General features: G+C 29.2%; 4 protein-coding genes, 1 long non-coding RNA gene and 3 pseudogenes across 5 annotated transcripts; 4 read left to right on the top strand and 4 right to left on the bottom strand.

Moving 5' to 3' along the window:
- The first annotated feature begins 12,459 nt into the window (after positions 1–12,459).
- LOC126551887 (uncharacterized) lies at positions 12,460–14,521 on the top strand (annotated as a pseudogene).
- Positions 14,522–16,810: 2,289 nt separating this feature from the next.
- Positions 16,811–22,058, bottom strand: LOC126552898 (putative nuclease HARBI1). The gene is made up of 7 exons (XM_050208018.1): positions 21,191–22,058; positions 20,579–20,706; positions 17,986–18,182; positions 17,752–17,899; positions 17,462–17,606; positions 17,221–17,368; positions 16,811–17,069 (listed from the first exon to the last, which is right to left on the bottom strand). The coding sequence occupies exons 1-7, from the start codon at positions 21,303–21,305 to the stop codon at positions 16,817–16,819; spliced, it is 1,134 nt and encodes a 377-aa protein (XP_050063975.1). The 5' UTR covers positions 21,306–22,058; the 3' UTR covers positions 16,811–16,816.
- A 2,692-nt stretch (positions 22,059–24,750) lies between these two features.
- Positions 24,751–26,121, top strand: LOC126552599 (zinc finger protein 862-like; annotated as a pseudogene).
- A 6,495-nt stretch (positions 26,122–32,616) lies between these two features.
- LOC126552598 (uncharacterized) lies at positions 32,617–34,168 on the bottom strand. The gene is made up of 2 exons (XM_050207309.1): positions 34,102–34,168; positions 32,617–33,300 (listed from the first exon to the last, which is right to left on the bottom strand). The coding sequence occupies exons 1-2, from the start codon at positions 34,166–34,168 to the stop codon at positions 32,651–32,653; spliced, it is 717 nt and encodes a 238-aa protein (XP_050063266.1). The 3' UTR covers positions 32,617–32,650.
- Positions 34,169–40,536: 6,368 nt separating this feature from the next.
- LOC126552703 (uncharacterized) lies at positions 40,537–41,815 on the top strand. Its single transcript, XR_007606120.1, has 5 exons — positions 40,537–40,587; positions 40,744–40,881; positions 41,041–41,115; positions 41,171–41,256; positions 41,484–41,815. It is a non-coding gene; the product is annotated as an uncharacterized LOC126552703 (long non-coding RNA).
- Positions 41,816–53,323: 11,508 nt separating this feature from the next.
- Positions 53,324–54,603, bottom strand: LOC114119199 (piggyBac transposable element-derived protein 3-like; annotated as a pseudogene).
- Positions 54,604–59,431: 4,828 nt separating this feature from the next.
- On the bottom strand, positions 59,432–61,292 carry LOC126552597 (zinc finger MYM-type protein 1-like). The gene is made up of 5 exons (XM_050207308.1): positions 60,719–61,292; positions 60,360–60,603; positions 60,052–60,293; positions 59,541–59,722; positions 59,432–59,467 (listed from the first exon to the last, which is right to left on the bottom strand). The coding sequence occupies exons 1-5, from the start codon at positions 61,290–61,292 to the stop codon at positions 59,432–59,434; spliced, it is 1,278 nt and encodes a 425-aa protein (XP_050063265.1).
- Positions 61,293–68,654: 7,362 nt separating this feature from the next.
- Positions 68,655–69,923, top strand: LOC126552596 (uncharacterized). Its single transcript, XM_050207307.1, has one exon. The coding sequence runs from the start codon at positions 68,655–68,657 to the stop codon at positions 69,921–69,923; it is 1,269 nt and encodes a 422-aa protein (XP_050063264.1).
- The last annotated feature ends 2,166 nt before the right edge of the window (positions 69,924–72,089 follow it).

The raw sequence follows: 72,089 nt of genomic DNA, 5'->3' as shown, positions 1-72,089 counted from the left end.
TTTATTTGCACTAAATTTTTCATAGTAGGTAGCAAAACTTGAGCCATTTGTTTGTTCGACATAATGAATTGGTCCTGAATGCATATCCTGGTTTGGAGATACTGCAGGGGAAGGAGAAAATGGCAATTGAACAGATTGTGTGTCTATGTTTTGGTATGTTTGTTGTCCCGTGGGTGTTAATGAATAGGTGTAGAAGTATATGGATGATTTTGTGTATGGGTATCTACAGATAAGTTATTATACTCTAAAAGTGATTGTTGTTGGGAATACTGCATGTGTTGTGTGATGGTGAATTGATTGTAGTATAAGATGTTTGCCTATGTTGTTCCAAAATCATGTTCATTTCAAGCTCTTGGACAATGGAAAAAATTGTAGTCTTTGCTAAATTTAAATTATATGGTGAAAACAATTTCAGAGATGGAGAAATACTAGTTAAAAAAAACATCAACAGGATGTAGTTGTAAAACGGTTGGTAATGTGTCTTTTTTGCTCTCATTTTCTTCAATTAAATACTTCATCAAAGTAAATTAAGCTGTTTCTGGAGTATTTAATTTTCGTTGTTAAAGTGGCTTATTTGTTGACGGGGGAGATGGTGGTTCTTCTTCTTCATATTCTATACTTTTATTAACTTCCTTACTTTGTTTAGCGATTTTCTCAGATACATCGTGTCCAACTTCATGATCAGAATCATCGTTTTCTAAATTGCTCATCGTGTCCCTTTCTTGGAGATGTGGTTTTAAAACTCAAGCTGGTCTTGATATTTGTATTTTTTAATTTTATGTGCTGCCTGACCACTTTTTGTTACATTTTTTCTCATTAACTTGCGAAAATTGTCTCTTATATTGTTCCATCTAGCTTTACAAACTTGATCTAGATATATAAAAATAACATAATGCAATAATTAGATACCTATATTCATAAATCGACGAGTATGCTTATGCAATTACTCAAACAAAATATTATACTTATATGTATAGTGCAGTGTTGTAAAGTATTTGAGCAAATGTATTTAGAATACTTTTTAGTTAAAGTATTTGGAAAGTTTTTAAATACTGTCTTGAAAATCAAATACTTCAACACAAAAATACTTTTGAGCTAGTATTTAGTGTATGGCGGAACTATATTATCGAAAATAAGGGTCATGAACACTTTGAAAAAAACATGTAACTGAAATGCAATGGAACAAAACGATTCTGACCGGGGACTAGTTTTCAGTTATGGATATTTTTTACAATTTTAATTATATTATTTTTAAAATAAATGTAGATTCCTATAAAATAAATTCCAAATTAATCAAATTAGATTCATTATGTTACGTGGAACCTTGTTTCAAATTTTCAATCCTTAGCTATAAAAGTTAAACATTTTATAAATTTGTAAATTTTCAATTTAATAAATTTTGTACAAATTTGAATTTTAAATGGTTATAAAAAAAAATTCGTGCCTCTGTATTTTAAATATTTTCAAACTGCTAGTACATTAACTTATTAGAAACCTTGTATTACATTTTCAAGCTTTTTTTACCCAACGAATAAAATATTATTGTCATTTTTAAAAAAAAAATTGAAAATTGAAAATGTCTATAAATAATTTGAAAAGATTTGAATTTTTTTGAAAATTTTACCATGTATAAAATGCCTGTTTTTAAAACACACATTATGGAAAATTAATATATTTACCTCTATCTTATTAGAATATAAAAAAAAATATGTAACAACAATTTATAAATAATTTATTTGCTCTAAATTATAGCTGTACCTAATAATAACTAGACAGTAAGTTAAAACAGAGCATGTATTATATGAATTAATATTTTATTTTAGATTCCTTTTTGGCAACTGGAGATTCATTCAAAACTATTTCTTTTAGTTATCGATTAGGCCATTCTACTGTTTATCAGATAGTTATTGAGACGTGTAGAGCTATAGTACATCGATTAATGCCTGAAGTCATGCCACCTCCAACTGAAGATCGGTGGGAACAAATAGCTCAAGATTTTTGGTTGTTGTGGAATTTCCAAAATTGTTTAGGGTGATTGATGGGAAGCATGTCACTATTCAAGGTCAGTGGTTCCAATTACTTTAATTGTAAAAAAACATTTTCGATTGTTTTACTTGCTTTGGTTGACGCACATAATAATTTCATAGCTGTTAATGTACCTAGGCTCATATGGGAAATATAGTGATGGAGACATATTAGCTCACTCAAATTTAGGAAAAGCCTTGGAAAACAACTCACTGAAAATTCCAGAATTTAAAACACTCTCAGGAACTAACACCAAAGCGCCGTTTGTTATAGTTGGAGATGAAGCGTTCCCTCTCGAAACCCTATTTATTAAGACTGTATCCTGGAAAACAATTGGATTGCTTTGATAAAAAAAATTACAATTTATTATCGTTTATGTAGACCTCGTAGAGTTGTGGAAAACACTTTTGAAATTTTGTCGCAAAAAATTCGTCTTTACAATCGAAGAATCCAATCCAAAGCCAGAAAATGCAGATTTAATTATTTTAGCAACATGCGTTCTTCATAATTTTATTAGACGTGACTGTCGTGCTACAAGTTTCTTCCAACACAATGATCCTCCTACTATAAGCAGTGAACTACAAAATATATCTATGCAAGGTGGCAGTGCTCTTCAAATAGCTTTTGAAGTAAGGAAATTATATAAAGATTTTTTTAATTCACCAGCTGGTTCTGTACCGTGGCAAAATGATAAGGTGTCAAAATGAAATTTCTTAGTAAAAAAGTAAAACATTTTTTACATTTTAGGTTTTAGATAATTTTAGTTTTAAGTTATTACATAATTATAGTTATTATATTAGTTTTTATATAATATTTAATAAACTAGTTAAAAAATTGTTCATAATAATATATACAATATACCTCTAAGTCTAAGAAATGTTAAGAAAAAAAAAATAATTTGTTGCTGTTATTGATTCTATACTTACATCATTTTTATTATAACTAACCATACCTATTATATGTCACACAGGGCCGTAGTCAGACCGGTTTTCTCGGGTCATTTGTCCGGGACCCGAACCTAAACATATTTTTGAGGGGCCCGAGTCTACAAAAAAAAAAAAATAATAAATCATGACTAGGGCTGGTCTACAAAAAAATTTTAATTTTAACGTTCCCCCGCTGGAGCTTAAGTGAAGACCAATGGGCACTGTCATTTTGTTGAACATTTAATCATATATTATTTCTGTGTAATACTGTAATACTGTAAAAACATCCAAAACATTCGAAATAACTCATTTATTTAAATACCATTTAATATCGACCGAATACCAATATTCTACTTTAATCTTATCTTATCGCCGTGCATAGGCGCAAATAGGAGGGGGCTTGGGTAGGCTTAGCCCACCCAGTTTTGTCTGTAGCCCACCCAGATTTGGAAAGTTATGTGCACATTACCGAATCCCATAATTGATGTGTTTATTATCTTTAGTATTGAATTATAGTTTTAAATTATCAACAATATAAATATTATCATTATATTATTATCAAATATTTTATTATCTATGGTTAATTATCAATAACCAGGTTCATTTTGTCGTATTATCAGTATTATCGTTAATCGCGGACGAAGAATCTATAGTAGTGTAGTAGACATACCATAAACATGCGTATTTACGTTCTTAGAATAAAAGAAGGGAAAAACCGTGGTCCTTGATATCTATAATTCAGTAGGCTGCGTCGCTCAATGCTTGTTATCGTTGGAAGTAGAATATACATAGTTAATTTTAATATATAAATGTTGATGTGTTTTATATCTCGTTTATAACGTGCGCTATATTATATCTCAGTAAAGTGTAAGTTATTCAATAAGATAATTATTAATAAAATGTTTAGCATTTTTAATAATAAAAAACCAAGCTTGAGTGTTCCTAATGTTTCTACTGCAGTTGATGATTTGTCCCAGTCCAAGGGATTGGAAAAATATATCAATGATCTTGGGCATGATGTTTCTAGTGATGTAAATGATTTAGATCTTGGTGATTTAGACTCAGGTCCTAGAAGACCTATTCTAAAAGTATGTATATTATTAACATTTTACCCAGTACCGGTATTATATTGTGAATTATATTTTAATACCACATGCAAGTTATTTTCTTCGCTTAATTTAGATGATTAGTTTTTCTATTATTGTTGCTTTTTATATTGCTTAATATTTAGAATTTTCCTAAAAAGAAAATTGGTTCACAAAATCGCTCATTCTCAGCTGGATTTTATAAGGATTTTGAATGGCTAGAATACAGTGTTAATAAGGATTCCGCTTTTTGCTATGTTTGCCGCATGTTTTCCAGTGAATCTGGAAATGCTGAAGATACATTTACAAAAATTGGGTTCAATAATTGGAAAAATGCAAGTTACATTATTAAGTTAATTGTTTCAATAATTATAATTATTATAGTTTTAGTTTATGGTTTTTCAATTTATGACCAATTAATAGTAACATTACTTAACACCATACTGAAATTGCTTTTCGAATAAGAATTGATACCTACTTCTCAGTATTAAACATCAATTTTTGCTAAATTTGATTTACAGCTCTCTTATAGATTGAAATCACATGCTTCTGCTACTAATCATTTAGTTTGTCTGTCAAGATTAAACGAATATAAATGTAGTGAAAAAATGGTTCAGTGTTACATGATTATTTAGGTGTTTTAGAGAAGAACAACTATCAATCTGTGTGAGATATGTAGTTGGCTTAGAAGTACATGAACGGTTTATGGGGTTTGTAAATGTTTCTGGTGGCCAGGATGCTAGTAGTATAGTAACTGCTATAAACAGTTTTTTTACACTCCAACAAATTGACACCAAATCGTTGAATATCATTGCACAATTGTATGATGAAGCGAGTATCATGTCAGGAAAACTCAATAGTGTGCAAGCGAAAAAAGAAATACATCCGTGTACAATGTATACGCATTGTGTGGCACATCAACTCAACTTAGTTGTGGTAGATTTTTGTAAAAATATTAACATTACTAATGTACTAATTACAAATGTATATTATTTGTTATTAATCTTTATTTAATTATATTTAGAGTGCACGCAATGTATTCAATGTCTTAGAGGCTGTATATGTTCACTTTTCCCATCCATCTAACAACTTAAAACTATCAGAAATTCAGGCAAACCTCGGTTTGAAAAAAGGAAATATTTTAAAAGTATGTGATACTCGGTGGGTTTGCCGCTATAAGAATTGTGAGGCCATGTTGAAAAACTATTCTGCTATTGTGACATTTTTAAATTCTGAAAATAGATGATCAAGCAGATAAAGATGTTACTTGAGCAATAGGTAAAAAATAAATAATAAATAGGTATCCAAAATATTTTTATTGTTTATTTTAATCATGTTTTTGCAGGAATTTTAAGTTCAATTCAAAAGTGTGATTTTATAATAGTTATTACTATTCTTAAAGAAGTGTTGTGCATAATAAATGTATTAAGCAATTCAGTACAAAATAAATCATCAACTCTAGGTTACTCTAAAAATGTTTTTTTTTGGAGTGATTAAAACATTTGAAAGTCTAAGGTCTAAAGATGAGTTTAAAAAAATATGGGAAAAAATAAAAATATTGGCTGAAAAAAATGGCATATGTATACAAACTCCATTAACTGGTAAATAAGTTTAGTGTAAATTGTTAACATATTAATATTATATAAATTTGTTTCAAGTTTTTTAACCTAAACGGTACATGATGATTACAGGATCAAAGCGTCGTAGAAGAGAGTCAAATAACCTTCATGACTATGTGTTAACCACTATTACGAGCGCAGAAAATGCTTCATATTCATCATTAGAAAATTAAGTAGAAAATTATTGGAAAACTTCAGCATATTTTGTTATTATGGATAGTGTTGTTTCCAATCTTAAGTATAGATTTTCTGATGAAAGTTTGGCTATGGCTAATTCGGTTGACTCATTCTGTAAATTAGATACAACCGATTCAATGAAATTTATTGATCATTATAAGGTAATTTGGTAATATGTTTATTTTGTATAAATAAATTATATAACAAAATAATAAAAAATAATTAATTAATTATTATAATTATAGGATTTACTACACATATCAAAGAGTAGCTTACAAGCAGAAATGAAAGTGGCACTTAATCTTTTGAAGAATAAAAAAAAAGATTTTAATTTGAATGATGTTAAAGAAGTGATCGAAAAAACATATCCAAACCTTTATAAATTGTTACAAACAGCAATTGTTTCTTGCTGAAAGAGGGTTAGCATTCCGAGATGATAGTGACAAAATTGGTGATTACAATAATGGAAACTTTCTTGGCGTCCTTGAACTATTAGCGATATATGATCCTCTTTTGAATAAACATTTGCGAAGTGTGAGTCATTCCCAAGAGACTAGAAAGAAACTTCAAGTCACTTATTTATCACCGCAAATTCAAAATTAGTTAATTGACATTTGTGGTTCTATTGTTCGGGATCACATTTTAAAAGAACTTGGTGAGACAAAGTATTTTTCACTAATAGTCGACGCTACTCCAGACTCTGCTCACATTAAACAAACCGCATTTTTGATTCGTTATGTTCACCGAACCAACAGAGATAATGACGCTGATGAATCAAAACAAGAAATCGAAACCAAACTGATTGGCTCGTATAAAATTAATGAACGTTTGTTAGCTTTTGTTGACTGTTCTAAAAAAACTGGAAGAGCCATTTATGATCTTATCAGGACTACACTTCAACAATATAATATACTTTAGTCTGACTGTAGGGGTCAGGAATACGACAATGACAGCAAAATGCGAGGAGCGTATAAGGGTGTGCAGGCGAGAATTCTAGAGAATAACAACTTTGCCGTGTACAGTGCGTGTGCGTGCCATTCACTAAATCTTTGCGGAGAACAGGCTGCATCAAGTTGCCGTGAAGCAGATACATTTTTTGGAGTTGTGCAAAAATTTCTTTAGTTTTAGTCCTCAAAGATGGGAGATTCTCCAAAAAAAAGTTGGACGCTCCCTACATTCAACTTCACAAACCCGCTGGTCTGCAAGAGTGGAAAGTGTAAAGTCAGTAGCGGCTCATCTCCAAGGATTGGTTGAAGCTTTGGATGCTATTTTACTCCTCAACTTATCAGCGGAATGTCGAAGGGATGTGAAAGGACTTAAAACATATTTACAATTCTTAGACTGTTTGATTTTGGCGTCCATTTGGTTTAAAACCCTAAAAACAATTGATCTCGTGAACAGAATAATTCAAGAACGTGGAGAAACTATTGACATAGTCAGTAAAAACTTACAAAATCTGGTGAAGGAACTTCAAAGTATGCGAAATGAAAGCTGGGAAAAAATCTGGAGTAAAACTACAATCGTTGCTGAAAACATTGGTTGGCCAGACAAATTGATTGATCAATCAAAGACAATGAAAAAATGAAAGAGAATGGTCGATGAGGAAGGCATTGAAGAATATTCATCAGAAACAATTGATCCACAGTTAGTTTTCAAAAGGAATGTATTTTATGTTATTTTGGATGAAGTAATTGCAGATATAAACAAACGATTTGAATCACTGAAAACACTTATTGATATATTCTCAGTTCTTTGGGAGTTTAAAAACATGACAGAAAGTGAAATAAAATTAAAATCTAGAAATCTGGTTTTAAAGTATAATGATGATTTACAAGAAGATTTAGTAGATAAGCTACAAAGTCTTAATATACTTTATTCTACTAACTTTGGACATAAACAACTTAACCCCTTAGAACTACTGAATCATTTGCACAAAACTAATCTTGCAAACATGTTCCCTAATTTATGTATTGCATTATGAATCTTTTTGACGATTCCCGCAACTGTTGCTAGTGTGGAACGATCTTTCTCGACATTGAAGAAAGTGAAGAATGTATTACGATCAACAATGACACAGCAGAGACTCTCAAGCTTAGGTGTTTTAGCAGTGGAGGCTCAACTAGCAAAGACGATTGACATGGGTGGGGCCATTGATGACTTCGCAGTAAGAAAGGCAAGAAGAAAAACCCTAGGACTATTTTAAATTTAAGGTTTTAATTGTATAAGTTATAGTTTTTAATGTTATTATGTCGTATTGTATATTATCATTCATGTATTTGACTATTTAAATTTTCTTTGAAAAAAATTCAATATTATTTTAGATAAAAATAAAATGTTTTAAAACAGCATGGTTGCAATAATATTTGATGTCAAAACAATTTAATTATTAGTTTTATACATAATGAGACATATTTTTAACCTAACCAGGAAAACCCCTTTATAAAAATATGGGGCCCAGAAGGTTTAGTTTGTCCGGGGCCCCGGGTAGGTATAGGCGCAACTAGTGGGGTGCTTGGGGGTGCTTCAGCATCTTTAATTTATCGATCAGTAGGCAAACAACGCTTGACAGGAGAAGAATTAACTACATTGCTTACACAAATTGAAGCCACGTTAAATTCACGCCCTCTCTGTCCATTAAGTAACGACCCAACTGATTTGGAGGCACTCACGCCTAGTAATTTCCTGACCCTTGAGCCGTCAACGTCGTTACCTGACCCAACCTTAGACACAATCCCATTATCAAAGTTACAGAGATGGCGGTTGGTCACTGATCTACATCGGAACTTTTCGACACGTTGGAAGAACGAGTATCTCTCCAGCCTCCAAGCACGTTCAAAATGGTTTCGTAGTGGTGAACAGTTGCATGTTGGTGAGCTGGTCCTCATCAAAGAAGCCACGCACCCACTTCATTGGCGACTTAGACGGATTCACGCAGTGCATCCAGGTACTGATGGACACATACGCGTTGCTGAAATAACCACACCTTTTGGCAGCTTGACCCGTCCAGCCGTCAAATTATGTCCATTACCTACGTCTTGAAGGAGTTCCTTCAAAGTGGGTGGTGATGTTAGCGCCACGACCATTAAGTACCTGTCTACTACCTAATCGCCGCGCGACGACACCGCTTGCAATCTCATCTTCCTTCTTCCCCGCACTCCACTCCGTTCTTTATGCTTAATTGTTTAATTATTATAATATTATTGCTATCTGTATATTTATTCTCTTTGTCTCTTATTATATTATTTAATTATTGGTCGGCCTTTTACCGCAGATGTTTTATTATCATATTTCTTTCATATTTTGTTATCTTGTCTCATATTACTGATGTCACTTCTTCTTATTATTATTGTTATTATTCTACGGCCAACGCATTTTTTACTATGTCTTCTTGTTATAATTATTACGTGCTTTTTACGTACGTTTTTTTTGTTCTTTCTTCCGCTATTACAGCGTAGTACTTAATTGATCTCGGAATTGTTTGTTGTTTTTTTTTATTACTTTTGTAAGTCACATTGAGCGCAAGAACTTGTGTATTACTATTATTATTATTCTTTCGTGATCTATCAATCACCTATGTTAATTGTGAGGACACAAAATAAAGATCTCATACCACGACACATTTCGTAAGTTTATTTGCCACATTATCGCTTCATTCATTTGATACATCATAGCCATCGTCTTCCGACTACGGTGTGTCGGTGGTCCATCATCGTGTCATCATCGGTATTGTTGTAAGTCCGCCAGCAACTACTCTGTTGTGTGAGAGGCCGCCCAGGTCGTCGAGTGCGTTCAGCCCGGGTCTTCAGCGGGCCATCACATACCGACGTCAAGTAGTTTTTAAGTTTAGTGTTAAGTTGTGTCCCGAAATTGTACTCTCTGTGATCATTGCACCAGACCGGGGGGGCTATTCAGAAACTCATACGAAAAAGATCCGCATACGAACGATTCACACGATTCATTTTCGTATCTTCTTCTTCTTCTTCAGCTTTTACTGTCCTTGAAGGACTTTCGCTGCCTCTACTACTTTTCTCCAACTATCTCTGTCAACACTATCCTCTAAAGTCAATCCCTGGGCGCACTTGTCAATATCCTCCTTGATCCTGTCTATCCAGCGCTGTCTGGGGCGACCCCTAGGTCTTTTTCCAGTGATTTTTTTTTCCAGAGCTTTCTTTAGGATACCATTTGACCTCCATACATGGCCTGCCCACTCAATTCGTTTGCTCATAAGGTACGCGTTGATACCAGGTTTTTGATAAATTTGTTGTACTTCCTTATTGGTTCTTCTTCTGTACACTTCATTTTCTAGTATAGGTCCATAAATCCTTCTAAGAACTCTTCTTTCGAAGCAAGCCATTTTTTCCTCATCTCCTTTAGTAGTCGACCATGTTTCACATGCAAATGTTAGAACTGGCCGTAGGAAACTTAAGTACAGGCATTCCTTTGATCGTCTAGAGAGGAACTTTGACTTGAACAATTTTTCCAAAGCGTAATAACCCTTATTAGCGGCTGATATTCTAATTTTAATTTCATTATGCATGTTATTGTATTGATTTATGTTTACTCCAAGATATTTGAAGTTTTCTACTTGTTGGAAGGTATAGTTTTCTACTACTAGATCCGAGATATCCCTTGTTCCCCTAGTCATGACTAAATATTTGGTTTTATCCTGATTCACTTCTAAACCCATTGGCTTCGCTGCTTTTAACAAATCATTAGTTCTTATCGCTACATCTTGTCGCGTACTGCCTATTATAACTATATCATCTGCATAGGCAAGGAGTGTACTATTTGATAACACCTCCATGTCTTGACGCATTGGCATCGATCTGATCACTTTCTCAAGCGCTAGGTTAAAGAGAACTGGTGACAAGGCATCACCCTGTTTGAGTCCTGTGCTAACCTCAAATCTGTCAGATGTACCGTTGCCAAACTTCACTTTGCACATTGTATTCGTGTTGCATGCTATTATGAGATCGATAAGTTTTTTGGGTATTCCAAATTCTTCTAGGGCCGCCCATAGTTTATTCCGAACTATGCTATCGTAAGCCTGCTTGAAGTCAACAAAGCACATGTGGACATCCTTTCCGAATTCATAAAATTTTTCCATCATTTGTCTGATTGTGAAAATATGGTTAGAGGTGGACTTTCCTCTCACAAAACCACTTTGATAGTCTCCTATTAAATCTTTTGAATATACCTCCAATCTTCGTAATAATGCCAGGGATAGGATTTTGTAACATGAGTCTAAAAGCGCAATTCCCCGGTAATTGCTTGTATCCATAGGATCGCCTTTTTTGTATATGGGGCAAATAATGGCTGTTTTCCAATCCTCAGGTATTCGGTTAGTATTCCATATTTGTTTTAGTAGCCCGTGAATTTTGGTCACGAGTTGTCGAGTACCAATCTTTAATAGTTCAGAATTGATATTATCTTCACCGGGGGCTTTGTTGTTTTTCAGTGTCGCGATTATATCCTTTACCTCCTCGTGGTTAGGTTCCTCTACAAGAGGTTGTGCCGTATGATAGACCGTATCTACAATTTCTTCCCTAACTCCTTGATCGACATTTAAGATGTTTTTAAAATGCGCTTGAAACTGCTGGATGATGCCTTCTTCATTCGTTATCAATTTTCCATCGTTGTCCTTGACCATATGAGTTTGAGCTTTAAATCCTTCCTTTATCGATCTGCATTTTTTGAAGAACAACCTTGGGTTGAGCCTATGTTCTTCTATTTTTTGAATAAGTCTTTTTTCCGCTTGTCTTTTTTCCTGTCTCAATATTTTGCTTGCAGCTTTTTTGTTTTTAACAAATTCCTCTATATTGTCAGGAGATGGGTCTTGTATCATTTTTAATCTTGCTTCTGCGCGTCTTTCTATGGCTTCCTTACACCGTTCATTAAACCATGAATTCTTACCGTTGAATGTGTTTTCTTTTTTAAATACTTCAGCTGATTTGTTTATTGAATCTTTAACTATGTTCCAAGTTTCTTCAGGGTTTTGCTCTGTATTTTGAGATGTTTTCATTAGTTCATTATTTAGTATTCCTCGGTATGATTTCACTTTCTCTCGATCCTTAGTGTTTTCCATTTCCAGGCGGGTTCTACTTTTTAGTCTTTTCTGCTTCCAACTATTAGCCAGTTTAGTTCTAAATGATGATATGACCAGGTAGTGATCTGTGTCTCCATCAGCTCCTCTATAACTTCTAACTTGTCTTACACTAGATCTGTATCTCTTATCTATAAGTATATGATCGATCTGACTTTTAGTTCTTCCATCTGGAGATACCCAAGTTTGTTTGTAAATTTCTTTACGTTGAAACTGGGTACTACTTATAACTAATCCTTTGGTTGAGGCAAAGCTGATTAATCTTAGTCCGTTATTATTGCTTTCACTATGCATACTTTCTTTCATTTTCGTATACGAATGGAAAATAGTATTCACAAAACATTTATATTCTTATACGAATCTGTGATCCGTATGGGAATAATTTTCCCATGATGAACAGCGGCAACGTCGCAATTTTTTATTTTTATCATGGAAGAAAAAACTATTTGTATTGTTGTACTTAACATTTCCCGCGTTTCATTAAGTTTTTTCTGTTTTGACCGTTAATTGGATTTTTTTTCAAAATGTCGGTAGAAAAAAGATTTAAGTCTAAGTCGGTGACAAACGACCAAAATCAGCCATGGTCGATTTTATGAAAAACCACGAGGAATTGGCTAAAGGGAAACATTCCTCTACCTTCACACAAGCCATAGCCAGGCAACAGTGGGAAGATTATCGGGAGTATTAAACTCAATTCCGGGCCCTATAAAAGACTGGAAGGCCTGGCGCCGGGTAAATTAAAAATGTTTAAGTAACTTCCACAAATTAATTTTACATAAAGGCATAAAGCTGCACACTTGTCTTATTGAATAAACATATATAATATTATATAATTATAGGTATCTATTTAATAAATATACATATTTGACTTATACATTTAGTCTAACTTTTATTCATGTTAAAAGTATCTATTTAACTATTTTTTGTTGCATCATTTTGTTAGGAACCTCTGATATAAAGGAGTATAGAGTATAGATTATTTAAAAGTTTTTTGTTATGTATAAGAATTCCATGAACTGGTTGCCCAGCGAGCAGACCGGGCAGCAAGGAATTTGTTGAGACAAGCATTTTGGATGAATATCGAGCCCGGCCTGCCGATGGACGCCTTTTCAGTAGTGTTAAGACAGTGCTAGTGTAGAGTATAGAGTTAATGTGCGGAACCTCATTTAAATTGTATGCAGATCATCTTTTATTATCAATAAATACTTTTATTCATTTTTTTCGGTAAATGGTGTTATTTCTTCGCGTGGCGTACCGTTCAAAACAAATACACAATTGAGTACCGGAACACAGTACGCACTCAAAAATTTACCTAAAATGGCATTTAATGTATTTTAAATTTATATTACACTTTAAATTAGATTAGTACAGTACACATAATACAATAATAACATACTTATACTAATATTACTAATATATATAATAATATAATATACTATTACTAAATTATTACCAGATGTTAAGACAAAATATAGGATTTATTGTTAAGGTCAGTATGGATTAACTATAACATTACTGTTTACTAATAAAACTCTTACATAAATACTTATTTACATAGTGCATTTTTCATAATATAAAAAAATATACAAAATAAATATGATTGAAAAAAAAAAGTACAATGATATAATAATACACAATTATAATTCGTTATATATAATTATAGACATGGCAAGATCTAAAGGCTGATGCTAAAAAAAAACAGGCACAAATAAATAAAAATTTAAAAGGTACTGGAGGCGGGCCATCAACAGCTGGATCACTTGATAGTTTAAGTGAAACGGTGGTTGGTATGATAGGTGTAGTGCCTATTTCTGGGGACCCTTTAATTACGGATTATCCAATTTGTTTTGACTTTGATTCCCCAAACAGGTAATTTATTTTAATAATATTAATATAAAGAGTTATTCGAATTAATTTACAGTTAACTAATTAGATACTATGTTATAGACAACAAAACCAACCATTAGTTATCAATGTACCAAATAATGAAAAATTAGATGAATTGGATTCAACAAACATGTAATATAACAACATTTTAACTTAATAATAATAGTGATATGTACTGTCCCTGAATTTTTTCATTACATTTGTTTTAAAAATATTGTAGAACAACAGTTACATGACATGAATAATGCATGTAATTATTCACAAAAAAAAAAAAAATAAAAATTTCACTTTCATTCTACAATTATTATAAAAGACAGAGTTAAAGTATAATTTAAGAAAGATCAGGGGTTACTTATGAGTCAGTATTGGACATGAGTAAAATAACAATTTATTTAAATTTAAATTGTGGTGTTGAGATTTAATTTCAAATATAAGATATTAAACATGTTAATAGTAGGATACAGTACATGTTAATTTTGCATGATCCAAACACTTTTAACATTTACTAATTTTTCATTTTTAGTTTAGTCACTGATTCATTAATCGCTAAAAAAGCATTAGAGATACAAAAATCTCCCAGTTTTATGGATGTATCAAAGTATAATTTACATTTAATGTGTAATTAGATCTAAAAATGTATTAAAATGTTTTATTTTTGTTTTTTAAAGTGATGCTCTTATAAATACCGAAAAGGCGGAATCTAGTCGAGGTGTAAGCGTTCTTTGGAAAATAAAAACCAAGAACCAGACCAAAGGCAAGTGTTCCGTACTGATATTATTAGTATTTTCAATATATTATAAAATACATAATAAACCAAAAAAATTTTAAATTAATTAAACGCTCATAAAAGTACATTATACATTTTAATAATTCAATTTAATTAATTTTATAGTACATTTTGATGTATTCTAATTGCAAAAAAAAATATTAATTATTTTAGTGGAAAGAAATGAAACAAAAAAAAAACAGATTAGATAGAACGGTAACTGCTGTAGGGGTGTTGGGCGAGGCGAGCAATGAGCGAAATGAAATGCTGAAAAATTATTATGAAGCCAAACTAAAAACCATTTAAAAACAATGGAAAAACTTAAAGAGAGATCAGTCATTGCAAAAGAAAAAATTGCCAATGCACTTCAAAAATTAATAACTGGGACTGATGAAAATGAATAAGATCTTTAATTATTACCTAAACCTTTTCTTTTTTTATTTTTCTTATAATGATAATATGTCTTTTTCTATTTCTTAATACCTAATATATCTATATCTACACTAACTGAATAAACTTACCTAACTAAATCTACCATAGAAAAATGATTAGTTACTTATATTTAAAATACTAAAAATTCCTAGCTAAAATATTTAAATTATAAATTTTTCATTACAATAGATATCAATTTCTCATATTTTTTTCAAAGTATGGCTTACAAGGAGTTGTAGTTTGTAGATTGCACACATATTGTTACAATTCCTCCAAAGAAAAATAGTGAATTATATCCAGAACATATCTATGTCAATTGTAAAGGATTTCATTCAATCAATTATCAACTTGTTTGAACATTTTAATTGAGGTATCCAAATACATCCATTGTTCTCACATTTGGAATGAAAGTAACATGAAAACAGTCATGACAAGCTTGCATAATCAAATTTTTACTTCACAATTTTGTTAGGTTGTAAATACTGCAATACCTAAAAAATGGTTATATGTATTAATTAGATAATGACAATTTTCTCATAACTGAAGGAGACTGTGTATGCTTTACAGTCATGATTGTTAACACCATTTTTAAATTTTTAAATTAATACACCAAAATACCAGTTCAACGAGGGTTTACCATGCAACATTCACCATTAAACGCTGTAATGGAGTTTCCAAATTGCATTTTCAGTAATTACACTATTGATTTTATAACATTATAAAATCAATGGCTATACACATATACACACATTAATCTTAACAGAACTTGCATTTATAATTATTGTAACCAAATATCGAGCCAAATATTGTTTAATCATTTAGGTATTGACACTGTCCTCTCCTCAAAGATATAATATTGCATTATTTGCCTTATCAAGGCTTTAAAATAGTATTAATATAAATTGTGTTACAAATTTGAGTATTGAAGAAAACGTACCATTCATTGATGAAGATTTAAGTAGCACAGTAATCCGTGGACAAACCGCGAGGATTTAACTATCCAAACGGCAAACATTGGTATATCACGAGGCGGCTCTCCAATTCAAGAATTCCACAATTTCCATATAATGTAATAAATGACACGATGTGTTTCTGTGTTATAGAGCAGACGCCAGACATTGATGTAACAATAGAGCAACTGATTTACTGATCACACATTTATGAGAGTATGAAGTACCAACTAAAAACAGCCAGAATGCCAGTTCGAACCGATGACACATGACCGGGAAATTACGTCTTAATAGTAGTTAATACACAAACACACACTGCACAACAAAGACACGTATTATATCGCAGTATCGCAACACGTGGTCATGGACAATTCATCAGCCAAACGGTGGAACGGACGAACGTTGTACGCCTACATAGTAACGAAATTACGGAAATATGGAAGACCGAACAATATTGATTGTATATAGTGATTGTACTATACCACAGGGCACAGAATCAATTATACTGCTGACTAGCGGCTACACTGCTGCAGCAGAGCTATGTAGACGGATCATTAATATTGTGCCTTGTGGCGATGTGGTGCAGGGGAAAAACTGTATAGTGTATCGGCCGGTTACTGCTTACACGTCAGGGTGGCCAACGTTGGTACAATGGTGACCAGAATGAATCTAAATAATATGGGATAATATGTACAGTTTAATCAGCTGTGACCTGTGTTATTAATTAGTTATTAAAATTAAGATGAGTGGAGGTAAATTTGTAAAAATATATAATATATCAAAACAATAGTTAGTACTTAGTACTCACATAAAAATAGAATAGAGATTACTCAAGCACAAGTTATTTTAGTTTGTAAAAAGTCTGTTAACAATGTTTTGACGGAAACGAAGGCCGGCCACAAGTTCCGGGTTTTGCCTACTTTGTGACATTTCTTCATTGTCAACAGCTTGGTAAATTCCAAAATCATCATCCTCAACCTCTTCATTAATTAAAGGTACATTTTCTTCAATACACAAATTGTGTAACACAACACATGCCAACACTATTTTTGAAGCCTTGTTGGGTGAATAATGCAGTGTTCGATCTTTGAGAAGACAGCTTTAATAAGTAAACAAAAATATTTGGTTACAATAATATTAATAGTGCCTGATAAGGTTAATGAGTGTATATAATGTGTAGCCATTGGTTTTATTATAATATATAATATTATAAAATCAATGGTACCCTCGATGGTACCTATATAGCTTACCGAAAACGCATTTTTAAAACTCCATTACAGCGTTCGATAGTAGATCTCGCACGACAAAAAACTTCATTGAACCGGTATTCCGGTGTATTAGCTTCGACGTTTAAAAACGGCGTTAACAACCATGGCCGCAAAGCATACCCAGAGTCTCCTTCAGTTAACATAAGAAAATTAGTAAAGTAAAAATAGTTACAAACAATACCTATTGACATTAAAACAACTTTTTAGGTTGTGCAATTTTTACCTAACAAAAAGTATGAAGTAAAACCTCGATCATGCAAGCTTGTCATAAATGTCTTAACGTGACTTTCATTCCATATGTGGGAATCATGGGTAGACCCTGGCCATCGGGCTGACACATTTAAAATACGTAAATTGACATCACATATCTTCAAAAATCAATAGTTCAAACAAATTAATAATTAGTACCTACGTATTTATAACGTATAAAAATGCATAGTTGAATGTAATCGTAAATAAATCAATTATTAATACGTATGCCAATTATCTTATTATGATTTTAATAATACTAACGAGTTGAGTATTAATTGAATGATATCCTTTACGATTGACGTAGATGTGTTCGGGATATAACTCATCATTTTTCTTTGGTGGAGTTATAGCAATATGTGTACAATCAATAACACCAACAACTCCTTGTAAGCCATACTTTGAAAAAAATCTGAGAAATCGATAATCGATATCAAATGTAATAAAAAATCAATGATTTAATTAAATATTAAGCTAAGAATTTTGAGTTGTAGGTACCTAGTACGCACATCATCCAGCTCACTGAAATTTCTAGGAAAATGAACAAATTTATTAAATATGGCCGGATTGGAAAACGCATTTGTCACTTCTTCAATAATCCTACTGACTGAAGGTTGAGACACAGATGCATGTCGATTTTCACCAACATCCATCTGGTAACTTCCAGCAGCAAAAAATCGTAAAGCAATAATAACCTTAAAAAAATTCGTAAAATGCATACAATACCTATTGGCTATTATAAACTTTTTGTTGAACTGTATTATTGTTTATAATAGGTATGTATATTAGTTTATCATTGATAAATTATCAATAATAGTCATCACGACTTATTATGTGCCTATTATAGTCACTTAATAATTATACAGATACCTTGTTATATATACTCATAGCCCCATAGGCTATAATATGCAGTGGCGGCGTTATACGCGGGGGCCAAAGTGGGAAAATGCGCCCTCCCCAAAATTTGATTTTGCCCCTCCATTGCCCCCCTATAACTTAATGTTAAAAATATACAAGTAAATAAATAAATAATAAATTATAATTAATTAATAAAATGGAGGATATTTGAAGTTTAACTGTACCTAGTACATTTGTGATAATAATAAACTAGATATACCTTTTTTTTTATTTTTTTTATTTAGAAATATAACATATCATTATAACCGAAAAATTTTCAGCAATAGATACTTTCTTGAAAATATGGTAACCTAGAAAAAAATTGACAGGTAAAAAACGACTATACAAAAAATGGCAAAAGTCGTAATTTAAATGTTGGTTAATCGCTGCAGCCATCGGGTATCATTGTACTAACAAATCTAACTTAAATATCATTACTTATTTAATAAAGTTATTAACATTACTAAATCAAAACCGTAAGTGCAAAAATTAATATAAATGTAAATAGTTTATTTCCACAAACGTGCTTTTGAATTTATATTTATATTTAGAGACTGCAGCAATTAGTTTAATACATTTTAACCAAAATTAACGTTTTTCACCTTATCGTTTTTTGCCTGTCGTTGTTTTGGGCGAATGTTAGTTCCTACACGATAAAATAAGGTACATATGTAAGTTCCTACACAGTAAAAAACAGGTACACGTGTAAGTTCCTACACTAAGTATATTATAAGTTATCAATCTAATATCAGTTATATCATATTATAATACTTTCATACATTTTAACCCTTTATTCTATATAATATTTTAATAATTACTAATAATAATTCATCATTTATTGTAAAAAATATAAAGCAGTGCATTCTATACAATATTTAATAATAATCTAATAAATATTAGGTATCAATTTAATAATTTTAATATAATAAAACAATAAAAAAAAATATATATTTTATGAGGTTTATTTCTGAAGCTTATAGCTTTAACGTAGTCATATTGATTAATTGTGTTAGTTGAATATTCTTTTATTTTTTGATTTATAAAATTTTTTTTTCGGCATGTTTTTGACTTATTTTAATTACTACTAAATTACTCTCAGTTGTTCTTATTTTTATGTATGTATTAACTTGAAATAATTTGAGAATTTCGATAATTTTAAATATGCGGATGTTGATGATAAAAATTTGAATTAAAATCCGAATGAAAATTTTCGCATGCGTTTGTCGTGGTATTCTATCATCAGAAGATTGTTAAGCCCATATTTTCGGTGGAAAAATACTATTATTTGTAATATAACTAAATTATATAAATTAAATTAGATAGATAGCTTATAAATTATATATTATACAAAATAAAGGGTTAAAATGTATGACAGTATTTTATAGACGTGGATTGATAACTTATAATATATTTAGTGTAGGAACTTACACGTGTACTTTTTTTTACCCTGTAGGAACTTACACATGTACCTGTCTTCCATCGTGTAGGAACTTACACATCACTATGTAGGAATTAACGTATGTAATTGTCTACCTGTTACTCTCGTGTAGGAACTTACGATTCCCCGTTTTTTTCCGTGTAATTTTTTACCGATTTCTGAGTAGCCATACATAAATGCCCCCCAGAAAATATTTTTGCCTGGTATCCCCTCTCAATAAAAAATGTCTGGCCCCTCCACTGCCAAAATAGAGCAGTATAATATAATATAGCCTATATGCTAATTAGGCTATAGTACCCACTACCCTTAACAGAAATCTTGACTCCCTCACCCTCCAAACAATAATATGCAATGCTCTCATTAATTATTAAATATAATTCAATAATATGTTATTATTTCAAGAATATAAAAAAAAAAATAATCGTAATTTTCTTCTACCTATAACTATAGGTACAGTATTTACGATCATTAGTTGCTTATAGTTACCTACCTACACTAAAAAAACTAAATCGATTTTGTCAAAAATGTTTTTAAGTAAATTTCCCGTTTTCCCGATACTTTTAAAATAACTTTGAATTTTAAAATTTGATTCTCAAATGTCGAGCGTATTGAATTTTCTCTCTCATCAGAAAATATGCTGAAGTTTAAAAACAAAGCATTAGGTAAAAAAAAATGTTTACTGACAGAAAAAAAAACCTAATGTAAAATAGGTGAAATATTATATAATTATAATTATATAGTTTCAGAGATCCTTACTTTGCGTTCAATACTGAGTCCTCTAGATGTAGACGGTACATTCATAAAAGGCGTAAGCAAAGTTATAACCCTTTTAGCCAAATTTTTGGACAGCCGATACCTTTTAATGAAATTACGGTCTGACAAGTCTAAGAAAAAAAAAATTAAATATAATAGATACATGTTTATAATAGTGACATAATATTTACCAATAGGCAATAACATAATATAATATAGGTAGTGAATATGAAAGAATGTAATTCACTTTTTTTTTTTTGTGGGGGGAGATGATAGGTGATTATTGATATTTACGATATGTAATATATAATTAGTATTAGATCTTATGCTTATAAAACACGAGGTACCTAGCTTTTAGTCCAACTTAAATACACGTAATAATAGGAGTTTTTTTTCCAAATTGTGCATTTTTACACGCATATCAGATGCCAAATCCCTAGGAAGCATGTTTGTTTAAGTAGGTAATTCTTGAAAATCTGTACCTACACATTCAACGTTTCGCTAATCGCTACGAATTGTATGATATTTTAGAAAAATAAACAAATCTAACTTATGGAAGTACCTATGACTCAACCACCTCGAGTTGAATAAGTTTCAAAAAAGTTTTCAACTTACCTATAAAAGGATCTACTGCTGAATGCTCATGTCTAGGAGCAGCATTGGCATTTTCTTCAACTTGTTCGAGGACTTCCATGCCGGCAAACAATTCATATAAATCCAAATCGTCCATCGTTGGATTTTAAATTTAAAATAATAAAAATCTCAACACAATGAAAAAAACACGTTAAACGGTTAAACTGTAAAAACAAGTCACGGGTGTGCAGGTATACAGTATACACGGTGCGATTGTTAGCATTGTACTGCAATAATGTTTAGGAATGTAATTTTATAACTCGCCAAAATTTAACTTTTTGATATAAAACTATAACTGAGATTTATATATTATAAGTATATCAGAGACGACTTAAACAAGACGATAAGTAAACTATCTGTAGATAAAAACGGTCAACACAATCAACGTTTGATTATGATTTATTTGTGTAGAGCGCAGATTTTTATATGCATTAAAACCAACCAAATATGCGCTAAAAAATCTTAAATACTTATGCATAAATCTAAGCACTAAAATGTTAAAATATGCATGAAAAATAAAAAATATGCATAAAATGATTAACAAAAAAAAAAAAATTAATTTTTGAACATAAGTAAAATAAAGTCAATGTTTAATCATTATCGTAACACTCGTAACCGTTGTTTTCTTATCTTAGTTTACATATTTTATTTACCCGACTATTGATCTAAGTCTTAAGGCAATATTTGGAAAAACCTTTTATTCCTACAAGTATACTTATTAATTTACTTTGATATTAATCGAAACTATAAAAATATAATATTTTTTTCTTATTTTATAACAGACAAAATAGGTAGTTTATATTTAAAAAATGTATAAAAAAAAAAACAAAAAAAAAACATTCAAATATGAAATTAAAATTTTAAAAATAGAAAATTGCAAAATATACAAAAATATGCACTAAAAAAGTTCCTTTTTTTGAGTCATTATGTCATGAAATAATATTGTAATGTTCACTTAGCATAAAAGCATACGAACAACCAAAATAAATGCGCTAACGCATACAAATCCGCGCTTTACTTAGGTTATAGAGCTTATAAAATTATCTATAATTTTTTTCTACGTACATCATGTTACTAATTATTTTTTAATTCAGAATTCTTGATGCAATGAATATTATACTTAAATATTTAAATTATTTACATGATACCATATTTTAATAAACATAAATCATAAATTATGACTTTAAGTCTCGTCATTCAATGTTTAAACCGGAGTTTAAACCATAATCTAAATCTTAAAACCGGTTAAATAACATGAATCCGCATACGGAAACCAATTTTCACATACGGAAACCCATCCGAATCAACCGTGTGAATATTTTTCACATGACATAATTGTATCCGTATACGAAAAAGTGTTTAGAATACGGTTTTTTGGGATCATGTGAAAACTCATGTGAAAACCACGATTTTCGTATACGGATCTTTTTCGTATGAGTTTCTGAATAGCCCCCCTGATCGATCACAGAGCCCCCCCCCTTATAACTAGACTGCATCATCATATTCCCATAGTTGGTAATTACTCCATTCCGTGTCCTTGTGTCTTCGCGCACATAGAGTTGCCTATCCGTGCGATTCGGGCGTAGGTCAAGGTTAGTGTTATATTATTGCGGTCATTATTATTATTATTGTGCGCGAACACTACCTATAATAGTTGTCATATCTAAACCCACGTGTATGGTTTTAATAAAATATTTCGTTTAAACATTTTTATATATTATTAATGTGAACTTTAAAGTGTGTTTATTATTATAAGTTTCAAAATGTTTAATATTTTTAATATGAAAAAAAAAAAACAAAAAAATAATCACTCTACAGAAGATAAAATATTCCTGGATCTTCTAGTCAAAGTTCATCTTGTGAATTGACTTCAAAATTATAGCAGGCACTTACAGGAATGTATATAGTAAATTAATTGAGATGCTCTGCTCAGCGCAATAGTGGTCTATCTTACTAAGGATATTTTCTTTAAGGATTAAATTTTTATTTTTATTGAAAACAATTTATACCAAAATAAGCCATTTTTTTCATTTATGATTTATTTTTACTGCATATTTCAAACAAACATGTATTGTTAATTATTTTTTTAGATTTTATGAAATAGGCCATTATACTTTACTTTATTTGGTAGAATTTTATAATAAATAAGTTTTTTCCATCTATTTTTGTTTTAAAGAACTTGATGAATTGCCACAGTAAAATTTAAACATTGCATCAAATTCTGATTTAACCGACTTAGGTATATTGGATACTGGATCATGTCGCCCTATTCTCTCTGTAAGTTTCTTTTTATAGTATTTTAAGTTACTTATTTATTTTAACTTTATCGGCATAAAAATATATACCTTCTTATGGACCTGATAACTTTATTTTGATCTTAGACTTACATAAAAACAAAATTTGGAAAACGGTATAGGTCATTCCAAAGTGAATGGTTTAAAAATATTATGAATGGTTAGAGTGCAGCATTAAATGTAATGCTGCATTTTGTTTCGTTTGTTGCATGTTTAATACTAGCAATTTTGAAGACATATGGATAAAAACTGGATGTAACAATTGGCAAAAAGTAAGTTATTATTTCTTTTAATCAATGTGTGGACTCCTACCTATAATTATTATTTTATTTTTTAACTAAGCAATTCAATCAATATAAAAATAAAAAAATACATGATAAAATATATATTATTTAGTCTGTTAACAAATAAACTTCATTATTATTACCTAATTAAATTTTAAATTAACTGTCTTTTTCAGTTTATTGTAAAAATAGGAAAACATTAAAACTCTGATGTTTATAAAACTAATTTAACAAAGATGGTTGCATATAAAACAAGTAAGCAATCAGGTTCCATTATAGCCAAATTATCAGATGCTCATCACAATTAAATTGTAGAAAATAGAGCTTATATGGCCCAAATAATTGAAATTGTTTTATATCTTGGTAAACAAGGTGTAGCATTTTGGGGACACTCTGAGAAATGTGATTCTTTAAATCAAGGTAATATAATATTAATATAAAAAATAATAAAACTTGATTTCATTAAGTAATAAATTATAGGTAATTTCAAAGAACTATGCAATGTGTTTTCAAAATGCGTTCCAAATTTTAAAAGTCATTATGATGTAAAAATCAATCACACTAGTTGGAAAGTCCAAGAAGAAATAATACAAATAAGTGCTGATTATGCTAGGGAAAAAATAATTAATGAAATTAAAAATACTGTTTTTTTTTGCTATTATGGTTGATGAAGCCAGGTAAACTAAATAATTTTTAACATTTGCCTGTAATCTGTTTTTTTTTTTTTATAAAATATTTAAATCAAATTAACATTAATATAGATCTCATAAACAAGAACAGTTGAGCATCTGTATTAAGTATGTTGTTAGTTTTGATATTGTAGAAAGATTGTTGGAGTTTGTGGATGTCTCCAGTGGACAGGACGCTAACCATATTGTTGCAGCCATTTTCAAATGCTTTGAAAAATTAAACATTAATATGAACACTTTATACATCGTTGCTGTCATATGATGGAGCGAGCGTTATGACGGGTTGTCTTGGAAGAGTACAAGCTAAAATCAAAGAATATTACCCTTGTGCAATTTATACACACTGTATGGCACATCGATTGAATTTAGTTGTTGTGGACATGTGTAAAGGAATCAAAGTATGTACTCCATATTGCAATCCATAATTTTATTTATATACATTTATAGAATTACTTTTTAAATATTTTTGTAGATTGCTCGAAGTGTTTTTAATACTCTTGAGTCTGTTTATGTACACTTTTCTCGTCCATCCAATAATACCGAGTTGGTTAAAATACAATTACAATTAGGGTTAAAGAAAGGAAACATTCTCAGAGTGTGTGATACACGTTGTGTTTGTAGATACAAGAATTGTGAATCGATGTTAACAAATTATTCTGCAATTCTAAATTTTTTAATCAATGAAGTGGACACTCAAGCAGATAAAGATGTTGTTGAAGCTATAGGTAATGCAAATTGAGTGATATTTTAATATCTATAATAATTGAAAATTATAACTTTATTATTTGTTATAGGTATTCTAAATCAGATTCTAAAGTGTCAATTCCTTATTGTTATTATTATACTAAAAGAAGTTTTGGGAATTATAAATATTTTAAGTACTTCTTTACAATCTAAAACAGCAACTTTAGGTAAAACAAGAAATATTGTCAATGGGGTCATCCAATCATTTATATGATTAAGGTCTGATGATGAATTTTCAAAATTATGGTTAACTATTGTAGAGCTAGCTGAGAAACATAATATATCATTAGAAGTTCCTCAAATTGATTTGTTTAAAATAAAATCATATTTATTCACAATTGTTTATGGAAAAAAAATTAAATTATTGTTAATGGTTATAAAGGATTAAAACGTGGACAAACTCAACCGATTCATTTAATGGACTTCCATTTGGAAACAACAACAGGTGCTGAACTAGATGATCAAATTAGTGCTTCAGATTCAGTAGAATTGTATTGGAGACGCCCAGTTTACTTTCCTATAATTGACACTATTATAAATAACTTAAATTTCAGATTTTTCGAAGAAAGTCTTGAAATGGATAGTTTGATTGATTATTTTGTGAAAATGGACTATGAAAAAAGTCAATACTTCATAAATTATTACAAAGTGTGTTATATCACAATTCAAGTGATTTATGTATGTAATTATAATGATATATTATTAAATTTTTATTTAAGGATGTTATGTGTATCAACTTGGATTTATTAAAAGCGGAAATGCTTATTTTAAAGAACTGTCTACCTTCTAGTTATAATCATAATATAGATACTATTAAAGATATTTGTAAGAAGGCCACATTTCCAAATGTATTTAAATTGTTACAAGGCTCTTACAATTCCAGTGAGTTCTGCTACGTGTGAGAGAAGCTTCTCAATGCGTCGTTTAAGAAACTGGTTAAGAGCAAGTATGGAACAACAGCGGTTCACAAATTTATCAATTTTAAACATCGAAAGAGGCATTGTTTACAAAATTAGTTCTTCAGAAATACTAGAAAAGTATTCTACTAAGAATAGAAAATTATTATTAGTATAAAATAATATTATTATGTATAATAAATATGTATATATTCCATTTAAACTTTATTTTTATTTTTATCACTTAAACAAATTATATACTATAACTTATGTATTTATAAGGTATATTATAGCTTTTATACTTAAATATTAGTGTGCTTATGGTTTTATAGTGTGGATTGGAATGATTATTATAATTATAAAATTGTTGTATGGTAGGTTTTTGGGGGTGGGGGGCTTGCCCCCACGGGCCTGTGTCCTCTGCATAATTTTAGCACCCCTAGTGTTTGGCCTCTAGTTGTGCCTATGGAGGCCCGCCAAAGCTGAGTACGGCCCTGAGTAGAATATATCAATTTAATTAATTTGCTTTAAATAAATCAATATAAATTAATTAAGTGATATTATACTTGACGATTTAAAATAAAGAACTCTTAGAAAATCAAATATAAATATTAGTTTTTATTATTTTTTAGTTCATTACATAAAAACACGCGCACGACCACCCAGGCCCTAATTATAATTCATTAATTAAAGAATTCATATACCTAATTATTTGAATTTATGGAATTAGTTAATCATAGTATTATTCTATGTCTAATACTTGTTATACATAGTGGCGTGGAGTGGAGCCATCAGTGATGTAAGCAACGCTACTTATATGCACACCACGCCACTGAGTCTTATACTACTTTAAAAACTTGTTGCAATCTAATAATTAATTATTTTAATAAAAAATAAAATCAATATGTGTATATTTTAACACAGGCGTAGCCAATGGGTCGCAGGGTAGTGACTGCATACCCAAAAACCATAGGATTAAATACACAATAAGTGTCATTTTTGTAGGTAGCAGTGTATTTTGTTATCATTGCAATTTTGAAATAATAATTACTAATCAGGTCGTAGAATGCTGATAAGCAGGGCTAGGATTTGTGTGCAACAGCATTTTTTTTTTTGCTAATTAAATGAAATTTAAGTAAGTAATGTCCGCGATTTATATTATTGTGAATTTGTGATGAAAATAGTACTACTTTTATTTTGCATGTTTTTGCATATTTAGTATGATCGTATTTATTGTATTTAAGCAGATAATAACTAAACTGGTCAAAGTCTATAACTTGGTTTTTTGTCAAATATAAATTTTATTTTTATAAATACAATAATCCTATGATACAATAAACTATGTACGTTCGCCGATCATTTATAAGTATTCGAAAATTTAAAAAAATATGTTGTCGTAGCATAATTCACATATTTCTACTATTGAATGAGAATTATAAATTGTATTGCTAAAATAATAATTACCTAATGCACTAGAATAATAAATAAATAATTTATTTTTTAATCTTAATTACAAGTATTTTATAACAATCAGCTAATTACTGATGTTTTTCAATAAATAAATATATTTTTTGTAACTATATTTACGTGTGTGAAGTTGGGTGACCAAAGCTAGGTGACTGTTTTTTTAGACGAATAGTGATAAGAAACCTTGTATGTGTTGCTGCATTATGTTTAATTCCTGGCACCAAACATTTATATTGCCATTTCTAAGTTACTTCACCGTTATAAAACACAAGATGTCGCACTATGTCATGTAATAATTATCTGTTTTAAAAGTATATTATAAATAATATTACCACGATAATTATACCGAACATATTGTCATCATACATACATTATGATTTGTAACAAACCAATAATAATAGAAACTAGAAAGTTAGGTTATAACTTATTAATCTCTCCATAGTCGGCGCATAGTCCATAATATAATACACGTACTAAGTTCTAACAATATACGTTGCCATGTTGTTTAAAAGTTTAAAGATACTGTGGTATAACCATTATTTGGAAATGTAAGTATTTTCTTAGTTATTTAATTATCTAGTTGTATTTTATTTAAGTGCATTGTAATATTTCGTTTAACTATCCACATAATGATTGTTAATGCAAACGAAAAATATCCACAACTACATTATCTGTTTGATACCAATTATTTGAGCCTCCCTCAATATTTTATAGAGATCTATGTAGTTATTAGATATATTGTAGGCACATTAAGAAGATGGATGGACATTTTGAGCTTAGAAAACTAATGTATTACATATTCAAGTTATATTCTATAAACTTAAAAAAATAATCTTAATGATTTTAACAGGTTTAAAAATAACAGAAACTGTTTCTTTATGTTTTAAGGTAATATTGTATTTGATTTATATTTTTCAATATTAATTACTAATTATATTAGATACACTCAAACAATTAAAAATATTATAATAAATTATTTTTAAAATCAATACCTACACTATTTAAATAGTTAATGCATTTAATTATTAAGATTGATTCTGGATTTTAATTGGCTTCAATATTAACATCTCATATAAAAGTACTTATGTATTTCTCTGTCAATAAATAGCTATAGAAATAATAAAATTAATATTTTATACATATAAACATTATTGTAGGTGCTGATAAATTTTTATATAATATAATATAATTAATGCTTAAGTGTATGTCGTCATATCCAGACGTATGATTGTTTATATTTGAAATACCTTTGTTATTGTAAAAAAAATTTGGTACTGCCGAGTACCAGAAGTAATGACAAAAATATTTATATAAAGTTTATTATTTGATAGGTATGAATCATAATATCTAGTCACAGTTCTAATCATTGAAGGAGTGTTTATGTTTTGAGTATTTCAATCCACAAGCTGTTGCAAAATAAGTTGAATGACAAGATTTCCATTTATGAAGGTCTAGAAACAAGTAAATATAATCTGTTCTCTTAGAATATAATTTCTCAATATATTTATTTTTCTCATCTGTTTTCAGGTTTCATGCAGTCTACTGTCTACATTCACTATTATACACAAGATAGCAATATTTAATTATCATCACTCAGTGTTATTGGATCCTTTTTAGGCTTAAATCCTTATTTTAATTATTAAAATCATACCTGTCTAATATTTTTTGTTTAAATATGCAATATTTGAAAAAGTGACAATCGTCAGCACATGTATTACAATATTTGTACAATATGAAGATTTTTATTAAAATTAGTGTTTGTTTTCCTAGTAATAATAATTTGTAAACGATTCATACTTTTTTTTCAATTTAAAATAATCATGTCTTTAATATGTTTGTATTTTTATAATATTGTGTTGTATTTGTACATGTGTGTCAGTGTCGCATTGTCACAAGTTTAATGATGATTTCTTAAAGTGTAAAATATTATTGTATGCAGTAATATTTATTGTTAATTACATTAATTAAAATGTATGTATTTACAGGCACAAGTGATCCAGGTTTTTATTCAAGTTTTCTAATCTGTATTTCTCCGATTTTTTCCTCTGTTCCTCGCGCTTTCAATTTGGTTTTCCGCAGTTTTTTCCTTGCGAATTCACTTCGGTGTTTCTGCGGTATTCTTCAAGTGTTAATTCTAAACATTTAATTGTTAGAAATATTTACTATTCGAATTATTCCTCGTGTTTTCAATTTTGTTATTATACAGTGTTCATTATAAACATTTAATTGTTAAATATATAATATTTTTATTTTTATTGTGTTTTATTTTTAACATTGTTTTTATTTCATTTAATTTTAATTTTTTTATTTCGTTTAATTTTAATTTTTTAGTTTAAGTTGTAGTTTGTTGTAGCTGTCCGAGGAGTATAGACTCTGACAGCTTTAAGTGTCGACGAATTACTGTTTCAGACACAAAACCGTCGACGAATTACTGTTTCAGACGTTCAAAACTGTCGACGAATTACTGTTTCAGACACAAATGTCGACGAATTACTGTTTCAGACAATTAAAAGTGTCTAAGAATTACTGTTTCAGACAATCAAAAGTGTCTAAGAATTACTGTTTCAGACAATCAAAAGTGTCTAAGATTACTGTTTCAGACAATCAAAAGTGTCTAAGAATTACTGTTTCAGACAATCAAAAGTGTTAAGAATTACTGTTTCAGACACTGTAAAGTAATAATTTATAAGGTTAAAATGAGTTTAAAAGATAAATTGAAAGAGGTAGCTCATTATATTAACACCGAATATCCAGAATTAAATTTTGAGAATGTCTCGGTTTCAGATAGTTGTGTAAGTAATATTTGCATGACCATTTTTAAGAAAGGTAATGATCACAATTTGAAAAAATCTATAGTGAATGCTATTAAAAGAAAAAATTCATCTCTTCGAAAGTGTATTGAAACTATGAACTGTGATGTTATAGCTAATAAATAGAATTTAATAATAATAAAATAATAAAATGTATGAGTATTGTAATTACACGGCTAACGATTTTGTAAATTATAATTACACAACTCTATCCATATGTAGACACATTAAAGTTACAATAAATAAAGTTAACAGATATAAAGTGTACAAACAATGTAAAAAGTATTTCAATCTGTCATCATCGTGTTTACAAATGGATAACACAGACAATATAATTGATACAAATAGTTTTTTTTTTAATGAAAACTCTGATATTTTTAAAAATTGTACTTCTTATACTGTGCACACAGAGTCTGAACTTTTGCATAATGACAATGATATATCATTTGAATATACAAATTCATCGGCAGAAATTGATTTCATTCAAACTAAGAGAGATCCATTAATACCTAGTAGTACTCCAATTTTACCAGAAAACATGAATGATGAATCTGTGTTTGTTACCCCAAGTAAAATAACAAACGGAAAACATGTACCAAGCCCCCTCAGGAATGCTTATTATAAGAAAACACCTGTAAAGTCTGGCATTGTTCTACCTCTAAAAACAAAAAATCAATTTCCTAAACAGTATGAAAACCATGATTTTGTGTTTTTTGAAGGATCTTTCAAATTTTCATTTGAAGAATGGTCCCTTATGAACTATACAAACTTCAAAAGTCAAACCCGTTTGGACAAAACAAAATATCCTATTATGTTCAGAAAGCGCATTAGAACTGTGAACAATACATGTGTTATTAATGCGAAAATGGTCAGATATTTTAAAAGTCATTGCAATGTGTACATGTATTGTAGCCATGAGGGGTGTAAGACTTTTAGGATTAAAGTCCAGCTTGCAAATGGAACGTTCGTAGCAAATGTCTATAGTTCTGGTTTGAATTATCATCACAATCCAGATGATGATGGTCTCACAAATCACGTAAAAGGTTTCAGCGCAGCGATTTGAACAAAGAAGTGCTAAAAAAGACTAAAGCGTTTTCCTTCAGGTCAGACACTGTTGACTTGGCATCACCCACTCAATTGAGTTGTGGCAATTTGCAAGGTATTAAATCAGATGATGTCATTAGAAAAATCAGATCAGAGGCCTTGACTGCTGATGATTATGATAAAGATGATTTTCATGATATTCTATTGATGTGTAACGATAAAGAAAGCAACTTTGTACAGCATGTAGGTATACCGTCTGTACACTGCTATAGTAAAGAACAGTTGGACATACTAAAAAAACTAATTAAAAATCAAAAATCAGTAACTGGTTTTTGGATGCAACTGGTACATTGGTCAGGAAAATTGACAAGAACACCAAAAGAGTACTTTACTATGTTCTAGTGGTAAATGTACCTTTACCTAGGAATTCGAGTGTAACGTGTCCCGTTGTAGAGATGATTAGTTCAGCACACGATATAGTTGCAATTTCACAATGGTTGAACGCTTTCAAAGCATTTGTTTTGAAACACAAACTGCCTTGGCCTGTATTCACAAACATAGTGACAGATTTCAGTTATGCACAAATGAATGCATTGTGTATAGGATGGAATGGTTTTAATTCCATATTTGATTATCTTAACTGGTGTTACAGAGTATTGGTTGAAAATTTTGATGGGTCTAATGTTACTATCATTAACATCTGTGTAAATCATTACACAAAAATCATAGTAAACCATGTATATACATACTTTCAATCTGAGACAAATCACAATAAGACTGTAGAAAAGATGAAAAGAAATAATGTTATCGATTGGATATGTTTACTGTTTAATGCAAAGAGTTTGGAGGATATTGAAAATTGGTTTAAAATATTTTCATTAATATTGTTGTCTCCATGTAGTACAGGAGAAACTAAAAATGCTATTAATACAATGAGAGACAAGTGTAATGTTAACCACCATGTTGAAGAATCAAACAACGAAGGCAGATTATTCAGATGAATAATAAACTACGAATCCGACACAAATCTATGATACTGATGATATCAAACAACGATAATTCGATGATACTGATATATACAGATATAATCATAAGATCCGATAATCGATATGAATAATCGATGAGCGTATATAGTTCTAGTATATCAAAGAACATGTAAAATCTAGCGTTTTGCCCCATTGTTCTGTAAATAATGAAAATATAAGCAATGAATATTACGATGAATCATATTTACACGAGTTTATAGTCAAGTGTGTACCTTTCTTAGCACTGTGGACACCTATTATGAATAATAAACTCAACAATGGCATTGAAATCCGCCAGAGTAATGTAACCGTTGAATCTTGGTTTAAAACTGTAAAAGTTGACATACTTGATGGTGACCGAAGGTGGAAGTGCGGTCGGTTTTTAAGACTTATGAGAGAGCGTGTGATGAATGCACACAAACAAATAAAGTATAATATTAGAAAAAAAACTTGTACGCGTGCATTAGATTTTGACAATGAATCTAGGCAGATAAATACCAAAGTGAATAGGAAAAGAAAAGTCTCAGAAATTTCTAGCCATAACCATTTGGACGCAATAGAAAGTTGGGGAAAAAAAGAGAAACAACACAAACATCTCCAACCCACTAAGTACCGTCCTTTCACAGCCTTGTCGTTAAAAATCCCAAGGTCTTCGATCTCTGTAGCTGATGAAAATAATCTTTCACCCAAAGTGGTCGATGGTATTGAAAGCATTGTGGTCATCAAATGTGACAATGAGACTAGGTTCACTGTTGATGAGCCTTTTAACAACGACGTGGTTGTACATGATTTAAGTAAGCCATTCGACGATAATTGTTTAATGAAATCGATTTCGACACCTGGCAGTTATAAAACTCCGTTTCAACTACCAGTGCAATCTAAAGATTTTCACCAAAATATGCTCCCTAAAGATTTGACATACTATAAACGAATAAAGATGCCAAAAATAAAGACTATCTAGTTGGAAAATATAGTTATTTATTATCTAGTGATAAAAATTGTAACATCATGACCGATCTGCACATCTCAGATTTTGATTCATTATCTGGAAAAAATTGGTTGTGTAACTTTGTTATAGATATTTGTTTGTTGTCGTATGCTTTTAAGCTGGATTTAAAAAACACTCATATTTTATCGTGCAATGATGTGACATGGCTGATGGAAAAAAAAGAAATTGGAGAAGAGTATAACAAAATTACTTTCACTAAGGATAGTATGGTTATTCTGCCATGGTTAGTTAAAAATTCTCACTGGATTATAGTCTTTATAAATTTCAAAGTCAGACAGTGTTATATCATGGACCCGATTAATCCATATGACACAGATGGTCGAATATCTAAAGGTCGTTTCAATAGGGTATTTGAAATATTGAAATCAGATGTTATCTACGGTGATGATACACAACAATGTCCTTTATTAACACCTATTCCATATGCCCTGTTGAAAACGTTCCAAAACAAGAAGATGCATTTAATTGTGGAGTTTATATTATATATTATGCATTTAAAATTATGGACAGTTCTAAGTTCAGTTTAGAGTTTGATCCTAACCTTCACAGAGAATATTTAAAAACTTATCTCTTAGAGAATTCTGAAGATATGACAAATATATGTTTATACTGTAACTGGCACTCTGTCAACCGGATGATGAATATGTAGAATGGGTATCATGTTCTCTGTGTTGTCGCTGGATAGCCATTAATTGCATTCCTAAAGAAAACAGAATTGTTGATTATGCAATTAATGATTTCTTTTGTTTATTGTGTCAAAAATGATGTAACATAAAACAAAAAAAAATAGATAAAATGGATTGAAAAATTATATACAACATATAGACTATAGAGTAATAGCACGTTACAAATTGCATATGAATATTATAACTAAATTACTAATTTTGATTAACTTGACTATTAAGAAAAATTACCTTGTTAAGAACATTAGCTAAATCATAATAAGATAAATAATGATAATGACAAATTTCTGGTACAGTATTGTCTTAATCACTCGAATCTCAAAGGAAATAAAAATGTATTTTTTGAGTATTATACGACACAATTATTATACACAGAATATAATATAAATAATATTACATAGACTTCAAAGGGTAAACAAAAATTTCAGTATTCAGTTATCGAGATTTGACTGCACTAGAAAAGGCTATAACAGATAGCGTAATAAGTAATATTATACGCGTTAAGAAAAAAAAACATGGTTTTGTCAAAAACTCAATTTGTTATTACAACATTTTAAATTGTTTCTAAGATTTAATGTGGAAAAAAAACTAATCATTTGACGAAATTAGCACCAAAAGTTTCTTAAACTAGATATCAAACTAATTTTATTTCAGGTACTTTTAATATAAGGTGAGTCAAACCTAAACAGTAATTTGTATGTCTTTTGATCACAGTCAACAGATATAGCTTTAAAACACAATTTGTAACCACACCAGTCATGCATTTAATTTGTTTATGCATAACTGACAGTCCGCAGTCTGATATTTTAAAGTGGGACGGCATTTAGTGTTTTAATAATTATTAATTTATAATTTATTAATATGTAAGAAGAATTAGTTATTAAAAAAGAACAAAATACCTATATGTTCATATGAAAAAGATAACCTATGGAGAATAACTAAGACCAAGTACTAGACTACAAACTTGATTTTCTATGTTGTTCAGGCCCAAGCAATTTTTTAGCTATTTTATTTTAGAAGTCATCAGTTATAGGTTTAACATATAAATATTAATAAACATTGTAACTGCTATTAAAATAATAATCATTTATATATAACTACATATATATTATTATAAATTATTTCTGCTATTAATAATATATAATATATTCATTAATAATTATCTATTATATATATGTTGATAAAATTTAGTTTGCGTTGTCATCATACTGTTCAGAATGGTCAACATATGGTCGATTAGCACAACTGTTTTGACTATAGGATCAGCTATAATTGTTTTGGTTTACCTCCTCCTGTAAAAACGACACATTTGTTTACATCGATATGTATAGTGTATGTACCTGTGTCATATAGGTTATCCGTTTGCGCAGCATTGCCACCTCATCCTTCCTCTTAAGGTTCTCCCACAGCGTTTTTAAACTCAGAGTCTACATGACAGATTGAGGATTAGTAATTCATAAAATATAGTATTCATAAATAAACCGCCTTGAAATACAAATATATAATTATTTAGTATTAATTATTAGTTACTTGATTTTATGTGTAATGCTTGTGCTATGGTTACTGATTTCTTATTGTCTTGTTTTTTGCTTGTGTCTTATCTTAACAAAATAATTAATAATATATTTTTTTAAATTACACCACAATTATTTTAAAACTAGATTTTTGTTATAAATGAATAATCATTTATACATGAAATAATAATAATAATAATAATTTAAAAAATATTTTATATAATTATGAATTGATATTTTTATAAAATAGACAATAATTTTTAACCATATACCAACAACCAAAATTTGTTATCCGGGACATTTCATTAGACACTTCCTCAAGACAATGGGTTGAAAATCAGTTGTGTCCTGGCAAATCTGTGACATATCACTCTAGTCTATTAATTATGTTTGATTGTTTTGCCTTGGGTTCAACATTTAGTTAATTTAATATTTAGCATGATGTAAAAAATTGTCTTTATTGCTGTAGTTTTTATAGTATATCATATCAATTTTATATTATTATATATTATTAAATAATATATATTTATATTTATAATAAAATATTTACATATTTTTATTCATTATTAAATAATGGATAAATAATATAAAATTGATATGATATAATAACGTATGTAATATATAATTATTTGTATTTACTATACTATAATCAATATTATTCATATTCTCCACACAAAGTTTGTTCCAATATAATATAGCAAAAATCCTTGTGTTATAGTGGTGTGCTTATAGAGTAGGTATACTTCAATAGTATAAAATCTACAGAATACACAAATGATAACCAATAGCCAATAACTATGAACGACTTACAAAAACCACATCTAAGGAGAACTGTTTAGATTTGAAATTTGTATACTGTACACTGTAGTGAAATTATTATTCAATTAAACAAAACAAAAAATGTAAAATACTTTAAATACTTAAAAATTAAATCAAAAATATCAAAATTGATAATAAATAATTAATAATCATTTTTTCTATCATGAAATTAAAAACAATAAAAAATAAATTAATAACCTCATATATTGGTTAAGATTTGAAATGGTAACCTTCTATAACTATATACAACCATGGTTATACTAATCTATAATCTATAATAATTGATAAAGCAAATTTTGTATTTTTTTTGTTTGTTTTTTTTTTTTATGCTTTTTGAAAGCTATATATTTAACTACTGGAAGATTTGTTACACTGACCACTTAAATGGAATCCTCATAAATTTCTCTACCGATAAAGTTTTGGGTTCACAATTTCTCGTTCTCTTATGTGTGATTAATATCGTCCGCAAATGGACGACCACAATAATTCTGAATAGAAAACATAATATTTACCCTTGTTATTTTGTAATTACTATACCTATTGTTCAGCGTTAAAGGTTTTGAGACTTGTCATAAATTAAGTTATTATGTATGCATAAAAAAATAAACATATAACTGCATAAAACTATAAAATAGTCAAGTACAGAGGTTCAAATTTTAGTCACAATACCATTTGCAGCTTGCTTCTGTTAAAATACTAAGTCCTTCACCCACGATTCTTATTTACTTATCGTTTGAAAGTTTAAAAGTAAATCTAAGTTGTCGGATAACAAAAATCGTTTTCCTTCATTCAAAACAAATCACCTTAATTACAAATACTGTATTTAATATAATATAAATACACAAATAGGTAGGTACCTAATCTAGACAATCTAGTATTTTTCGGACAGGTTTCAACTTAGGGGGACCATTGCTTCACCAAACGTTTTGGTTTAGGCTCTTCTAAGACGCATTCCCGAAGTCGAGGGTCTTTGAACACCCCCCCCCCCCTAGGTGTATTTTTGAAAATGTTTAATTTTAGTACAATGTTTCTGAAACTCGGGAACTGGGTAGTTTGAAGGTCGGTGATCAAATGTGGCGTCTTGTGTCGAGACCGTAGAAGCCGTTTTTCCCTGTAATTTGGGGCTTCAAAAGTTCAAAATTTACATTTTTTTCGGTTTTTTTGGAATGGGCACTAAGATTTGGGCGCAACAAACCGTTTTTGTAATTGAATATTATAAAGGACTTTGCGCCGAATCGATGGGTTCCGAGATCGACGTTATGCGACTTGTGGTTCGGGAGTTATGATTTTTCGTATGTTTTTTGTACTTAGAAAATTACGTGTTTTTTGGATTTTGAATTTTCGATCGATCACTATGAAACTCGAGATTCTGGTATTTTAGCGTACGACAATTCAAAAAGGGTCTATGGTCGAAGTACCTACGACCATTATTTCACCCGTAATCTGAGAAGCAAAAAGTTGAATAACACATAAAGTTATTTTTCGTATAACCATAAGTTTCCCTAACCTAACCTGTTTAATGTTTTAAGTAATAATTATTTTGAACTTTTTGTTTATATGCCACTTAAACAACACGTTTTCGTAAAATCTAAATTTAAAACTTACAGAGTACCCTAGGGTGATCAATTTTACCTCTTATGATTTTTGTCCTATCTATGACGGTTTTCCCGGGAAACAGCTGAAAAACGCGATTTTCCGAATTACGAAATTGTCAATTTTCCCGGTAAACCGATGGCCGAACGAACATTTTGCATAGAGGTCGATTTGTTCTCCGAGGGATTCTACACTAGGATCAGTTTTTCATTTTTCCAAAAAGTCATTATTTAAAACTTTTATTTTTTAAAAGCCATTTGACGTGTACGATGTTTTCAAAAAACCTAAATAACTCGTTTTCGAAAAATCTAAATTATAGAACTTACGAAGTACCCTATAGGGATCAATTTAATCTCTTATGATTTTCGTCCTATCTCTCGCGGTTTTCCCGGGAAACAGCTGGTACCTAAACGTGATTTCCCAAATTGCGAAATTGTCAGTTTTCACGGTAAACCGTTTTTGCATATAATTTTGCATAGAGGTCGGTTTGTACACAAGTCTTAAAACTCATTTTATGGTAAATAGATGATACATTTGTTTTTCAAACATCCGCCTTCTTAATTTCAACTCCCTCACTTAATATTAATAAAGCATATAATTAAGATACTGTTTCAATTCGTTATAGAAGTAGAGCTTCTTCTTCTCACCCTGTCTGATGAAGTAAATTCTTTATTAGTACATGTGAAAGGTTGTTGAAAAATTTGTAGTGCGTGTAAGTAACAGTTTAAAAGTTATTTGCATGTTCTACCATCTGTGTTTATTGACATAATTTGTTGTGTAATAATGTTTTTATATTTTATAGATACAGCCTTGTTTAAGCATCTAGAAGATACAGAACAAAAAGTAGTAAGAAAAATAAAAAAAATTGTTTGAGGTTAGCGCCAATAAGAATTAATAGTAAAATAGGGCAAAAATATCACAAAACAAAAACATAATTATATATTATTAGCTATTATTTACTTAAATTAAAGTAAAAAGACAAAATATCAATTAGATATTTATATTTTATACTAATATAAATGTGATAGATACTATTTTATAACATTAATTTTGAATACCATAAGTATTAATTTTGTATTTTGATTTTTCATTGCATATAAATGGTTTTTAAATGCATACTATGCAATATTGTTATGTTAAATTTTATAGTAAAATAGTATTTATAGTTGTGAACCTGTTATAGTATTAATCGCTTAAAATTGCTGTGTATTGATTTTAAGATTAAAAACTATGGTTGAACATCAATCTTGTATACTTTATAAATTATGTTAAAAATAATGAAAATAAAATACATTTTTTTTTACATATTTATTATTTTATAGGGTATATTCTACAGAATAAGAACATAATGCATACTTCCTAGGTTTTTTGAACACATAAATCCAGTCTCTAGCTATAACTGACAAAAATGTTTTTTAAATTAAAGTACTTAACTAAAACCTTACTACCACAAACTACTATTTTTTCCCTAATAACTTATTTTTAAAATTACTAATATATTGTAATATAATAACAGTAATATTTTATATCATTTTTATACCAAATATATTTTAATTTCAATGATAATATTTTCTGTTACTGTTTTTATTTATTTATCTCCATTAATGTACCTAATTATTAAGTATAATGTATGACTTGAATAGTCTTAAAATATCTAATAAATTAACTGTTATTATACTATTATACTAAAATATGCATCTATTAGATATATAATAAATTAGGTATTATAGTAATCTATTAAGTTCAAACTACTATAATTTCTGTTAAAACTATGCACCCAACATGATTAAAATTTGATGTTTGATGTCATTATGTTATACTCTTATAACACTACTATGTATGTACACATAAATTTTGCTTAATTAAAAATTGTCCATTTGTAATTAATCAATTAATCAACTAATGCAAGAGTAATAGAATATTAAACAAAATAAAAATTTAAATATTATTTAATTTAGCGGCAAGTGATAGTGTAATTTGTTGTTTATTCCAAGCCAAGTGGATATGACATTTTTCATCCATGATAGTGATATAAACCGTTTTCGTTTTTACTGATATAAACCGTTTTTTTTTTACTGACTGGTTTTTTTAAATACTGTTATCACACTATCGTAAGGTTTATAGATTATACTATAATCTATAAACCTTGGTTAGGGCACTATAAAAGTAGGTATAATCACCCGCTATTTTGCGACACAACTCACCAGTTATCACTTATCAATATAGGAAAAATAATAAAAAATGTAATGTCAATGCTTTTAAATCAGAATATTTTTTGACTTTTTGTTAGTCTTGACTGCTTAAGTCTAGTGAAATTAATTTTTATGAGTGGATCCAAGTTAATAAAAGAAACTAAATAAGATGGGCGGATGTACCGCTGTAAACTGTTCGAATTCCCGAAGAAAAGGTATTCGTTTATTTCCCAAAGATATTTCAAGACGAAAAATTTGGCTTCAAAATTGTCGCCGTGATAAATGGGTACCTACAGAGTCGTCGGAGTTGTGTGAAGTAAGTTTTTTAGTTTAAGGTAGGTATAATAATTTATGTTATAATATATCTTCTATAATTTACTCCATACATTAATATATTATATTATACTTATAAGAAGTACCTACCTATAATAAGATCAGAAAATAATTTCATATCTTATGCTTATTTCAATAGATTCATTTTGAGGAAAACCAATTCGAACAGCATCGTCTGGATGGTTTAAAGAAACTAAAATCAAATGCAATTCCAACACTCTTTGATGTGCCCAATCCCCCTCGCATGTTGGAGACCAAAATAAAATCCTTGTATAAGGTATAGGTATACCATTATTAAAACAAATTATTTTAAGTACAGAATAGTAGCTTTGTTATCTAAATTATATATGAAAATGTATTACTATTATTGGTAATAATTTTAATCGTTTTAATGTATTTTAATGTTTTAATGTTGTGTTTATTACTTATTTTACAGACTATAGGAAATTTGAGTAGTGATAATCTTAAGAAAAATGTATCTTCGACTGAAAAACGATTATCACAGGCTACAGTAAGTTAAATTTTAAATTGTTTTATCTTTAATTTTAATCTTGTTTATATATTAGTCAATAGAAAGCAATGTTACCATCAGTGAGAATTACTCTGAACCTGTTAGCTGCCTGGAGAGGAATGTTTGTCACTAGATCCAATAGTAAGTCTAATAAATTATAATATTTATCATTTTGCGGTTTAAATATTGATATATGTTGATTTATGTAATTTTAATAAGGTACATGTAAAGTTTGAAGGTTATAGGCAAAGAAGTGTTAATTTAAATTATGAATTTATATACATAATTAATACAAACTTTAAATTGTACATTATATTTTTATATTTACACATGGTTCTATTTGTTCAATGTTTTCTTTTGCTTTGCAGGAAGAACTTGAAAAAATTAGAGCTGAAATGAATCGCCTAAAAGATGAGAATGACCACATGAAAAAAGAAATTAAAGAACTTGAAAAGGTTGAAGAAGAAAACAAGCTAGTTCAGCTGGAAGTTGAACACTTACAGACCAAAGTTAAGAAAGCTAATGAATTGTTACACCAATTCCTTAATGATGATCAGATATCTGCTTTAAGTACACCCACTCGGAAGTGGACCAATGACACTATAGTAATGGGCTTCAAAATGAGGTTTGCCTTGGGAGTCCATGGTTATGAGCATCTTAGGGAAACTAAATATCCTCTTCCTGCATATAGTACGCTGACAAGAAGTTACTCTTTGATTTGATGAATGTTGGTTATGACTATTTTGATTATCATATATAATTATTGATTATATTAACCATGACAAACACTAATGTTAAATTTAAATTTATGACCAGGAAATAAAAACATATATTTTATATTAAATATTTTTTTATTAATTTTATTAGTTTTATTTGCTTGTTGTGGTGGTGCTGGTGGTGCTGCTGCCAGCAGAGACAGCAGAGGCAGCATTAGCCTCGGCTTCAAGCTTTGCAGCCTCAGCTTGAAGCTTTTCAGCCAAGGCTAAAGCTGCCTCTGCTGCCTTTTTCGCCCTCTCCGCTTTTTGTGCTGCCACATTGGCAGCATCTTGTTTTGTTGTTGCTGCTGCTGCTGGCCGATTATGCCGGCAGTCAGCAGCTTTATGGCCAATTTTTTGGCAAAAATTGCATTCTAGAAGATCAAAAGAATTGAAATTAAAACATATCCATGATAAATTTAAATACCTAATTTCAGGAAGCCCATATTTTGCTGGGAGACATAATTTTGCTCAGTAGATTTTGAGCAATGAAGTTATTTTAAAACAAGACGTTATATCTAATATATTAAAGCTATGTAACTAAATCCTAAAAAAACATCACTAACTGTTTAATTTATAATAATAAGTATGAAAAACAAACAAAATCAGTAGTTTTTTAAATTGAAATTAATACAAAGTGAACGCAATAAATGGTATATACCAAATGAAAATGTTGAACAAGTTCTTTTCTATAGGTGGACTGAAAAATGGACAATCACAAATAGATACACCCCTAATATCTTTGTCTGGTTACATTGATTACACATTAATAGGTATAAATTATATATTAAGTTAAAAAGAGCTTTATCATTATTGGTTCAAATCAATAAAGTACTTAAAGAGTATTTTAATAGCGAAGTATAAAAGAAAAAATGTATACACTTGCGTTTTAGTTAATTTGTTGTTATTACACGAGTAAGGTTTGATACACTTGACACAGATATTGACTTGATACAACCATTACATTTACAATACAATATATTAAGATAGAACTAAATCAAAACCATAAAAAGAGAGTAAGTGAATTAGAGCTGTGTAGTAGGTTATAAGTGAATTACCCTAATGGATGGTATTAAATTTGAACTCAATGATAATATAATTGTATACCTACGAAAAACGATTCTGAGTGAAGACGATTTGTCAGTGAAGGATATTTTAACTAAATAATATGAAAATTTTCAATTTAGTGCGTTTTGTCAAAATTTGAAGTTAAACAGTTCTAAAAAAAAAAACCATGCATATATTTTTAATATTTTCCAACCGCTATTATATCGATTTATAGTGAACCGTGTATTAAATACATTTTCAAACTTTTTGACCCAAAGAATAGAATTGTATTGACAGCTTGAAGTAACTAAAACATTTGGAAAATTTTAAGATTTGTAGCAAACGCTAATATGAACATTCAGTGAAAATGTTATGTATCAATAGTGATTTGATTTAGGTTACAAAATCCAAAATCAATTATGCTAAAAGTTACCGATTATCCTGAATTTTTTTTTTGGCACTTAAGAACATTACAGAGAATTTTAATTTTGACCTCCCCAATACATTAATTTCACCTTTCTATCGAAAAAGCTACTGAAGTTGGAAATCAAAGTGTCTACCATTTTGAAAGAATAAAATAAAATTTGCTATTTATCATGTACACGGACAAAAAAAAATTTAAAAATACATATTGTAAAATCAATACATTCATCACTTCATTCAGAAATTCAGAATCTAAAACTAATTAGTAGGTGTATTCATTGGTAACTTACTAATCCTGTTGTTGGGCCATTTGCCCCCGCATCTGCCGCCTCTGCCACCCCCTTCTGGCCACCGCCGTAATTATATATATACGTTGACATCTAAACATAAGTTAAATTCTAGCATAAAGTTTAAATTATACATATGAAACATCAGTTGAAAATGGCCGTTCTCATTTATTATTCATAATTTAATAAATGTGACAAAATGATTTTAAAAGTTATGCACTAAACAGAATGGGTAGGTAGTAACGTAACGCAAATTCCTAATTACTTTTTCAGTAGGTATGTAACGCAGTAGTAATTTCATTACATTTTACTTAAAGTAACGCAATTACTTTTTAAAAGTAATTTCTACGAAGTAACACATAATCGCGTTATCTTCCATGTTAATTATTTATTTATTTGAATGTATTACTAAAACAAGCCGTTAAGATATTCCAGAAAAATTAAAAAAGACTAATTAATTATTTTCAATTCCGATAATAGTTAACAATACCCAGTGCTTGAAATGGAAAATTTTACGAACCGGAACGTTTATAAAATTAATATGCAGACTATAATATTAATTTTTAATTTTAGTTATTTAAATTCGTGTTTACAATACAATATAATAATTAGTTAAATACATAATAATAATAAATAATATAAGTAATTTTAAGCCTAAAAAAGTGGGGAAGTGGGTATCGCTCCGTTGTACATTAGGTGCCGCGTGCATCACTATTATATATTATTATAGGAGGGTTAAATTTGAATCCAATGATAATTATCATTGTATACGAAAAACAATTCTGAACGAAGAAGATTTGTCAGCCTAGGATATAATTTTCAGTGGTTGGTGAAAAAGGTGGTTTATGTTTTAATGGCTTGAATACATCAAAATTTAAGTTCTTTTATAATTATTATAAGCTTAACTTATGGAAAATATTGTATTGAATTTTCAACTCTTAGCTACTTATACAAACATTTTTATGAATTATACCTACAAAATAATTAATAATAATGTAACGTGATAAAAATAATTTAAGTACCTAACGCAAATGTAATTTAAATAAAAATATTTGAAGAAACTATTTTTTTCACTGATTTAAAATAGCATGTCCCACGAGAAATATTGAAGCAATCAAATAAACTTATAGAAATATAGAATGGTGGAAAAATTATTTAAATTTTGATTTTTAGAACATGTGTTTCGTGAAATTGTAATTTTTTCTACTATAAATAAATCATATTCAAAAATTATAATTGATGTAACCAAATTAATTATAACCATTAAATTAATTTAATATTGAACATACGTGCAAAGAAACATAAAACATTAAATAAATTAAATACTAGAAGTATTGTACTTACAGTCTTTATTTAAGATTTTTTTTTTTCGGTGTAAACTGTAAAGCGATGCGTCTAGGTCGCAAGCTGATTGAGTAATGAAGGCAGAAGGCAATAGCCAATAAGGCATTGATTGACGCTAACGCTATAGCAACATTCTCAACGTTTACGCAGGCACGCGGCATAATGTTTTACTACCACGTACTATTATAAATATTATAATATTATACATAATCTAAATTTAAAATAAAAATATGGATCAAGTTATTAAATTTATTTAAGCTTTATTATAAATAACATATGCTTTACTGTAGATGTTATTCTGCTTATGCGATAAAGTATAACATTAGGTAACATCTCAAACAGTTTCTTCGAGGTTCTTTTTTATTTATATTACATACATTGTTCACAACAGACTTCTATAGTTCAGCACAGTCCATCTCTATAAAACCATAAAATAGGTATCAAAATGGTTTTTACTTTTTTAGCTTTCAATCAAATAATATTGAAAATTTACTATTTAGTATTTATTAGTTTTCCATAATTAAAACAAAAAACCATTTATTGTTGTCTCCGTCTTACAAGTGGGTAACATAGCAAATTTACGCTCTATAGATCACGTTAGGTTAGGTTCCTCATAAGTTCCTCATAAGTTATTCTTATAGTGATCAAAAAATTATAAGAATAAATAGGCACAATTTTTTTTATTAGCATTTGAAGTTCAAATATTGACAAAAATTCGTCAAAAGCATGAATATTTGCAAATTATTTTGTAGGTATAATTCATAAAAATGTTTGTATAAGTATCTAATTGTTGAAAATTTAATACAAGATTTTTCATAAGTTTAGCTTACAATTATTATAAAATAACTTAAATTTTGATGTATTCAGGTTATTAAAATACAAACCACCTTTTTCACCAACCACTGGAAATTATATCCTAGGCTGACAAATCATCTTCGTTCAGAATCGTTTTTCGTATACAATGATAATTATCATTGGATTCAAATTTAACCCTCCTATAATGTATAATAGTGATCCACATGGCACCTAATGTACAGCAGAGCGGTACCCACTTGCCCGCTTTTTTTTTAGTTAAATACATATAAATATAGAAAAGATAGTAAAAACAAAACATTTTTCAAGTCAGGTAAAAATATATAAAAAACAAAATTGTACTCCAAACAAACAAATGCCCGTTCAGCAGAACCATTTGCAACAGGAATTGTTAAGTTTAATCGAATTGCAATTAAAATATTAGGAAATACATCTTTTATTTTTTAACCATTCTAATATTTTATGCACATTTGAAGCATCAAATGGTGGTTTACTGAGATCCCAATACTCTCTAAATTGAACAAATTAAAAAATATGAAATAAAAAAATTCGTATAGCCCGTACAGATAATTAAATGTTGATGTGTCTAATATCTATGAGCTATTTAAAATTTTAAAATAATAACACAATAAGTATTATTATTAGTTGTCATGCATTATTCTGTCAGACAGAATAATCACTATAGTGGCATTTCCCACACGCGCTACAGGGCTCAAAAATCTATAAAAAGATTATGTACAATAAAAACTCGAATAATAAATTATTAACAAAACTATTGATATATGAACCTAACTTATCGCTAATCAAACTCAACCATCGAGAATAGAAATACACACTGTAATATCTGTAATTTCTTTATTCTGTGGTAATAGTGAAATAGTGTATATTCCACAAAAACGTCAAAAACATTCTTAATTATTTAATATTATACGATATAACTTTTTTTTAATACCTAATTTAATTTTTTGTGACAATGATATTTAGAATTCTTAATTTTTGTCCGGGGGGCCCCATAACATTGTGGGCCCTGGGGACGCGATTCTCTGCCCCCCCCCCCTAGTCCCCGGGCCTGGCCCCACTGAAGGTGATCACGGCACTGGTCAATGGTCATAATAATACTTATCAAATATATATAAAGACCAGAAGTTAAAAGTAATAAATTCGATATCGTTCGAACCCAAGATAATAATAGTGATAATCATTGTAGTATTGTACCTACTCGCTACTGGGATATACATATCCTGATAGCTAGATAGAGAACTTAGTTATTAAGGTGCATGTACCTTAATAACCATGTACCTTTTATGTATTAAAAATGTAATTATTATTAATTTAACAGTTTTTACTATGTTACGCGTGTGTAAGGCGGACAACACCAAATGCGGGTATAGGGTCTTCTTAATGGACTTATTGGGAAATCATTAATCAACTAAAAATAAACGTTATATGTTATAACAATATGTCCGTTGGCCTACAAGGTCATGAATTCTATGTAAAAACATTTAATTATAAATTTGATACTAATATATATAACATGATAAAAAAAACTTTTATAAACGTTTATTTTATCATGATATATAATATATTATACTGAATGTTATCGTCTATAATAATAGAATTTAATCTAGAAGATTAAAATATTATTTATACAAGTTATAACTTTATAATCAAATATATTTATAGTTTCTACAATGAATAATGATATTATATATGTTCAATGCAGGGGATGCAGCAACTCATCAGTCATCGACAATATAAAATAAAGCTACTAATTCAAATAGTATATTATATTTAATAATATAAACAGTCTAACAGAAATATAATATGACTAATAACTACAATGAGTAATAAGTATCGACAAAAGGGTTAAGTAAATTCGAATTTTAAACGATATGTGAGACGCCATCTACTGATTCTGAACCATCAATAGACTTCGTTAAAAATATGGTATTTACAATACTGGCATTTAATAATTCTACAAAAGATGGCACGTACTAAAGACGTCATATAAAAGCATTAAACATACATCAATAAATTAACACCTCCTAGGCTGAAACTGAAATCCAACAAATTCAAAAGAAACAAAATTGAATTAAACATAAATCAAACATTAAAGAAATAACATGAAAAAATATCAAACATCAACAAACTTAACAAACAAAAACAATTAAAATATAATTCTCACATGAACAGTCCAATACAACTAAACATAAAATAGACGATAATCAAATTCACTTCTCGTAGAGTGTAAGTATACCTAATATTTCAATAATATTTGCACTTTAAGTAAATCATCATTAATAATTTTTGGAAGCCGCAAATCAATTGCGGCTAATATAAATGAATACAACAAAGTAATTAAAAACTACGCACGACTACCCGATACGCGTCTTACGGGAAACAGTCACCTGGCGTGTTGGTACGCCGTTTTCGTTTTCTCAACAAGCTATGAGTCCTTTTTAAATATATACGTCTGATGGGAAATTTTCTTGGCTTTCCACGTATGTAGGTTAAGTTCTTCGACTCTCCCGGGAACTCGACGAAAAAAATTAAAAACTACGCACGACTACCGTCGACTACGCGTCCTACGGAAAACAATTATCCTGATATGTAGGTTTATATGTAGGATATGTAGGTAGGTCAAAAGTGTTATACTTATATATATATATATTATCAATTGAACATATCGGCCCCATAGGCGGAGATTTGATCAAATTTGAGGGGGGGCTTAAATGTTGCTTTGCAAAGTAAGACCCCCACTCTATTATCTATCATACCTTCACTCTTCAGTACGCATCAACTACTAAATTACTAAATTACAAAACTACTAAATATGAATTACTAACTATATAATATTATGCACTTTAAAAATTATTAATTTATAATATAATACTATACTATAAATAAAAACTGAAGATTTACTTGATAATGATCAATAAAAAGTTGACGTTCTTCAAATTTTAGTATTTTTATGGTATAATAATTATTATTTTGTAAAGTTCCAAGATTTTGTCAATCGTTGTAAAATAAGTACCTTTTTTAATATTATATACTATCAAAAATGTTTGATAATTTTGGGGGGGCTTTCGATATTTTCGATTTTTTTGGAGCACCCCCCAATCTCCGCATATGATCGGCCCTCCTTTAAAGCCACTGGCGACTCCACGGGGAACACCTGGCGATTTACTGTGCTATAAAAATTAGCAACATAGCTGCGCTATCTTGTGTTTTATAACGGTGAAGTAACTTAGAAATGGCAATATAAATGTTTGGCGCCTGGAATTAAACATAATGCAGCAACACATACAAGGTTTCTTATCACTATTCGTCTGAAAAACAGTCACCTAGCTTTGGTCACCCAACTTCACGCACGTCTTCATAGACGTAGATCATCCGATTCTCCATCACGGCATGTTCCATATAAATATGAGTCCTTATCATAGATTTAATTAGAGTTAGTTAAGAGTCAGTTAGACTTAGTCAGTGTTGTCCCTTGCTCTCTGGTAGTTAAATACTTGTGCTTACGCTAACGAAAGCCTTTTCATTTATTGTTTTAACAAGTTAATAAACGTATCAATTATCTCATTAATTTATTGTTAACTTATATACCTCAACTCTCCAACCTACGACGGAACGTGCATTCGTCGTAAAAGAAGCGTGCAGTAACTATCACTGGTTACTACAACATGCAGAAGAGTTAAAAAACAAAACAGTCAACTCATTTTTTAAATTATAAATAAAATGTATATTTTTATCAAAATTAGTCTATTTTTCAATGTGTATGTATTAGAATTTCTTCTTTTTTTATAACTTTTTTTTTTATATATAACAAAACACTGTAGGATTACATATAAAAATAATAAGCACATGCATTTTGAATGAAGAAAGTTTGTTAAAATTATTTTAAACACAATTACATCTTAAGAAAACAACTTATTTTAATGTCACAAGGGCCAAGCTTTTTTCAAAATTTATATTTTGCATACAATATGTCATATTTTTAATTAAATATCTATATAAACATTTTTTAATACATAGTTTATTAATTCTAGTTAATGTTCTTTTTTCATTTTTTAGTAAAATTTAATATAATATGTTCTACATTTTTAAAATAGGTATAATTTGCAGACACAGAATTATTTAAATTTTGATCAGTTTTTTCAATCATACATTTATAATTTTCTGTATTTGATACACTTTTTAGTGAAATTATATACTTGCATATAAATCATATAATACATTTTTGATGCATTAATAAGTTCATATTCTACAATAATTTTTCATAAAAACCAGGCTCATCATGAATTTCTAATTTCTATTAATATAATTATGAGTCACTTAAAATTTTACTATCATTTTAAAGTCCAGGTCTATGGGAACTACAGGAAAATGTATTTCTAACTTGATGATACAATTAAACCAAAATTTTCGTTATGCAGTTATGAAAAATATGAGTAATGATTTATGTATTCAAGAAATTAGAAACAATTCTCCAATAACCCCAGACTTAAAACAATAGTAAAATTTAAAAGTGGCCCTAATAATATTAATATAAGTTAAAAATTCATGAAGGGCCTGGATTTTATGAAAAAATTATTGTAGAATATGAACTTATTTGTGCATCAAAAATGTATTATATGCAGGTATGTAATTACTTACTAAAAAAATGTTAATCTTTTAATTTATTACTTTAATATAAACTATTTCTAATATTTAACAATAAATAGGCTACAACATCATCATTTACCAAAAGGCAGATCCAAGCTTAGGGCATAGGGGGCAATGCAATAGCTGCTAATAGACAACATTTTTTTTTTTTTATTATTTAACTTAATAAATATCTTTACCCCCCCCCATTTCTCTAGTCTGTATCTGCCTTTACAAAATATCTAATGTCAGTATTTGGCATCTCACTATGTAAAACAATACAATTTAAAATTAAAATACTTTATATGTTCTTTTAATACTTTATATTGAAATTCATCATGCATCATAAAAACAAACACTTAGTAGCAATCTAAATATAATAATGAATCATAGATTTTAGATACCAAAAGATTTTTTTTTAAATTATTTATTTGATTAATACTAGAATATTTACTTAATTTATTTTACAATACCTAAATTTCTATTTTTACTAGTCAATGCACCAGCAAGCTATAATATTTCAGAATTATCTTTTAGGATTAAAATTTAAATGATTGATGTTGTAACCTTATTTAAATTTAAGTATGGAATGTCATATAAATTACAATACATTTTTTTCATTTACAATTTTTAGTTTTATATACATATAAAATGGTTGGTAATAGTTTTCGTTTGGAATGTTGGTTGGATTCAATTATTTACACTTCTTTCAAATTTAGTTAATAAGGTATCTAAAAAAATACAATAAAAACCTAATAACTTGAAGAATATTTCACTTAAAATATGTAGGTACTAAGTATACAAACCATATTTTTTTTTGTCGCATATTGAAATATTAAAATTCAATATAGAAACCAATAGTTTTATTTTTATTGTTTCCAGTTGTAAATTGGAATATTGTTTTAATATGTATCATTCAAATCATCTGGATATTTTTTGTGAATACAGAAAATCTTAGAATATCATTATTAAGAAGTTTAGTATGCTATGGATTTTCTAAAATGGCATTGACTATAGAGCAACTATCAATGTTAAAGTCCTACTGGATTGTATTATCAAAATATTAATCATATTGACTAGAATAATTAACAAGTCAATAATCCATATAAATTGCAACAAAAATTGTATAGAGCTGATGTATTAACTGAAATCAAAATGTTTATAAATAATTATAATAACTAATAAGAATTATTTATAATAGTTTTTACATATAACAATATGGTGACCAGAAGTACTATTTTTCATAGAATAGTACTCTTTTTTGATGCAAGTCCTAATGTCATTAAAAATAGTGTTAAGTATATGAAATTGCAATATTTTGTTGAAAATATTATTAGGTACTACACGTTTATGATTTTTTATAATTTAGTATTAATTTATATTTTATGGTTCGAGCTAATGCAATCTAATTGGTTGTTAGCATAGTTAATTTAATTTGTTAATGTTTCCTATATTTTAACAAAGTTTTGTATTAATTTATTCAAATTTTCCACTTGGTATTTTACCTTCAAAAAAATAACTAAAACATTTATAGGTACTCTAGTTTAAGTTTACTTAAATTTCATAGATTTGTTATCATTAAGACACACATTTAACGAGTTGACATAATAATTTTAAATAATTAGTTTTTTAGTATCTACCTAGGTAATAATAATAATTTTAGAAAATTCAATTTTTGTAGAAGGAGATGACCTATGGTCTATATGGGCAAAATGGGTGTATGCATTGGCAATTACGACAGAGGAGAAGCTAAGATTTAAATTTTTATATCTGGTCACCATACATATAGGTAACTACAAAATAAGTAATACTTACCAATATTTAATTAATAGGACTTTCCAAGTATCAAATTCACACGAGTAATCTTAATTTAAATAGTTAAATACTTCTATGTTTAATTAAATTAATAAACAAAATATAATATAATATAAAGAACACATTTTGACATATTATAATATAAATGATATTAATATAATATAATATTGACTGTTATGTCATGTTATTTTATTATAATGTTGATGTCTGATGTACTATGCTTCACAAGATTACCACAATAGTCATACTACATAGTACAATATGGCGTACGGTCAGACGTTAGTAAAACTTTTTCTGTAAAAGCAAAGTTTTCACTTTTCAGTAAGTTGTCACGAGGTATCGTGTAATCGTGAAACATTATATAACTGAAATCTGGATGATAGCTTGCCAGTTGCGATCTCGGATATGTACATATTAATATAGGTAATAATAAACCTTATATTAGGTAATAAGTATAAGGTCTATGGTATTGGAATTATTGTTTTGTGATTACACAGAACGCAAGATTATTATTTTGCTTCATAAATTTAAATAATTTAATGTTATAGGTAGGGCGGAGTTACAGAATACAAGGGTATTCTTAACTTTTGGCTTTTCGTAATCACTAATCGGTATCTATTATTAGAATGACGTATTATGCATCATCGTCGGAGTCGGTAATCGAAAGCGATAAGCGAATAATAGTATTTATAGTAGTAATATTAGTTCAATTAACCCTTTCAGACCCAGAATTAAATATTTCAAGTAAGAATTTTTTTTTACTAAATATATAGTAAATGGGGTATAAATATACAAAAAAAAACTTCAAATTTTTTTTTAGTTATTTCCTAATGAGGTATTAGATTGTCCTCTGTGAAAACATTGGGTTCTTACGCAGTCATAACTAAAATGAAAACAAATATTATATGCTATTATATATTGTGTATTTAAATTTCAAAAAATTAATACAACAGTCTTATACCTTTAGACTAGTTCAAATATTTCATGTATAATAATAAAAATAGTTAGAATAATGGTAATGTGTATTCATATATAATTATATATTATGTATTTAAATTATAAAAAATTAATATAACAGTCTTATCCCTTTTGACTGGGTCATGTATAATAATAAAAATTAGAAATAGTTTTAACAATGGTAATGTGTATTTAAATTATAAAAAATGAATATAAGTCTTATCCTTTTTGACTAGGTCATTTATAATAATAAAAATTTGTTTTTAGTTTTTTACTCTCTATGTTTTTGACGGTAACATTCTCGCCCAGGAATGAAACATAAATGTATAAACATGGATCATTTTTGCATCTAGTACTGTTTTGTTTGTTGTCATAAGTAGGCATATGATCAAATCCATCTTTTATGGTTTTTTCATATGGAGTTGAATCTACAGATCTAGGTTTTGTTCTTACTATCTATGTTTCAGGTTCAGGAGTTGGAGATGGTGATGTACTAGGGCGGCCTCTTTTCCTTGGATGAGTTATGAATGATTTTGTTCTTCCTAATGAAATCAGGGTTGTTGCTAAACGTTCTTTGAATGCAAGTAGGTCCATTGTGTCTCGGTCTAAAATTGCATTGTGTCGAACACCTTTTTTATATTCTAACCAGCTGTTAACAGAAGCCATATTAAAAGCATGGGCAATTAACCTCAGTGTCCATTTTCGAGACTTGATGAAAGTTCTATAGAAACCAACAAATTGGTCATGGACATCTACTCCTCCCATTGACTTATTATATAAGCCAATGACTTCTGGTCTTTCAACATCCACAAATTTTTTATAATTGTTGTCCCAGCGCTTGATTGTTTCAGGTTCACCAGATGTTATAAAATTTGAACCCAGATTAACTCCTTTATTGTCAAACCACTTTATTAGATCTATTTCACTTTTTTGACCTTGTGCTATTCCAAATACTTCATAAGAAGTTCCACGACCCATTTTTGATAAACATTTATCAGTTATAAGTGGAGGGTTAGCAAATCGATTGACTCTAACGGTCCCAGCAGCATAGATTTTTCTGTCAGCTAGTACAAACAATAAATTATAAGAGGTAAAGTAATTGTCAAAATACACAAAATGTCTATTTTCTTCCAGACGTTCTATAAATTACATTACTACTGCTCCACCTTGGCCAAATAGATTTTGCATAACAGGGTCTAATGCAGTACTACTACCTTGGAACATGATGAAATCATACACTATTCCACTTGAACCACACATTATAAATAGTTTAATACCCCAAGGATGAGGTTTACCTCTCATATATTGTTTTGGAGCAAGTTTACCTTTAAAAGGAACCATTTGTTCATCAATGCTTATACTTCGTTCGATTGGCAGCTGATGAAATCTATGTTTCATATAATTATTTATTTATTTATTTAATATTAAACGGGCAAGGCCCAATTACAATTAACAACAATAATGAAATCATTAATAATATAATACAAATATTATTTATAGTAAATGTGAACAATGAAAATTATTATAGTAAAATATTATAACATAGTACATTATGAATTAATTATTAAAGAATTACAATACAATTTGAAGGAATATAAGTTTGGTGAGCTGAACATATCAATTTTTAATTTATTTACGGTTTGCATTACTCTATTACAAGGAGTGTTATTTGCATAATTGGTAACTTGTAGACTTAAACGAAAAGTGTCTGTTGAACGTGTGTTAAAAGTGGGTATGTAGAAAGTTAAACGGCTTAAAAAATCTGGGCAATCAACATTACCAGCCAAAAGCTTGTAGAGGAAACATAAATCAAGGCTTATACGTCTTTGTTCCAACGTCTGAAGGTTTAATAAAGATAGTAATAGTGAATTATAAAGAGGTCTTACTTTCATGAATTTATCTATATTGGTCTGTGGAATTTCTTCATTATTCATGACATGGAAATGGGTTCTCAGTTCAAAAAACCTATTCCTAGTCATATTACTAGCAATTATTTCAATTCTAAATTCTTTTTGGCAGTACATCCTGACCCTTGGTAAATTCAATACACCCATCATTAAATGTATACCTACAAAAACTTTCATCTCTGCAGATGTTGTTTGAACCCATTTATTTGTTGATTTTTTCTCTGCGTAAATATTAGTAAATATGGCCATTTTACTAAATGCTTCTTCCGGAAAAGTATTTCATAAAATAAGATATTGGTGGTGGACGGTGGTATAGTATAAGGGAACTCTGTCTGCTCAAGACTTCTTAGAACTATGTTTTTTTGTTTCATAGGTTTACATAACCACTTTATTGAACTCTTAGCGAACGTTGAAAATTGTTTGAGTATTGGAGATGTATTTGTATCTGAGACAATATTTGGCACACTTACTTCATCAGTAGGTGGTATCTGTATTGGTAATTGATCAGGAATAAATATATCACCATCATCTTCATTATCAATTGTATCATAAACTCTTTCAACTGTTTCGTTTACAATATTAATTTCGTCAATGTTGTCATCATCTTCACCATCATCAGTATCATAAACACTTTCAAGAATTGCATTTGCTATATCAATGTCGTCAACGTTGTCATCATCTTCATCATCAGATAATTCTAAATCTGAATTCATGCCATCTAACATATCAAGTAACTGCTCATTGGTCAATTTGGAACTCATCTTTAATTAATTAATCATATAACAATTATAACAACAATAATAATATCAAACTAAACATATTAGTTGTGAAATTATTATTGCAATGTTACCTGTGTATTTGGTAAACAGGGCCGGATTTTTTTTTTTTTTTTTTTGGGGGGGGGGGGTTGCAAAAATTTGTTGGTAAACTTACCTATATTTATATAAATCCCTAAAAGGTTAGCATTATTCCATGTATGATGTAGTAGATATTTTTTTACACGAATGTATAAAATATAAATAACTTAGCATTGACATTATGGCTACTATATTTACTAATATAAGAATTTATAATGTATACTATATACTTTTTATCTAATTAAAGTATAAAGTATGTTAGGTTGGTATGTAAATGATAGCTGGAAAAATAATTCACAAAATAAAGACTTAGTTACTAAAGCATATTTTTATTGAGTATATTAAGTAAGTACTAGTTTATAATATTCAACTAGGTAATTAAAAATTAAATAACAAAGTCTAATTTCTTTTTTGTCTTAGTTATTTGATTTAGAATTTCTTCTGGAGTTACTGTTATTTCTCGGTGAATATTTAATAATGCCAATCCATTTAATCTATTTTGACTCATTGTATTTCTTAAATAAGTCTTCAACCTACGAAGAGTTGAAAAGGACCGTTTAGCTGTACATGTTGTCACTGGCAAAGTTACTAATATTTTAATTACTTTATAAATATTTGGAAATATTAAACTATCACAGACATCTAAATACTCTAAAATGTTATTAGGTTTATTTATAGTTTTTAAAAAAGAATGCCACATTTTAACTTCTTCATAAACTTGTTTTATGTCTTCCAAATCTTCTTTATCAAGTTGACTGCCATGAGTACCATATTCGGTACTCAAGTGATATGTATCCTAGGCCTTAATAGTTTTAACATATTTCTTCTAGACGCTTTGAGTACCAATACTGGTGCTCACACTATTTGACTCTCAAGCTTTGAGGGTCAATTTTGGTACTTATAGTTTTTCGTGATTACGTCATTGAGTACCAATATTGGTACTCAATCAATTAATGGAATAGAAAATACAGATAAAGACGATTTATTCAATGTAAATAGCATCGTGACATTGTTATTTGTTCATATAAAAATCTTTTTTTATATTTTGGGTAAATTAACTTACAAAATATTGTATAATAATGAAAAAAATAATAAAACAATACTTCTTAGTATACTTGTAAATAAAACTGCTTAACTAAAAGTACTTAAAATACTTGTCAACAAAATATAAAAATAAAAATAAATTACTTAAAATTTTATTCTTTTTGACGAATGTGTCGTAAAAAAACAATCTAAACATAAAGGCTTAGAACATCTTATACACATAGTTTGCACTTTCCGAGTGACTTTTTGTGCATGCTGTCTTCCACCTTGCTTCGCCATCTCATTATAGCATTCGTAACATCTTCCTCTCTTGCAAGTAACTAGCTTATGGTTTTCTTCTTGACTTATTTGAGAAATTTCAGATTTTTGAATTAGTGATTTTAGAATCATCTCTCTAAATTCAGTAACGCCTATTTTGTTACCAGTAACAGTAGTGAACAAGGTTAGTGCATTTAATAAACTTGTGTTTAATAATATTTCAAACGCTACTTTGCGATACCACTTCAGTGACCGTCTAAGTGGTGAATGATATGATCCCCTTAAGTCCGAAATATCCACAAATCCTTTGGCTTTATTATAGTCAAATACCACTTTTGGTTTAACAATTTTATTACCATATTTGTTAGTAGTTTCTATAACGTTATCGTTGTGTTTAGTTGATAACATTAATACATCTCTCTTGTCCTTCCACTTCAATACTAGAATATTATTTTCATTTTTATTTGATATTATTTCCCCTTTCTTTAATTTTGCATTAATAACATTTTTTGGATTAAACTTCCTGTTGGATCTCAAAGTACCTACTGAATTCGTTGATCGGGACAAAAGTTCATTTGCTAAGCTAATAGAAGTATACCAGTTATCTGTGAATATTGTTCTCCCCATATCCAAGTAGTCTTCGGACAACTCCATAACAATTTTAGTTGAAAGTCCCATTCCAGGAACTGATTCCTGTCCAGCGTATATTTTGAAACCTACTGTATATCCATCATTCGTGCATAGCTTAAAAACCTTTATTCCATACCTATGCCTTTTATTTTGGATGTATTGACGGAACGACAAACGTCCGACAAAAGGAATAATTGATTCATCGACACATAAATTTTCACCTGGTATGTTACAATTTTTAAATTTGTTTACTAACATATCAACTAAGCCACGTATTTTAAATATTCGATCTCCTCGAGGACATTCATTATTATTACAACAATGAAAACTTCTTAGTAATAATTCAAATCGATTTCTTTTCATATAATTAGAAATGTTAGATTTATAAATATCATTTTTGCTCCAATATGACGCTATAGATGGTTGAGGAGTCAATCCCATCCACATAATGATACCCAAAAATGTCCTCATTTCTACAATGTCTGTTTCTACCCATTCCTTGAGCCTAGATTTTGGCCGTTGGGCTGAAGCATATAAACTGTTACCATATCTATTTGTTTCTATAACCAATAAATTTAAAACTTCGTCATCGACAAATAAACAAAAAAAATCGTATGGGGACCCGTTATTAAGTGTTTCAATTATATCCGGGTTAATTCCAAAAGGCTCTTCATTCGGATTGAAAACTGGACACGAAGTACTATTATTCGCTAGACCACAAATAGATGGAATGTTAGTAGGAAAAATATTAATATTTGGCTCGTGTGGTATGCTACTATCTTCTTCATCGCTTGAAGAAAAAATGTTAGAATCCTGTATAATAGTATACATATATAAGTACTTTATTATAGAATAGATTTGCGAATAAATTACGGGTTATTCAACTTTTTTGAACGTGAAAATCGATAAAGATAAATTAAAATAATCAGTAAGACCCCTCCACGCTACTCGATACCTAAAATCTAAATCTATAAATCGCATATAAATAATAATAATAACATACCAAAGTATAGTCAGGGTCTGCATCCGAATCATCGCCAAAGTCAGATAAATCATCATCAAATGACATATTAAGAGCATCAATAATTTCGCTGTTCTCCATTATATAATATTATACGTTGCGCGTCGTCAACGAGTCAAAGTAAAATGAAAATATAAAAATGATATGACAGTATGGGCTATAATAATATACTATAGGCATTGAGTACCATAACAGGTACTCGCTCGGAATCGGTTTATTTTTCTTTAAATAAACATACAATTATACCAATAAGCTTATAAGATAAGAAAATTATTATAAATATGAAAAAAAACCCAAGGCCTATGGTGTAAGCTGTCTAAAAATACAACGGCGTACGTGACGAAACCAGTGAGTACCAGTATTGGTACTCATGGCGTGTGCGGACAACCCTGTAAAAACACTCCGGCAGTCAACTTTTTATAAAACTCAGTGAGTTTTTCAACATCATTTATATTTATTTCATTTTCAAAATTTATAATACATTGAAATCCAGTAAAAATATGTTTATGGTTTACAAACCAGTCTTCAATGCTTTGAAGAAATGTATCTAGGAATGGAATAAAAATTTCAATTTTATAATAAGTTTCAGTATCGTTACAAGGAATATTATTTCTATGAACCTGTTTTTTAGACAATCTATGAGTTTTAATTGTAATATTATATTTTTCTGATAAATTTAAAATCTGATTAAAAATGATCTTGAACTCATTATCTGCATTATCTCTAATTTTTTTAAGCTCTGATGATAAATGCGTCGCATAAGTTAAAGCTTCACCTAGGTCAATTTGGGTTTTTTGTAATACTTTACAAAAAAAAATACTTATTCCAAAAATGTTGTTTATAATATGCAGACTGGTTAAAAATTGAAAATCTTGTATAGAAATAAGTAAATTTGAGGCTTTTGAAGAAGTTTCTCTGTCACTATCATCAGATAAAATTTCTAATGAACTTATAATAGCAGGGTACAATTCTAAAAATGTTAAAACTAAATCGTGTCGTTGTATCCATCTTGTGTGGCATAATTGTTGAAGTTTTACTTTTTTGTATCAGTTTTTAAAGAAAAAATTTCATTTTTTAAAATATGTAATCGTTTAGGTGTGTTCAAATAGCAATAAACCCTTTCAATTGTACCCATAGCATTTCTAATAGGGGGCATGTCACAAGATGTTGATACTACTAAATTAAAACTATGGGCACTACAATGTACATACAAAGCTTGGGGATAATGGTTTTTAATTAACTGTTGAACGCCATTAAATTTCCCCGACATACAAGCAGCACCATCATATCCCTGGCCTTTTAAGTATTTTAAATCTATTCCAATTGATTTTAGGGTATCAATTATAACTAAAGATAAATTTGATCCAGTAGTACTAGATACAGGTACAAATAATAAAAATGATTCAACTATAATATTTTCTTTAATAAATCGAGCTGACAGAGAAAATTGTTCTATACCACTAATATCTGCTGTCTCATCTGCTAAAATTGAGAAGCATTGTGATTTATTAATATCTGATACGATTTTGTTTAATATTACAAGTTGGCAGCTGCTAATAATTTCATTTTGAGTTGTTGGACTTAGATAATGTGCATTTTTATTAGCTTTAGACCGAATTTCGAATAATTCTTTATTTTGATTTAAAGTATTTCTTAAAATACTTCTAAAATTGCCATCATTTTCTATTGGAAAGTTGAATGCATTATTAATTATAAGTTCAATGTATTATAAGTTTTCTATTGAATGAAATTTGGTCTTTTAATGATTGATCTAACAATAAATTTATCGAAGTATTACTTGAAACATTGTGTCTCAAAGTTTGAACTGTTATAATACAGTTCTTGTGGTATTCTTTCATTTCATGTAAACTAAATTTCTCAATTGCATTTTTCCATGAGTTAAATTGTACAGTACAAAGGACACCAAGAGCTTGATCCCCAATACCACCTTTTTTTCTAGAAAAAAGCACACAAAACTTACACAATGCACCGTTTAACAAAGATGAATAAGCCAACCAATGCCATTTTTGCAACCACTGATATTGAAATTTTAAATTTCGGTTTCCTACTTTAGGAAATATATAATTACTTTCTGGTACCCAAATGTTGTTCAAAATTTCCAATTTATCCTCATTACTCTTAAATTCATATGATTTGTCAATAAAATTACCAATATCAAATTTATTTACATTATTTAAGTCAATATTTACCGACATAATATGTTCTGGTTGTGTTGTTTCTGGTTTAAGACCGGAGTTATCTTTTGTTTCTTCAGTTTCGTCGGTTTTGTCAATTTTGGTAATTTTATTCTGTACTTTAAAATAATCCGAAACAAGTTTACGTTTTTTTTCATTAGTATTAAGTTTCTTCATTTTAAATTTTTAAGCAACAAAATAATTTAACAAATTAATCAAAAATTATTAACATGCGTTGTACCACCATTGAGTATAGACAAAAATACCACCGTGTAGATAACTACGTCCGCCCGTTAGATGTTAATCGCTATAGTCGATACTCAATATTATACAGTCTACGGTCTACGACAACAAATACTTTTATTATCAGCTAGACCGTATGAACAATCGTCGTTGTAGACTGTAATGTCTCGGGCTAATGGGGAAAATTTTAACTTCGAAAGAAATATACGAAAACACAATCTAAATATAAATATTAGGTACTGATAATCGTGACTCGGGAGAATAACAGAAATATTGCCTGAAAACCAATATAATTATTAATTTTTATACGATTAAAGCTTAATATTTTATCAACGTATATAATTATACAAATACAAATACATATTATATAGAATACAATCAAAACTTTTATTAACGAAATAGTTGATGGCAAGTTTAATTGGTTTGATGATAGATTTTTTTTTATAAAAAAATAAAAAAAATTTCAGTATCAAGTTTAAAGTTTTTTAATCTCGAAAAATATTTCTGTCATTTTTTTTTTTAGGGGTTTTAAAAAACTCATGGGGGGGTTGTGACCTGATAACCCCCCCCTTGGCTACGCCCCTGCTGTTAAGCATTATACACACTTTTTTTTGTATAATATGTAAATAACAACAACGGTCATCTTTTAAAATTATATAGATTACTTTTTTCTGTATTTTCTACATATTTCTTTTGGTATTATAAATATTATTCACATATCAAACAATCATTAAGTTATTATTTAAATGTTTTTATTTTAATAAATACCCTTCAATGTTTCTTTCTATACAGCCATTTTTTTTATGTACTGAAATACAATTGCACAATAATGAAATAATGAAACTACAAAATATAAAATATCAATGCCCCAATGCACATTTAATTTATTATTAATTTTTATTATGAATAATTTAAAAATTATTGATGTAATTTTCATGAAATTAAATAAATTCTATAATAAAAATAAATTAAATAAGCATTTTTTAGCTAGTTTTATTTAAATGTATCTATTATCTCATCAAGATGATTAGATTAAAAATATATTTATTATATTATGTAGATACCTAATTATTTGATTATCTATGCCTAACTCCGTCAATAAATCCTAATTATTTTATTTTTATGATTTTAACTCTATTCATATTATGCTAAACGCAATACCATCATTCAACATTTTGGTCCTTAAATGATTTATAATTTATTAACATTATAAACTCTGAAATAATATATTAAATATAGTTGTTTATGTATTATATAGATGACGACCATAAATCTCTATTATAATTATTATGGGGATAACGCTGCCCCCATAAATAAGGGTGAAGCAAAAACAAGTAAGCATGCAAAAGTATTATTTAACTTAAAACTGGTTAATTTTTATTTATTTTTTTAGATGACAATCAAACAAAAAATCAAAAAAAAAAACAAAAAACCTAAACCGAGTATGTATATTGTATACCTATTGAGTATGCTATGTGATTAATTTCACATACCTAATTTATTTATTTTTTTTTTTTTTTTTTAAGAATGTAAAACGTGTAATAAGGGCCACTATGGCCGCTGTAGACGGCAGCCCGTGGCATCTCATAAAAAAAAAAGTTGGTATCCCTATTATATTGGATATTGAATTTTAATTAATTAAGCAATAATTAACATGTATTTTGTTGTTTAAATCAGAATGTGATATATGCAATGTCGGCCACGGAGGCCTATGCTGGTGGCGTGATGAAAAGCCGGTAAATATTGAATTCAATAAAACAGTTTTCTGACTAGGTGCAATTTGAATATGATTATTTTAATAATACAATTTTTTAAATTTTAGAAAACAAAAACCAAGGACCTGAGAGCGGTCCTTGACTCAAAAAAAAAAGAAATAGTAAGTTTTTTTTTTTTAATACTTAAATATCACTATGCACATATCGAATATTTAAATACAATAATATTTATACTAAGTTCCTGTTAATTATAATCAAACCATGTCTTCATTTAATTTATTTATCAGTGGAATATCCAAGAGAAAAGTTCAAACTTCAGGAAATATTAAATTGCTCTATAGTTAATTAAATAATAGGTATATGATAGTGCAATTATTGATATTGCAATTCAATTGAAATCATGTGCGCCCATTGGGGGGGGGCAAGATAGGGCACTTGCCCCCCTGGACAAAAAATATTATGGACTTGTAGCTCAATAAATATTACCATAATATTATTATTATCTTTATTAACTTACATTTGAGAATTTTTTTTATTTTGACACCCCCCCCCCTCCCTAAATGTTACCTAGGACGCCCATGATTGAAATAACTAAAATGGCTCACTTTTGGTTTTCATAATCACACAATATCAAAATACATTCCACTACATTCAGACTCCCAAATATTTGCAACCAAATATTAAATGTGTATTTATTAAGGATTTTTTTTGTAATGTAACTAAACAACCACCCTCTCTCCCAAAAAAATTCTGAATATCACTGATGTTCATAAAAAAAAAAAAAAAAAAAAAAAAAAAAAAATAGGATAACTATCAACTTCAAACACCACAATAGTGTACCACTAAAGAATATGTGTATACACTGAAGAATAAGTTTATTAAATATATGTTATAGTCAAACTAGGCATTTTACTAAATGACAAATAATCAAATAAGTTCATTTTTTATTTAATTTCACTACCAGTCTAGACATTTAGTTAAATGATTTTAAGAAATTAAAAAATATAACGATATTTTCTATTAATTATTAGGTACTAATTAATTTATATATTATATAAAAAAAACCATTAGTGATGATAGTGAAATTATATAAAAATGTAATTAATTTAATAAAATGCCTGATTGACTATATGCATATCACATATACACTATTCATAAAACTATAGTAAATACAAAATATTATCTAATTCTGTTGTAGAACAAAGCAGACAATCAGATGGAGGTGGAGGAGGACCATCGACTTATAAGTTTTGAATAAAAAAAAAAAAAAAAAATCGTTTTAGTTTTTTTTTTACATCCTACTTATCTACCTACATTCATCATGGATCATTAAAAAAAAAAAAAAATTTTACCTATAAAAATTACAAAATGTTATAGTACCTGTTCTTATTATACGTTGACTAGTTGGTTGTGAATGAGTTGCTGGTTGAAGCAGGCAGATATGTTAGCCAGCATAACGTATGCAGACATGCACCAATAAATAAGTACACTTTTTTAAATCTGCTTCCTCAGGGTTATAGGACCTAAAAATGTAGGTGAATTATGTTAATTAGTAAGTCAAAGACAAATGTGTCAAAAATTGTAACTTTCAATGTATACCAATAAAGTTCTAACCGAAAAGATTATAACATTGTTAATAATACTTACCTATACATTGTGCTATTTCAATTATTGCATTGAAATGTTTAGTCCATAGTAAAGTTGCCCATAATCACATCGGTTGGAGTTGGAAATTTATAATTTATTGGCTAAAATATATTTTATTTCGACAAAACAATTTCAATGAAAAAAAAATAATAATAATAAAATAAAAAAATCACACGTGCTGGCTACAATTAATATTCCATTCACAACCAGATTACCAGAAACCACTATTAAACAAATTAAAATTTAAAAAGTTAACATACTTTGACGAAATGAGAGGTATTATAGGTTATTATATTAAATATAATATAATATTATAAGTCTATACCATTACAATTAACTAAATATTTTGATTTTTGATAATCACAATGTAGGTACCCTATAAAAATATAATTTGAGCATAGCGACTGTCAGTGAAATATTCAAATATCACGTACCTACTATAGACCTGCAAGGGCCGTATATTTTCGGTTCGGTCCGGTCCATCAATTTTATCCTTAAGCCCGGTCCGGCCCGGTACAAACCATATTGTGAAAAAAAAGCCCAGGCCCGGCCCGAAAATCATATTAAGCTCATAAAATGTCCGGTCCGGTCCATTAATTTTATCCTTAAGCCCGGTCCGGCCCGGTACAAACCATATTGTGAAAAAAAAGCCCAGGCCCGGCCCGAAAATCATATTAAGCTCATAAAATGTCCGGTCCGGTCCATTAATTTTATCCTTAAGCCCGGTCCGGCCCGGTCCAAACCATATTGTGAAAAAAAAGCCCAGGCCCGACCCATTTTTTCTTAAGCCCGGCCCGATCCAGTCCAACATTTTTTTTTTTTAATAAAAAAAAATTTTAGTCAATATTTAATTTCATTACTTAGGTATTTTGGTTTAAAAATAATGAACAAAGAGAATATTTAACTATAGTAGATACTAGATATATTTAACTAATCATATCATATATAACAAATATTTTAAAATAAGTTATAAATATTATAAAAAAAGTACAAGAATAAACTAATCTTTTTTATTAGATGATTTATAAAAATCATGTAAAAACATAAGGGAATCTACACTACTTCCTTTTAAATTTGTTCTACGTTTTTCAATGATACGACCAGCTGTACTAAAACTTCGCTCACTTGATGCACTTGAAGCAGGTATTGCAAAACACTTTCTTGCCAGTTGCGCCATGAGAGGAAAACGTGCACCATTTGTTTTCCACCAATTTAGTACATCCTCGTTTTTATCAAACACTTCATTTTGGTAGGCAAATATTTCCTGCGTGGAACTCCTTAAGGTTATGTCTACTTCACTATCTTCCCATTCTTCAAATTCTTTTTGATTTACTGCTGGTACTTGATGATCCTTATTAGCAGTTATTAATTGCTCTTCTGTGCGAATTAATTCGTATTTCTTTAAAGCGTGTGATACTCGATTAATAATACAAATCTTAGAATCATCAGATACCATTTTCAAACTTTTAAATTTTGGCCACAAGAAACAACTTATTTCATGTATTGGATCGATTTTGAATTTTTCTTCCAATTTACTTAATGCCCATTTGGATAATGTACTAAATATATTCTCATAGTTTAATTCTAAAACAAACAATACATTAAAAATGATTATTAGCTAACAATTAACATCAATAATAGAAAAAAATTATAATTACCTGTTTCGATGTCGTTAGTTCTACAGTATAATGCAGGCTCTTTAGTATAACTCAATAAATGTTTTTCTATTTTAGCCTTGTGTAAAATAACTTTATGAATGGTTGGGTACTGATCGCCCTCCAATTCATCAGATGCCATTTTGAATGGTTTTAAAAATTGAATCATTTTTTGTAGAAGTGTTCTATTTATGTTATTAAATCTGTGTGGTTCATTTTCATATAATTTAATAATTTCTTCATACTGCTCTTCTATTGAAACTAACATAACTAATCTCGTGTTCCACCTGATTTCAGTTTCTTGAACAAGAGTTTTGGAAAGCTTATTTACATCTCCAGTCCGCTTCATATATCCAACTAATGTTTTAGATATATGAATTAAATTAATGATTGGTCTAGTGACACAATTTTCATCTTCTCCCATAAGAAATTTAGTGTCAAATGTATGCTTAAGAGTGTTACTTAACATATGAGCAGCACAATTGATACGATTAACTCCTTCAAGTGCACTTTTGATGTTTGACCCTTGGTCTGTAACCCATGTGAGTTTTGTAAGAATATTATTTTGAGGAGAATCAATTCTCCATGAAACAAAAAATTTTTTTAAACATTTTCGAATGTTTTCACCAGTTTTTCTTTCTTCGATTGGAAATTGGCCGGTGTATACGTTGTTCATTTTTAATTTCCAGTCTTCAATGAAATGCAGTGTCAATGATATATAACTCCGTTTTTTATAGTTGTCTGTCCACATGTCTGTTGTGGCAGCAACTAATTCCTCTTCAATAAACGAACGAACATGATCAATTACCACTTCACGTTTTATATCAGCTATTTTCAACATGTTTCTTTGAACTGTTGTCGGATGTGGTAACAAATTTTCCGCAGATACCTCCCCATACTTAGAACCAACTGAGATTAAATAATTTGCTAAATTTTTAAACCCAGATCCAGCTACAATATCCATGGGTCTTATATCTTGACTACAAAACTGAACACACTTTTGTTGACAGTCTTTTATTACATTTGGCGGTATATTTGTCTTTGGTTTTTTATTAAAATACTGGTCAATTGAAGATGATGGTTCAGAAGTTAACACTGCACATTTGTGTCGACTTAAATGGGAACTACCTTTAGACAGTTTATACGACATCAAATTATGGCATTTTTTACAACATACATAATTTGTATTTTGTTCAGTTTCTGTAAACACAACCACTTCAAAGCAATTCCAAAATGTACCTTTTGCATTGCTTTTTGGAATAAGTTTACATACACCAGAGAGTAATTTCTTTTGAATTGTTTGTTTTGTCTCATGATTAATTTCATCAATGGATGAATCCATTTCATTCATATTATGATTAACTATAGAAAATATAACATAATATGTTAATATTTTACAATATATACTAATACTAAATAAAATGTACAGATACAATAAAGCAACCCAGGGTTTACAATAAATAAGTTAAAATAACTATTAACCTATCTACCTATAAACTTTATACCTACCAAGTCTTGTAAAAGGTACTTTTAAAATTATATTTAAATATAGATACAAATACTTACACTCAGAAAATATTTAAAATACATTTCAAATACTTTTAAGAAAAAGTATTTAGGAACAAATACAAATACTTGACATGTATTTATAAGTTCTTTTCAAATACTTTTTTTATTAAACTTTTTACTAATTGATTTACCAAAATTGATTTTATTAGTAAATGACTGTACTGTGATTAATATACTCTATTCAGAATAACCTTGCCCACTCGATCGACGAAAACTGGTCGAGTTTGCGCATGTCTGTTGCCACAGTCGCGCTGCTGTCGGCTGTGCCGCCGCCGCCGGCGTGCTGCAGCTGTATACGTAGTGAACTATAATATTACGCGTCACTATGCCACAAGTGGTTTACACGTTCATTCCGTAACACGTAAAAACACCGCGCGCCTTCCGATATTTGTTGTTTTTTTATATACTATTTTGTGAATTATTCATCTAAAATGGCAAGCAGTTCTGATGAGGATAATGCTGAATATGGCCCATCACCAATTAAAAAGCAGAAAAGTGGGAAGTGAGTACTATTTAATATAAAAATTCCGAGTTTATAAAAAAAAAAGTTTTTTTAAAAAAAAATGGTTTTAATCGATTAAAACATGGTTTTTGTTTCAAATGTCTTTCAAGACAGCATTTTTACTGAGACTTATTTTTAAAATATTTTTTTTCAGGCTATAAGTGAGGATTTAAGAATCCGTATTGTAAATATGTACACGAGTATAATAATGGACGAACCTAACATTTCCATGAGGCAAATTCGTAAACAAATTTCAGAATTATTGGCTATTGGCGAACGTTCAATCCACACAATCATTAAGGCTTACAATGAGACAAAGACGGTGCCAGTCGCAAAAACCACACGTAACAAAAAATCATTTCGTGATCTTTTTGATGATTTTGCAAAAAACGCAGTACGCAGGCACGTGCATAGCATCTGGTTTCGCCGTGAAATTCCTACGATAGATAAAATCCACCAAGCCGTATCAGCCGACGACAGTTTGCCAACAGTATCACGCACAAATTTATTTCATCTTTTAAAAGATTTAGATTTCCGTTACAGTAAGCGAAGTAGGAACAGTGCTATGACTGAAAAGAATGAAATTGTTTGGTGGCGCAGAATGTATTTGGATAGCATTAGAAAATACCGGGAAGAGGGTCGACATATTTATTTTTTCGACGAAACATGGGTGAATGCTGGCGATTGTACATCGAAAACGTGGGTCGACACAACAGTACGGTCTCACCGGGATGCATTCTTGAAAGGTCTATCGACAGGTGCAGTTAATCCATCTGGCAAAGGGAAACGACTTATTGTACTCCATATCGGCTCTGAAGATGGTTTTGTACTCGGTGGTTTGTTGTGTTTTGAATCGAAAAAAAATACAAGTGACTACCATGATGAGATGAATGGCGACACATTTCGTGAATGGATGGAGGGCACTCTACCTCGCCTAAAACCGAACTCCGTAATTGTTATGGACAATGCGTCCTACCATTCCGTGAAAATAGACAAAGCCCCAACATCGAATACACAAAAGGCAGATATAATTAAGTGGTTGGAGGATAAGGGAGAAGTGGTAGACCGAACTATGGTTATCCCTCAACTTTTACACATAGTGAAACGTTTAAAACCAGCACATAATAGGTATGTTATTGATGAACTAGCAAAAAACAGTGGTTACACAGTATTACGACTTCCACCATACCACTGTGAGCTTAACCCGATTGAGCTGGCATGGTCATCGGTGAAGAACCATGTTCGGATGAACAACACAACTTACAAACTTCCGGATGTGAAAAAATTACTAATAGAGGGCATAGATCGAGTTGACGCACAAATGTGGAAAAATTTTATTAGTCACACGAAAAAAGAAGAGGTAAAATTTTATGAGGTCGATAATATAATAGACGAGATGTTGTCCGCGGAGAAAGATGATTTGGTGATGACTATTACGGGGGACACATCATCTGAAACGGATTCAGATACTGAATAAATGTTTTGTAAATATGACTAATTTTTGTAAATAACTGTTTAAATGTGTGTATAATTTTTGTAAATATGACTAATTTTTGTAAATAACTGTTTAAATGTGTGTATAATTTTTGTAAATATGACTAATTTTTGTAAATAACTGTTTAAATGTGTGTATAATTTTTGTAAATATGACTAATTTTTGTAAATAACTGTTTAAATGTGTGTATAATTTTTGTAAATATGACTAATTTTTGTAAATAACTGTTTAAATGTGTGTGTAATTTTTGTAAATAACTGTTTACATTTGTGTGTAATTTTTGTAAAAATGACTAATTTTTGTAAATAACTGTTTAAATGTGTGTATAATTTTTGTAAATATGACTAATTTTTGTAAGTATAAAATTTGTATTTATTTTTTAGTTTTAATTTCTTACTAAATTACATATATTGATACCTATTTGGTTTTAATAATAAATGTTATTGTGTTTGGTGCAGAACAATAAGGTAAAAGTACAAAAAACAGTAAAAAAAAACGGTAAAGAATAAAGTATAGATTATAGCATTATTGGTAATAATTATTTCGATCGTGTTATTATGATTCCCTGTATACACGGCGGCGGCTATTGATAACGACGCGTAACGATAGCAGTCGACAACTAACGACCAATCACAGTGCACCTGATTCTAGCCGGGGGGTCCGACGACTGCCGACGGTCCAGTTGCATGCGCAAAAGTGGGCAAGGTTATTCTGAATAGAGTATAGCTACCTAATCGATTAGCCAATAGGTAAAATAATAAAGTATTATTTATTATTTATTATATATATAAATAATATAATTCAGAAAATAAAATAATAACACTTTTAAGTTATAAATACTTATAATTATTACAACTTCCTAACAAAAAAATAAATTAATTTTACAACATAACATTAAATAGTAAAATAAAAACAAATTAATTATCAGTCAGTTTCAAAATTAAATGCTTCCAGATCTGGATCAATATCACATTGTTTTTGAGCTGTGAGTACATTTTATAAACTACATAGTATTAATAGTTTTAATAAACTACATAACTTAACATATGTATATTATACATATTATAATTTAACTTTAAAAATAGTTAATGCACACCTTTGTCAAATACTAGGTGTAGTACTCAATATGACAATACTACCTAGTACCTATCAACTACTGGCTATAAATGTCTTTTATCTACCTACATAGTACATACTAAATACAATATTGGTTTACCTATCTGTACATAAAAATTAATATTAAAGAATTAAAAAAACTTACCTTTAAAGTTATTATGAATTCTACAATCAACAAAACGCCTTCGAGACACTCCGACAGGCGACAACAAACAAACTAATAAATGCGCTATTAGGTAATAGGTACGTGGTATGCGTTAGAACTAGTACTGATTGCCGCACTAGTAATAGCACCGTACCTTGGTGTTGTATCAACATGCAATCTGTATTGTTTAGTCAAACGCAACAAATTTTCTATAAATATTCCAAATAACCGTTTTTATTTTATCTTATAGTAATAATGCCGCAGATACCTTAATATTATTTTAGTAGTGTGTTGTTGTTTTATTTTGTATTGACATATTATGGTATATAAATAGCATTATTATACCCACGAATAAAGATATCATTATATTATATATTTATTATTATATGATTGAACCTAATTGTACCAGCATTCAGTTTGGTTTTATAATTATTATTTTTAATTATTTTGAAGAAAAATCCTTAAAAAAGCCCGGTCCAACCCTTTATTTTTATATTCAAAGTCAAGTCCAGCCCGGTCCGAAAAATGTTTACGAAAAAAAGCCCAGGTCCGGTCCAGAATAAAATTTCAAGACTTAAAAAGCCCGGTCCAACCCTTTATTTTATTTTAAAGGCCCGGACCGGTCCATTATCACTACGGGCCGGGCTTTTTGAGGACCGGACCGGACCGGCTCGGCCCTTGCAGGTCTATAGTACCTACCTATAATGTATAAACTATAAATGTATAATAATATAACATTATTTTCGAAAATTTTAAATTACATATTGGTACCACTGTATATATTATAATGTTCAAACCATGAAGATAAGAGATAAGGAGACCAAACCACGAACTAAGATTTACAGGACTGGAAACGTCATGATCGGCGGAGTGCGGGGGATGGGTCC

The sequence above is a fragment of the Aphis gossypii genome, chromosome X (assembly GCF_020184175.1).
Source record: "Aphis gossypii isolate Hap1 chromosome X, ASM2018417v2, whole genome shotgun sequence".
Taxonomy (NCBI): Eukaryota; Metazoa; Arthropoda; class Insecta; order Hemiptera; family Aphididae; genus Aphis; species Aphis gossypii.
Note: the sequence above shows the minus strand (reverse complement) of the source record. Positions and strands in the feature narration are given on the sequence as shown.

Coding starts and splice junctions, on each gene's coding strand:
- LOC126552898 (XM_050208018.1), bottom strand. CDS start 21,305: ATGGACGATTTGGATTTATATGAATTGTTTGCCGGCATGGAAGTCCTC. Junction 20,707..21,190: donor AGCAGTAGATCCTTTTATAG/GTAAGTTGAAAA, acceptor TTTTTTTCTTAG/ACTTGTCAGACCGTAATTTC. Junction 17,607..17,751: donor ATTCAATTAATACTCAACTC/GTTAGTATTATT, acceptor TGATTTTTGAAG/ATATGTGATGTCAATTTACG.
- LOC126552598 (XM_050207309.1), bottom strand. CDS start 34,168: ATGCAATTAATGGCTATCCAGCGACAACACAGAGAACATGATACCCAT. Junction 33,301..34,101: donor TTCTACATATTCATCATCCG/GTTGACAGAGTG, acceptor TATAACTGCCAG/GTGTCGAAATCGATTTCATT.
- LOC126552597 (XM_050207308.1), bottom strand. CDS start 61,292: ATGAAGAAACTTAATACTAATGAAAAAAAACGTAAACTTGTTTCGGAT. Junction 60,294..60,359: donor GGTATAGAACAATTTTCTCT/GTCAGCTCGATT, acceptor ACCTGTATCTAG/TACTACTGGATCAAATTTAT. Junction 59,468..59,540: donor ATAGATTGTCTAAAAAACAG/GTTCATAGAAAT, acceptor TTCCATTCCTAG/ATACATTTCTTCAAAGCATT.
- LOC126552596 (XM_050207307.1), top strand. CDS start 68,655: ATGGACGAACCTAACATTTCCATGAGGCAAATTCGTAAACAAATTTCA.